The sequence below is a fragment of the Leishmania donovani genome, chromosome 20 (genome assembly GCF_000227135.1).
Source record: "Leishmania donovani BPK282A1 complete genome, chromosome 20".
NCBI lineage: Eukaryota > Euglenozoa > Kinetoplastea > Trypanosomatida > Trypanosomatidae > Leishmania > Leishmania donovani.
This window is the reverse complement of record NC_018247.1, coordinates 223,294-287,461: the sequence shown is the minus strand read 5'-3', so window position 1 is coordinate 287,461 and position 64,168 is coordinate 223,294. Positions and strand designations below refer to the sequence as shown.

General features: G+C 58.3%; 11 protein-coding genes across 11 annotated transcripts; all 11 read right to left on the bottom strand.

Moving 5' to 3' along the window:
- Positions 1–4,277: 4,277 nt before the first annotated feature.
- LDBPK_200760 (hypothetical protein, conserved) lies at positions 4,278–7,484 on the bottom strand (the record flags this gene model as incomplete). The annotated part of the gene is made up of 1 exon (XM_003860368.1): positions 4,278–7,484. The coding sequence occupies one exon, from the start codon at positions 7,482–7,484 to the stop codon at positions 4,278–4,280; it is 3,207 nt and encodes a 1,068-aa protein (XP_003860416.1).
- Positions 7,485–22,987: 15,503 nt separating this feature from the next.
- On the bottom strand, positions 22,988–27,007 carry LDBPK_200750 (hypothetical protein, conserved; the record flags this gene model as incomplete). The annotated part of the gene is made up of 1 exon (XM_003860367.1): positions 22,988–27,007. One exon carries the CDS (start codon positions 27,005–27,007, stop codon positions 22,988–22,990), a length of 4,020 nt encoding a protein of 1,339 aa, XP_003860415.1.
- Positions 27,008–31,701: 4,694 nt separating this feature from the next.
- Positions 31,702–32,349, bottom strand: LDBPK_200740 (hypothetical protein, conserved; the record flags this gene model as incomplete). Its single annotated transcript, XM_003860366.1, has 1 exon — positions 31,702–32,349. One exon carries the CDS (start codon positions 32,347–32,349, stop codon positions 31,702–31,704), a length of 648 nt encoding a protein of 215 aa, XP_003860414.1.
- Positions 32,350–33,796: 1,447 nt separating this feature from the next.
- LDBPK_200730 (hypothetical protein, conserved) lies at positions 33,797–34,543 on the bottom strand (the record flags this gene model as incomplete). The annotated part of the gene is made up of 1 exon (XM_003860365.1): positions 33,797–34,543. One exon carries the CDS (start codon positions 34,541–34,543, stop codon positions 33,797–33,799), a length of 747 nt encoding a protein of 248 aa, XP_003860413.1.
- Positions 34,544–36,101: 1,558 nt separating this feature from the next.
- LDBPK_200720 (serine/threonine protein phosphatase 2A regulatory subunit, putative) lies at positions 36,102–37,901 on the bottom strand (the record flags this gene model as incomplete). The annotated part of the gene is made up of 1 exon (XM_003860364.1): positions 36,102–37,901. One exon carries the CDS (start codon positions 37,899–37,901, stop codon positions 36,102–36,104), a length of 1,800 nt encoding a protein of 599 aa, XP_003860412.1.
- A 1,230-nt stretch (positions 37,902–39,131) lies between these two features.
- On the bottom strand, positions 39,132–41,345 carry LDBPK_200710 (rRNA biogenesis protein-like protein; the record flags this gene model as incomplete). The annotated part of the gene is made up of 1 exon (XM_003860363.1): positions 39,132–41,345. The coding sequence occupies one exon, from the start codon at positions 41,343–41,345 to the stop codon at positions 39,132–39,134; it is 2,214 nt and encodes a 737-aa protein (XP_003860411.1).
- Positions 41,346–42,555: 1,210 nt separating this feature from the next.
- LDBPK_200700 (kinesin heavy chain, putative) lies at positions 42,556–45,711 on the bottom strand (the record flags this gene model as incomplete). Its single annotated transcript, XM_003860362.1, has 1 exon — positions 42,556–45,711. The coding sequence occupies one exon, from the start codon at positions 45,709–45,711 to the stop codon at positions 42,556–42,558; it is 3,156 nt and encodes a 1,051-aa protein (XP_003860410.1).
- Positions 45,712–47,893: 2,182 nt separating this feature from the next.
- Positions 47,894–51,553, bottom strand: LDBPK_200690 (hypothetical protein, conserved; the record flags this gene model as incomplete). The annotated part of the gene is made up of 1 exon (XM_003860361.1): positions 47,894–51,553. The coding sequence occupies one exon, from the start codon at positions 51,551–51,553 to the stop codon at positions 47,894–47,896; it is 3,660 nt and encodes a 1,219-aa protein (XP_003860409.1).
- Positions 51,554–53,218: 1,665 nt separating this feature from the next.
- On the bottom strand, positions 53,219–57,781 carry LDBPK_200680 (hypothetical protein, conserved; the record flags this gene model as incomplete). Its single annotated transcript, XM_003860360.1, has 1 exon — positions 53,219–57,781. The coding sequence occupies one exon, from the start codon at positions 57,779–57,781 to the stop codon at positions 53,219–53,221; it is 4,563 nt and encodes a 1,520-aa protein (XP_003860408.1).
- Positions 57,782–59,200: 1,419 nt separating this feature from the next.
- LDBPK_200670 (hypothetical protein, conserved) lies at positions 59,201–60,421 on the bottom strand (the record flags this gene model as incomplete). Its single annotated transcript, XM_003860359.1, has 1 exon — positions 59,201–60,421. The coding sequence occupies one exon, from the start codon at positions 60,419–60,421 to the stop codon at positions 59,201–59,203; it is 1,221 nt and encodes a 406-aa protein (XP_003860407.1).
- Positions 60,422–61,423: 1,002 nt separating this feature from the next.
- Positions 61,424–63,271, bottom strand: LDBPK_200660 (hypothetical protein, conserved; the record flags this gene model as incomplete). Its single annotated transcript, XM_003860358.1, has 1 exon — positions 61,424–63,271. The coding sequence occupies one exon, from the start codon at positions 63,269–63,271 to the stop codon at positions 61,424–61,426; it is 1,848 nt and encodes a 615-aa protein (XP_003860406.1).
- Positions 63,272–64,168: the final 897 nt, after the last annotated feature.

Here is a 64,168-nt window from a genome sequence, read left to right as displayed (position 1 = left end):
CTCGAGCGATCCGCAAATCTCGCGTAGCGTCTTCGGCGCAGCGCCAGAGCGGACGCTCTCATAGCAGAATCACGCGGGGGCGGGGGGGGGGAGTACCACGATGCTAGCGGAGGAGCAGCCAGCGCAGCATCCGCACTCCATGCGACCCGTATGGAGCTGGGCGACGGTGGACTCCTGTCCCTCGGTGAGCTCAGAATCCTTGCTCATTGGTGTGGAACGGTGGCCGTCGAGTACCTCTCGTTGTGGCGTGCCGCATCCTGCACCGCGATTTTGGGGGGATGCCCGCCTGGCGGCTGAGAAGCGGTGGCCAGATGCGCACGGTGAAGGAGACAAAACAAACAAAACCCCCTGAATCCATCTTCTCGCACCCCGTAGAACAGGTACACTGACAGACAGAGAAAGAGAGTAGTGGAGGTGGTGCTAGCAATAATAGGTAATATGAGGAGAACACGCGGGAGCCACAGGAGAAAGGGAAGGAGCGACTTAACTACCACGGTGCAGCAGTGCGAGGAAAAAGAAGTTCTTTGCTTTCGAACTATAAAGAAGCAAACACAGAGAAAAGAGCTCGGCGACCCAGTTACGTAGCCACACACACACACACACACACACACGCTCAGATACAGATATACACACCGAGAGGGTAAGATCAACAAGGAGGACACACACGCACACAAAGAAGGCAAAGCAGAGAGGAAGGAGACCAGCTAACAGGCCACTTAGGGCGTTGTGGGTCTTCGTGCCTGTCTCTGTGCACATGACACTGAAAGATCGGCGGATGAAGGGAAGGTGTGCGTGTGTGTGTGTGTGCGTGTGGCGGGTGGGCAGAAGACTCGAGATCGCTCCCCTTTTTCAGGGGAGCATAAATGTGTACACGCTTATAGGGTCCGAACGTGCCACAGTCCACGTCCAAACCGAGAAGTCAAGCGCGCGCACGCGGGCGTGCGCAATAAATCGCGATCCGCCTCCATGGGGAAAAGCTCTCGGTACGGAGATGAGAGGAAGGAGGAAAGGGAGAACGAGAGGCTGATGTTTGCGCGCTAGTGGAGAGAAAAACATTGAAGCACACTTGACAATGAACGACAACGACGACCACAAAAACCCCCTCCTCCTCTGGAAAAAAAAAGCGAGACGACGGTTCAATTCACAGAGAAAACCAAAGAAACATGCGAAAAAAAAACCAAAGAAGTGCCGGTGGGTTGTAAAGGCATAAAAAGCGCGAAAAGCACTGGAAGATGCGCCACAGCAAAAGAGGATTGCCGTCCAGAACAAAAACAAGAAAAAGGAACAAGTTAGGAGAGGCGCTCTTCGGCAGTAAAAGAGGTGATGTGTGTGTGTGTGTGATGGATGAGTGTTCGGGGGAGCGCATTGTAGAAGGAGGGGCTAAGCTGGTGTGCAACACGAGGCATCAGCGAAAACCAAAGAAAAACAAACGAAAAGAGGACAGCGCAGAAAGAGTGCACATGCGTGACGACCCTCCCCTACTCCATTCACATACGCCATGTAACAGCGCGTCGTGTCGACCGCGGGAGAATAGGACGAGGGGGTGCGCTGTGGTACCTACGAGAGAGCGAGAGACATCTCAGCACACCGGAAGAAGATACATGCTCCAAGAGAAACTTCATAGCATCGTGCGCATGTGAGGAATGTCTTCGGAAACCAAGGAGAGAATTTGCGGAGGCGTTTGCGGGTACGACGGAGAAAAAAAAACGAGAACCTTCGTGATGTCTGTCCCCTTCTCGCTTTCCCTCTCTCTCACATACATACATGCGGTGACGAAAGCAAACAAAAGACACTCATACGCCTCACCTTTTTCTTTTCAATTCTTTAATCGTGGCCAGTCATCGCGCTCTTTTCATTTTCTTTCTGCCGTCGTCTTGTGTTGTCCGTCTGCGCCTACTTTTTGTCATCGCTGCGGATGGCTCCACTGGCATCATTCGAATACCTTTTATCATCACATGTTCTCCTGCTTGGCTACGACTGTTTCGGTGCGTTTAGCGCCGCCTATCCCCGCAGACGCAGGCACTGATGCCTGTGTGTGGATATTTATGCGGGGCAGACAGACACGCAAGAGGGAGCGACGCAAACAAGTAGAGAGAAAAAAAGTCTTGATGATCTCACAAATGCCTTCTTGTTTTCTTTTTCCTCGTCGTGCTCTCCTTTCTCTCGGTCTTGGTTTCTCGTTTCACCAGGTTGATTGACACGCGCGCAGCAACTCACGCACGATCTATCACCGCGGTCTTTCGTCCACGCACAGTCACTCATGGGTAACATTTCCGAGGTTAGAGGATTCGGTGCGAGCGAGTGAGAGTCGGCGAGTCCACACACATACACGCACACGGGTGCAGACGGAGTAGCAGGCGGAGAGCGACGCTATCGGTCACAGGCATGAGAAACAAAGGAGAAGGGCAGATGTGCGCAGCGAGGGACTCGAATCCGCTGAGGGCAAAGAGAGCAACAGCGGCTCACATCACCACACATGCACACACCTACAAAAATAAAAGAAAGCGCAGTGAGCGTTGCCTGCCCTCATGGAGCATTTGAAGCCCCCCCCCCCATGTGACAGGGCAGATGCCTCTGTGTTTTTGTGTGTCTCAGTGTGATAGACACACAAACACCCAGAGAGGTGCATAGAAGGGGTAGTGTGTGGGTGGGTGGTGGTGGCGGCGCGGGAGAAGAGATACGCTGCGGCAGGTGTACCCCTTTCCACCCACCCACTTGCTAGCGCGCACAGGAGAAGGAATACCCCTGTCCCCCAAAAGTAAGGGGTGGGGAAGAGAACCAATCGAAAAGCAAAAAGGAAATTGTCTTTCGACAGACAACAACACCAACCGCCTCCGCCCTCCTCCACCCTCAATATCCCGCACTCACAAACGCACACACACACAAGTGGAAGAGAACTGAAGAGAGGGAAAGCGCGAAGAGCTGCCGGAGGGAGAGGCATAAAAAGAACCGCGGTGAGCAATACACGAGAAGCAAGTACACACACACAGATATAAAACGAAACAATCAAGGAGTGAGAGTGCATCACGACCGAGCCTGTGAAACAAAAAAAAATCAAGCAAAAAAAGGACACACACACACAAAAACGAAAACGACGCAGGAGAAGAGATCCAGTGAACTAAAATAAAACATAGGAGAGGAGAGAAGGGGAGAAGAGAGGAGAGGCACGCGCGCGTGTGTGTGTGCGTATGCCTGTGTGTTTAAAGTGAAGGCAAAACGAAGAACGCGCGATCGACACACACACACACACACACACACACACACACATGCGCACAAACACATGCACGTGCACACACACACACACACACACACACACGAAAAAAAAAGATGGAGACAAAAAGTCAGGTGGGGGGCGGAGGAGAGGCGACAAACACACATAGAGGCAGAGAGAGGCGGCCAGTCAACAACAAAGAAAGTTAAAATAGAACAACATGCGGACACTTGAGGACGCGCTTACCGAGGTGACGAGAGAAAGGAGAAAGGAAAAAGAGGTGACTGCTGAAGTGAGCGGAGGGAGAGCACAGAAACAACATGTACAGAAACAAGCAATTGAACGCACCAAGGGAAACAAAAAGAAAGTCGAGCGCGAAGTTCAAATAAAAAGAAAAATGGAGGAAGAGGAAGAGGGAAAGAGGGAAAGGTCGGGGGAGGCATTGATGGACTCACTCATCAAGTAAAAGAACAAAAAAAACAAAAGAAGGTGCGCACAGAGAACGCGCATGTGTGTGAAGGGGGCGAGGGAGGAGAGAAGCGAGGTAAGAGAGGGGCGAGAGAGTTGGAGAGCGGCAAGCAAAACACATGAAAACGAAGACACCGGCACACACACACACACACACACACAACAAACGCATACAACACACGCACAGGCAGAGTCCGAAAGAAGAGCAACGAAATGGACAGCAGAAGAAGCTGAACAACGTTGTTGTTGCCGTCTTTCTTTCTATATACATCGTCGCACAAAGGAAACAACGTATGCCAGACAGGTACAGGAAAACAACGGCAGGGAAGCGAGTGGGCGGGTGGGTGCCCCCCTCTTCCTTCGCCCTCTTCTCCCTACGGACACATACACTTGCCAAGACTCCAGAAGATGCTCTTGCTGCAGCTGAGAATACATCCTTGTTTTTTTTTTTGTGTGAAAGCTAACGGAGGAGAGGGCGTAGCACCACCTCACGGCTGTTTACTGTTTGCGGTTGTGCTGCCATGAGCCGCTGTGCACGTGTACGAGAAGCACGCCACTTTTTCAACGTTCTAGTGCCTCTGTGGGTGAGGTTCGCTTCTCACTGCGGCATAAAAGCGGGTCCGGGCACAGACGTGCTGAAGTAGCCGACGGGGACGTAGGTTTTAGGTGTGGCCAAACACGCAGTGGGGTCGCTCACAGGTTGTGCCGGCGCCTGGTGCATCGTCGCAAACATCGGTGACGTCGAGTGCGGTGGGGCCATCTGATAGGACACGGTGGCCATTGGGGCGCCGCCGTGTCCGGTGGCAAAGGCGGCCATCACATTCGGGTACGGCACGGCAGCGGCGCCGTCGAGGTTGTGAGTCGAATGGGGGTATGGCGAGGAGACACCTCCGAGGACGGACGCTCCCGCGTGCGGTGTGCCTTTGCTGCCAAACGACTGCTGCGAGGAAGACAGCGACGACGTGTCGCCCTTCCCGCTCGTCGTCCTCGTCGCCGAAAACGGCGGCAGTGGTGGCGGCTGGGCTGCGTGCGGCGCGTTCGCGCTGCTCGTCTGGGTGCTGTCTGCATGGAAGAAGCTCACGCTTGGAATGGCCGAGCTCGGGGTCGGCGCGAACGTGATGGGCATCAGCGTCTGCACACCGTTACTGGATACCTGCACAACATATGAGGTGGAGACCGCCGTCGGTGGCTGGCCCGGCGATGTCACCGTCGACTGTGACGGCTGCGGCGACTGGATGAAGGAGTGCGTCGACCAAGGCGCGGACGGCACGGAGAAGGGAAGCCCCGTCGGTGGCGAGGTTACAAGCATCGGCGACAAGCAACCCGTTTGCTGCGGCTCCGACGACGGCGGCACCGTCTGCGACAGAAGATGCAGCGAGTTGCTCGGCGGTGTCATCGACGGAGGCTGCAGCTGCGGTTGCTGCAGCGTGTCGGTGAAATAGATAGGCATCGGCCCATGCATGCCGGCAATCGGAGCCGCCTGGCTTGTAAAGGCAGCAGACGCCATGAAACTTCTTGGCATTGCCACCCGCGTCGCGCCGTCGCCGCTGAGGGTAGACGGAGCGTGTGGAGGCGGGTGCAGGAAGGTGCTGTTGGCGGTGCCGCTCATGCAGAGCGGAGCGCTGCTGCTGCTGCTGCCACCGCCCAATGTTGCGGCGCTAGTGGAGAAGTTTGAGGTGGACGGGGTCCTCCCAGACGTGCTGAGGCCCGTCAGTGGGCTGTTCGGGGACTTCTTGCCGCGCGCCTGCATGCAGCTGCGATTGTTCGCGGGAGAAACATTCCCTGACGGCGACATCATCATCAACCGCAGATCCGACGTGGCTATGCTTCGAGAGCCCGTCGATGCATTGCCGCCGTCTGCGGCGCTCGGTGTGGAGCTGGGAGCCGACGCCCTCTTGACGTTGCCGCGCTCCTTTGCCTTCTCCGGCTTCGCCGTCTTGACCGTCGTAAGCAGCGGCCCGCAGAGCGGGGACAGAAAGATGCGGTAAAGCTTCATGTCGTGACTGTACTCCTGCACGTCAGACCACGAGGTTGCGTCGTCCGTCGGGGTGCTGCGCGCGCGCACGATCTCGCTGTGGAGGTGCCCGAGGTGCTGCTCAAAGCACGTCGTGATGGCCGAGTCTCCGAGCAGCGTCTTAGCCCGTGGGTCCGTGGCGAGCCAGTGCTGCACGCGCCGCTCGCGGGACTGGGTATGCTCGCACAGTGTGTACTGCGTCCACGACTCACGGACCGTGGACGTCTGCGTCTGCGTTGTCGCCCACAGCCAGGTAAGCGCTAGCGCGCGGCCGTGGAATAGAAAGACGATGCCGCGCTCCCCCTTCTCACGGTCGTACGTGCACAGCCGCAGGTCGCCTGGGCGGACAAACTGGCTGTTCTCGATGCTGTGCGTGAGGGAGGTGAAGTCGTAGATGAACTTGAGAGCAGGGTAGTTATTGAAAGGGGACGACACGACCAGCGGCAGTTTTGTGATACGCTCGTAGAAGAGCGCCCGCGCAACCGAAACGGGGTCGTGCATGGACGAGCAGCCGTCAGTGCCGCCAGCGAGGGGGCTGGGGGGCAGGTCGCACAGCAGGTTTCGCGCCTCCTCGCCAAGGCCCGCCAACAGCTCCGCAACAGGGCGTCGCTGCAGCTGCTGGAGGACGATCTCGGTGAAGCTGTCCAGGTAGTATCTCGTCGATAGCGCGAGCACGCGCTCCAGCGTCCGGTCGCCGGCGGCCTTGAGGATAGCTTTGCGGATCTGCAGCGTTGGTGTGAAGGCGTCGCGGTCATCGTCGTGGCTGCGCATGTCGAAGCTTCCGATGACGTTCACGCGGTGGCCCTGGAACGTGAAACAGTCGTGCTCCTCGCGGTTGCTGACGTAGATGAACAACACCGCGCACGGCACGGGCTGCACGGCACGTTTAAAGCGCATATACTCCTCAGACTTGAACTGGGACGGACACGGCGACTGCTCATGGTGGTTGTGAGTGTCACTGTCACTGGGGCTGCAGGACTCGTCCACGCGGCGGTGGTGCGCCTGGAGGAGGCCCTTGAGCCTCAGGAACCAGTCGGTTGCACAGTCCTCAGCGCTCGGCATCTTCAACGTCTTCTCATCCTGCGGCGGTGCCGTCGGCGTAGACGGGGGCAGCAGCATGTGCGACGTGGCGGCGTTGAGAGATAAAGTGGCAGACACGGCTGACGCCGAGTGGGCGGGGCTGTTGCCGGCCTCGTCCGACGAGGAGGCGCGCAGGGACAGGGACGTTGAGCGCAGCCAACTCGTCGTCTCACGCGGCGGGCACGGGTTCTGCAGGCTTGTCGCGTGACCACTGTTGACGCTGTTGTGGGGCGGCAAAGATGGCGTGCCGATGGCGCCGAGGAAGAACGGCTCCACGGAAGTGGGCGGCTGGCTGCTCTTGTCGCTCTCCTCCGCCTCTTTCTCGAGCGTCGGGTCGTACACGTCTACCTCCCCGTCGCACTGCATGATGTGCTGGAGGTGCGCCATGCTGATCGTTGGCGTCTGCAGTGCACCGGCGTCGAGCATCTCCTCGTTCGTGTCAAACAAAGAGCGCTCGACCGTGTCGAGAAAAGCTTCAAGGTCTGCCTCCGTATAGTTGGCAGGAGGCACCTCTGCCATGCTGTAGCCGCGAGGGCGTGTATGGCTGTAGCGCACGTTGGGGTCATTGCGAACACGAATAAATTGCTGCCGCAGTTGCGGGTTTTGGTCGTTGAAGTAGGCGCGAGTGATCGGGATGAGGCCGATTTCGTGGTTGCCGTAACGCAGCGACCGAATGATCGGCTTCGCCTCACGTGAAGGGGTGGCGCCCATCTTGTGCTTGTGGGGTTGATCCTTTGGGCCCACAGACACACGGGAGAATACAGTAATAATAATGGAAGGGAAGAGAAGGCCCAGCGGTGGTTACGATAAAATACGTGCGCAAAAAGCGACTCAAGAGACAGACCCGCTTCGCCCTACTCTTGCCGCTCAATTTTCGGAGCACCGGAAAGAGAGGGGGGGGGGAATGGCCGAAAAGAATATAATATATACGAAGAGAACCCACCGATCTAAAAATAAAATAGGAAAAAATAAGAGAGAAAAGCAGGTGACCGCAGAAGAGGTGGCGGGCTCACTCGCAAAAGGGGGGTCGAGCCAAAACAGCAACAACAACAACCAAGTCCTTTCTTCCGAAGGGAAATATAAACAAGAGAGAGAGGAAAACGACACGCTTGTCTGCGATCGCCCAGTAAACACGTGCCGTTTTGTGAGGGAGAGACAAGCGAGTGGCGCTGATACTTCCGAGAGGCTTACACAGACACACACACACACACAGGAGCGAAGAAGAAAAGGAAAAAGAGCAGCAGGAGAACGGGGGGCGCTTTCCTTGACTTCACCTCCCTTTCGCCGACTTTGGTGCACCTCGTTTTCGTTTCTTTACCTTGAGGAAAATTTTTTTTCGAAGTTTTCGCGTTACCGTGGCCTCAGCGCTTTTTTTTAACTATCGTTGCGTTTTTTTTTTTGCGTTGGCTTTCTTTCGTTTTTGGTTTCGCTGTTGTCGCTGCCGAATTACTGGCCAAGGAGCGGCACGCGCGCGCACACACACACACACACACACGCAGACACACAGACACAGACACACGAAAACAACAACAACGCGCGGTACGCGAGAGCAACGGGGGTGGGGAAGGAGGGAAGAAGAGAGGGGAGAAGAATGGCAGTGAGACAGAAGACTCAGAGATAAAGAACGAAGAGAAAGAAACCACCTAAAAAACCGACGAAAAGTAGGGAAGCGAGGGAGCCACGGAAACAGAAGGCGTGTGCTGCTGGTGCTGCTGCTGCTGTGGAAGAGACGAGCGTGCGAAGATGATTAGGGTTGCTGAGAAAAAAGAACACACACACACATACATACATACACACTCACAGAGGAAGGCGAACACAAATAAAGAAAAAAGAGAACGTGAGAGCGTGGACGATATGTGCGAAAGGGAACACCTTCGGTGGTGGTGGTGGGTAGAGAAAAAAACGAGCGCACGTAAATTAATTAGTAGACGCGAAAGCAAACGGGGAGAAAACGCGAACAATGACGAGCACGGATGAGTGGGTGAGCGAGCGCGCGCGCGGGGGTGCGCAGCGGCCTGAAGTGACCCGCCTTCTTTTGGGCTTTGGCTGTTCTCTGCGTCCTTTTGTTGGCCGCTTTTTTGCGTTTCTCACGGCTTGCTACTTTGGGCTGGCGGGAGGGGGATGGGGGGGGGAGGAAAGAAGTGGGGGGCGGGGCGGAGAAGGGCAACGTAGAGCACGATGAAGACACGCAGAAGCCGACAAGGCGTTGCAATGGAAGAGAGTGAAAAGTGGGGGGGGGGGAACAGCACGCCGGGCTTCCTCCAGGAAACAAACCAAACAACGGGGGGGGGGAGAGAAAAGAGCACACGGTCGGCGTAAAACGAGAGAAACGGTGCTGCGACAGGCAGCCTAGGAATGGAGGGCGCGATTTGGAGGAGGCGAGAAAAGTTACGAGAAGAGAAGGTGTGAAGGGTGGTGGTAAGAAGAAGCGAAGAAAGGGAGAGAGGGAGACCTGGTCACTGTGAAGCACACGGACCCAAAGAATACGCACAGACACACCTAAACACACACACACACACACAGTCGCTCCCCCCAAAAAAAAAAGAAGGGAGGGAAGGAAGGGGTAGAATGAGAGATAAAGAGAAAACACACACACACACCGTTAGAGCAGTTAAGGAGATGAACACAAGAGGAGGAGGGCGGATTAGAGGGGAAGAGGGCGCAAAGAACAAACGGAAGAAAAGGAAAAACAAAAACAAAAACGTCACAACTTACTTGCACACACACAGTCACAAAGACGGGACGGTTGCGCACTCAAAATGAATAGTTCAAGAGTGAGCGAGAGATGGTGAGTGGAAAGAGGAGAGCTGATGGCGGCAACGAAACCAACAGCTGAAGTACGAGCAGAACGAAGAAGGCGGCAAGGACAAAAGAAAAAAAAAACGAACGCTTTTCAAGAGTGTGTGTGAGAGAAGTGCGTCAGGCAGCAAGGAAGAAACCAGCAAAAAAAAGAACAAAATGAAGCGAGGTAGGGAGTCAAACCAACAACACGAAGCAGAAACACCGCTTATGCCAAACGGAAACACACTCACAGAAGCGAGAGAGGAATTCAGGGGAGGGATGAGGGGGGATGGGGGTGTGGGGCGAAACAACAAACCAGACAAATCAGAGGAACAACAACAAAAAGAAAAGAGTGTTTGAGCAAAACCGAGAGAGAGGACGAGCCGATAAAACACAAATAAAAAGAAAGGGAAGAAAAGAAGGCGAACCGCGAAATAAAAGAAATACGAAACCACAAGAAAACAACCGATGCGAGGACAAGAGAGGGAGAGAGACGTGCCGTGCGTCTGTGTATTTGTGTGTAGTGGCAGAAGATAGATGATGAAGGAAGAGGAGCGAGAGCACGTAGATTTCAAAGCCACAGAAAAAAAAAACAAAACACACGCACACAAATACACGAACACACCCGCAACAAACCACAACACACAGGCTAAGGTAGGCGAATGTGTGATAGCTGAGAGGAAACACCTCTTTTTCGCTACCGTTTTTTTTTTGCTTTCTTTTTCTTTTTGGTTGTTGTTGTTGCGCACGTGACTTTGCGCTTCCTGCTCTCTGAACACGACGAAGGACGTAGAGGCAGATACGCACACGCACAGAAATATGAATCCCGGCCAGAGGAAAGGGGGGAGGGGGGAAGGGAGCCCGCGAGAGGAGAGTACACGGCGATGAATATCGAGGGTGTGGCAGAGATGGGGAGAGAGAGGCTTGACTCTGTTGGGATCGAAGAGAGCGGAAGTGGTGTTGCTGATGAGAGGAAGAGGCTTCTGTAAGTATGCGTGTGTGTTTGTGATGGGGTAGATGAAGAGCACACACAAAAAAGACACAGAAACAAGCAAGACTAGACGAAGAAACGGAAAGCAGAACGAAAAGGGGGGAACACTGTGAAACCAACGAAACGATATATTAGTAAAGAAGGGAGACAGTGACGAAGAGGGAGGACGTAGAGAGAAGGCGGAGGTATCTTCTCAGGGCGAACGGGTTTGGGTGGGTGGAGCCGCTGCGTCGGGGAGGAGGCACAGCAGCAAAAAGGAGAAATACACGAAGGGCTACAGGAAGCAAGCAAGCGAAAGAAAAGAAAACCGCAAGAATAGCCGACCACACGGTGAACGAGCTGGTAGAATAATGTGCACGCAGATAGACAGCACCCATACAACCAGAAGCGCAGACAGACACACGCGCGAGCAGCTACACGCTACCAGCAAGTCTGTGAAGCACAAGCACAGACACGCACCGAGATAGACTTGTAGAGGGAGAGAAAAACAGCAAAAAAAAAACAAAAAAACGACAAAACAAAATACCAGACAGAGAGAGGAGAGAGTGTAGGGCTAGGGGCGGCGACGGAGGCAGAAAGAGAATTGGAAGAGGCAATGACGAGGCCACACAAAGTGATGTGCAGATGGGGAAAAGGGAGGGCGAATCCGAGCCCGAGCAAGAGGAAACGAGAAAGAGTACAACAACAAACAAGGACGCATGTAAAATGGGAAAACAACTAAAAATAAGGGGATGCGTGAGAGAGGGAGAGCGATTAAAAGAAACAAAATGCCGAAAACAGAAGAAAAAACGTCCGGTCCGAAGAAGAGAAGGCACACACACACACAAAGTACAATACAAAAAAGAAGAAAGCAAGAGTTCAGAAAGATCAGAGGGAGAGACCAACGAAAGTACAGGGAAGGACAGTGAGGGAGGAGATGAGGAAGCAAAAAAAAAACGGAAAAGCACAAACACGCAACCGCACACGAGGAGAGGCTGCTGAGATGGACACCGGAAGGTGGGATGAAGCAAAGAACAAGACACACACACACACACACAAAAACAAAAAAAAGGTAAAACAAAGTCGAAGAGAAACACAGGAATAGCGGTGTTTCGTGAATTGATGGGCACCAAGCGTTACCGAACGGTGAGGATGTTGGTGATGAATAGGGTGGGTGGGTGGGGATTGCGTGAGCAGAACGGGTGAGGTAGGCGGCGTGCGTTGGAGACGGGCCTGCGTCCTCGATCCGGTGCACGTGAGAGAGAGGTGAGGACGCGAGTCGATCGATTTGCTTGACTGTAATACGCGTAGTGGAGGATGGTAGAGCTCCACGTGGAACACGTACTACTCGTACACACACACACACCAAGAAAAAAAAGAGGACAACAGGGCGGCACTCTCTTAGAAGTGCCTTTGACGTATTTGATTTACTCTTGCACTCGCTTTATTTTCTTTTCGGCTGAAGTGTTTCTGTGTATCTGTTCGTGTGTGCGCCGCGATGATACGAGAGAGAAAGGGTGCGCCTATTATGTGAATGAGCGCAGGTATATATGTGTTTGTGTCGCGGTGGCCGACGAAGTTTTCAATATTTACATATAGATAGCGAGGAGCAACAAGGGCGCGAAAAAGAAGATATACGAGTATGTGCGGTGGAACGCACGCACAGACACACAAGACAGACAAGGGGCGGAAAAAAGGAGCCGGGGGAGGGGCGAGGGACAGAGGAACACTTTTGAATTTTTTTTGTTTCGGTTACTTAACGGTTATGCTTTTCTTTCCTTGCTGTTGTGGTTCGGTCCTTTTCTCCTTCTTCGCCTTGCTGGTGTCTTTCCCCCACGCCCTCTCTTATGTGGCGTCACTTGTGGAAGAGAAAGACAAGTAGAGCCAGGAAAACACGCGGAAAAACAACAGCGAAGGTGAAGGGAGATCACCAAAAAAGTAAAGGCGCGTGCAAGGGCAAGGCGAGTGAGATACAGAGAGGGACAGACGCACACGCGCGAAACCAACAACACGCTTGCACACCCAAAAGGGGCGGGGGAGAGAAAAGACCGAACAATTAAAAGACTACGAGCAGCGCGCGCACACACACACACGGACAGACAGGGCAACAGCCAGGCACGAAGACGGATGGATAGCGGAAAAGCTGGTTCGATCTTGTGCCCGTTTGCGTGTATGGGTTTGGGTGCAACCAGACGAGGAAATTCAAATCCTAATTTCCACCGAAAGTAACAGACAAGGATGTGTGCTGTACTACAGAGAATCAGAAACACCGTCGCAGCCGCTCGAGGAGGGGGGGGGAGAGGGAGGGAGAGCGGCACGTGACGAGAGCGAGGGAAAAAGAGAAAAGCCTTGACAAACAAAAATGGCCAAAAGAAAAAAGACAAAGAAAGAAGGGCAGATATTTGCAGCCGACGACTGAGCTAGACAGCGAATAAAGAGATGGAACAGACAAGAGGGAGGAGACGAGAGAAACAGAGTAGAAAAACAAACAACAACAAAGAATAACTACACTGGCAGTATGGGTGTGCCTGTCTCTGTCTCTTCGCGCGAGAGACACACAGAGAGAGACACAGACTCAACAGTAACGGAAGCGCGCAGATATGTGAGAGAGAGATCAGCAGCAGCAAGCCGAGAACCGAGTCAAGAGACAGCGTGCACAAGCTAGACAAGGGCACAGGAGGCAGCTGCAGCAGTGGTAGTGGTGGTGGCGATGATAGGAAGAACGCGACTGGAGAAAGAGGGAAGGAGAGAGAAGTAACAGCAAGCGAAACGGGAGAAACGAACAAAAAAAAAGAACGAAGAAGAGCGGGGATGGAAGGTGGTGGACAAATACGAAAGGAAAGTGAAGTGCACACGTGCACGCACACGCGCGGAGGTGATACAGAGAACAACTTCAGCGAAATGCAGGACGAGGGCACGGAAAAACAAAACGAACAAAAAGAAAGCAAAACACGGAAAAAACAAAGAAATACGAAACCACAAACCGGCGCACGAGATTAATAGCACAAAGGCAGGAATGCACACACACACACACACACACACACACACGAGCCAAAGAAAACACCAGCACACCGTGTGCGTGTGCGCGTGCGCGCTTTTTGTTTGGGTGCCTGCGTTCTTCTCGGGCTATGGAGAACAGGAAAGGGAAGGGGGAGAGCGAAGGAGGAGAGAAGCCAGGATGTCAGGGACAATACGCACACTTAAGTTGCGAAACGTAGAGAGGAGTGAGAACGACCAGAAGGGGGTGGGGGTGTCTGATGGATGGAGAGAAGCGAATGTGAACCACGAAACAGCAAAGGAAGAGCGGTATAACGCGAAGGGGCTGTGCTGTCCTTCTTCTGACGCGTGTTGCTTTTCGTTTTTTTTTTTGTTTTGTTTTGGTATCGGCCGCTCCTTCTCGTTTCGTGCCGTCAGGCCCCTCCTCTTGCGCTTCCACCGCTGCGTCTTTGCGCGGAGCGGAAGGGGCGCCGAGGCAGAGATATCGCGCCTGCCTTTCAGCTCGTAAGGATGCGCTATTCAGAGGGGGGGGGGGCAAGAGAGGCAAAGAGAGGCGGGAAGAGGGGGCGGCGCTCCTTCGTTTTTTTTTTTCTGCGTTGTGTGCTTTTGCCTGTGCTCCGCACGCCTGTGACTGTGTCGATCTCCCTCCCCCCGCTCGCGCTGTCGACGGACAAGGCAAAGGCAAAGAGGATGAAGAAGAAGGATACAACCGAGAAGCACGCAAGCGCACAAACAGCACAACACACACACACACACACACACACACAAAGAAAAAGAAGGCCCTGAAAAGGAGAGATCTCCGACGTTTTCGATTGCGTGTCGCCTCGTTTTTTTTTTTTTTTGCGTTCTCAGCCTGAAGACTCTCGTCGTTTCCTTTCCTGCCCTTTTTTTTCTTCTTGTTCGCTTGTTCGTATCGCTTACCGTCACTTGTGTGGCACTTTTATGCGAAGGAAGCGCCGTGGGGGAGTGGTGAAGGGACAGAGAGAGAGAGATAGAGAGAGGAGGATGCAACGCCGGGAGAATAAAGGAGGTTGCTGCTGTGTGACGCGAGAGCGAGCAGAGGGCGAGAGAGACGGGGAAAGCGCCAAGCAGGAGGAGGAAAGAAGAGGAGCAGGTGAGCACACAAAGATGCCACACACGCTCACACAAAGAAGGTCGGCCTGTGGTTGCTTGCCGCTGTTCTCCCCTCGTTTTCTTTTCCTCGATGCGCTTGGCGCAAGCACGAAATACAACGTCGTTGTTGACCGTAGCCTTGAGGGCCCATTCGCCGCGTCGTCCTTGCGCTTTTTTTTCCTCAACACAGACAGACACCACCTTTTCTTATGTTCTCGGTTTTCAATTCTGCGTGTATCGCAAAGTCGTGCGTGTCCGTGCTTTCGCTGCCTTGCGCGTGCCACCTGGAGCGAGTCTCGACTTTAGAGGCAAGCGGAGGGGGCGGCGGGGCCGGCGAGGAGGACAGCGGCCTGTGTGGTGGCGGTGGTGGTGGCGCGGATGGGACTGTGCGAAGCGCAGCCGCAACGGAGAGAGAACGTGTGCGCGTGCGTGGCTGTGAAACTCTCGCGCCGCTGCCGTTGTGCTTGCCAAGCTCGCAGGCAGGCCTTGGAGAGAGTTGCGCCTTGCGTTTCCAGAACTGTGCGTATATGCGTGCACGCCAGAGTAGGAGCGGGAAAGATCGGAAGAGCCAATGTTATCGCGTGCGTGCGTGGATGCACGAATTGGAGCCGAGGCAAACGAAAATGAAGGACAACAACAACAAAAAAAAACTACAACGCGAGATTCACAGATGATAGGGCAGCAGTGCAAGGTAAGCCGGCAGAAGTGAAGGGACCCCACCACCACAAGAAAAGCGTGTGTGATGTAGAGGGTGCGCAGGTGAGCCAGGGGAACGGCAATGATGGCGGTGGTGAAGGAGCCGCAGCAGAAAAAAAAACGCAGAAAACACACACACACACACACACCTGCACAGTTCGAGAGTAGCGCTTGACGTAACGTTTTGGTTCTGTTTTTCCCTTGTTCACGTCAAACGTGTCGTCTTTCGTATGACGTCTGTCTCTGTGTGTCTGTGTGTGCCGAAAGGAAGAGGGGAGGCACAACGTTCGATTTTGGTGGGGCAGAAGACGCATCGGCGGCGCACAGAGAGAGGGAGAGGCGGGCAGATGGGGCGAGTGAAGGACGTGGGAAGGAAAGAGCGATCAAAAAAAAAAGAATCTAAGATGTGTACACACCCAGCACACCCAGGGCTGAGCAAAAAGCCGGCGACAATGGGACAGAGCACGGCTGTCTCCTCTGCCTCCCGGCCGCCTCTCTCTGTCTCGTGCGGGAGAAACGACTACGTCGTTTTCACGTCCATGTGAAGTTCTGCTCACCCTTCCGTACATCATAAAAAAGGGAGGGAGAGGAGGTGAGCGAGCACGGTGGATGCACATCGGCATAGCTGCATGGTGCTCCTTTTTTTCTGCCTTTCCGTTTCAATACGTTTTTCGTTGTTAATTCAAGCATCACCACAGAGGCACTACACGGCACAACCCGTCAATAGCCGCCACCACAACCACGGAGACGCATACAAGAATTCCAAAGCCGAAAAGAATAATAACAATAAAACAGCACATGGCAAGGACCAAAATTCAACCAAGGAAAGAGGACATGGATGGCAGCGGGTGGGGTGGGGTGAGGGCCAATGAGTGACGTACGTGTGCCTCACATCACACCGAGAGAGGGAAAGAAAGCGATGAGACACCGTAAGGGCGGCAGTGAATGAAAATATTACGAAAGACACAAAAACAAAACAGTCGAGTGCGAAAAGACAAAACATAGAGGTTTGCCTGAGCGAGAGGGAGACGAGGAGAGCAAGATGAGTGTTCACGGAAACGCCATGATTCTCTGCAGAACCCCTCGTCTTCCTTTTCCTTTGTTGCGCGTCTGTCCAAGGTTTAACAACTCAGAGAACTTACAAGGGGGAGGGGAGCCGAAGGCGTCTTGTCTGCGTCACCAGCGAGTGCAAGCTGCACGGGGCACACGCCATACCCTATTTTCAGGCTTCTCTTATCACTGCCATCACACGTCACGTCTCGTCCTTTCCTCTGCTTCCTTCGTTGGGTCGTCTGCCACAAACTCACATACAAGCAAAGCAGCACCGAAAACACACGCACACACACGCACTGCATCAGCAACTCGGCAGCTGGAAGGGGATCCGACATCGACCACGTGACGACGGAAAGAAACGGGGGAGGGGGCGCGCAGACGATGGGAATAGGCGCACGTGAGGGGAGACAGAAGGGGAGGAGACCTCCACCCTGCCAAAGAAAAAAAAAGGACATCCTTCACAAGAGGCCGACAACAGAAGAAACGCTGAAAAGGAAAAGAAATACAAAGAAACCAGAGAGGCGACACGAAAGACGGGAGCGGGGGGAGGGGAGGGGGCAGTCCTGCAGCCGTGAAAAACAGCATCGAAGGGGGCGGAGATGCCCAGAGCAGGTGGTTCGCAAGAAACGAAGTCAAGGCAAGAGAGAGAGAGACCATGCGTCCCGAATAACCGGAAAGAACGAAGAGAAAAGGTCAGGAGGGAGGGACAAGGCAAGTATGACGCAGGGGGTGGAGCCAATGGCCTTCTTCGCACACCCAAACCCCTCTTCCCGTCACTTTATTTCTCCACCTCCCCAAGCGGCGGCTCTCATCGATGCGATTGCCGAGGCGAGGATTGCGGGGGCAAAAAAAGAAAACGGGTGAACACACACGCAAAACAAAACAGCGACACGGCAGCGAAAAAGAAGGGGAAAGGAGGCGCGGAGGGGGGGGGACGAAATCGTAATAATAAAAGAAACGGAGCGAACAGAAGACGGAGACACAGCCAAGGTGGCCCATGTGCGAAAGAATCCATCAGCGGGGCGAGCTGAGTGTGCCGCGATGGGATGGGAAAGATAAAAAAAGCAAAGAGGTAGGAGAAGGGCGGGACACGCGCGTCTGTGGTTTATGCGTGTGCGTGCTAGTTTTGGACGTGAAGCTGTTGGGCACCCGTGGATTCAGGGGAAGCACATCAGTGTAGGCGGACGCGCGCACGTGAGAGCAAGAGCGTCTCGACGCCATTCCTCATGATTTCCTCCTTACCCTCACAGCGTACCTTTCACGGTCCGCAAGCCCAAGAACCAGCAAACACTCACGCACACGCATACACAGTGGCGTGCAGGCTATGTTCTCCAGCTCACATGAGTCCGCTGAACGAGGCAGAGGCAAACAAAAAAAAAAACAAAGAAGGTAAAGCCACGAAAGTCGGAGAGAAGATTCGTGGGGCACATCGCGTACAGTATGAGGCGGGTGTAGGCATACCGGGCCGGATGTGCAGGCGAAGACAGAAAAGATCACGAGGAATGAAGAGTAGAACCATCGACAGTAAGACGCACACACAAGCAGACACGAAAAAAAAAACACAAAAAGAAACACAGCAAAGCAAGCAAAAACAGGAGAGAGAGGGCATGCGTGTAGCGAGGTGAACGGGGGAGATGTCAGGGCCGGTCTTTGCAGCGGAGGGCTGGCGAAGACAAGAAGAATGCTAACGAAAAGGGGACGAAAAACAAAAAAAGAGCTAACAAGAGCGAGAGAGAGAGTGAGACGGCGCCCGCGGGAAACGGAGAGAAGGATTGGAAAAGGGAGAGAGGAGGAAGGAAAAGACGGAGTGGAGAGCGAGAGCGAGATGGGAAGAGCGGTGATGGCGGTGGTGGTGGTATCGGGGGACGCGTCCGCTACAAAAAAAAAGAAACAGATGAGTGAGCGAAAGAAAGACAGAGGGGGATAGAAGAGAGAACGGAAACCGAAGAAAAAAAATATGGAACAAGATAGAAACAGACAAAAACGTCTCCCAGCTCAGATTCTGTGCGTGCCTTCGTTGGTTGCAGCTATATGCATACACACACTTATATATATATATATATATGCATCCGCCTTTTTCTTCGTTATCTGCCTTCGTCGTGCGTTCTCCTTCGCTTCGATTCTCCCGGATGTATGTGCGTGTATGTACCACTTGTATCTTGGTTGCTCGCCACTGACGGAAAGTAACGTAAAGGGGCACATACACGCAGACGCAGACGCAGCCCAACACAAGGAAACAATAGGAGCAGTGGCTCAAGGCGAGCTAAGCAAAATAACAACAACAAAAAAAGATGAATGTGCGCCATCCCTCTAGCAAGCATGCGCTCCATCGGCAGCGACTGAGCGCGTGTCTCCTCCACACATCCATGATCAGACCCATCGAGGACAGTTCACCGTAGGAGTGGGCAATCACAGTAATAAGAGTACCTTCGGATCGCCATTTCCGCTCTCTTTCCTCCTCCAGCCCCAAGATAAGCAAAGGAAGATGCTCCTTTTTCTCACCACATGCGCGCAGGCGTGCGTTTTCTGTTCCAAGCATTTCGCTTGTCCTTCGCGCGCCCATCCCCTTCCACCGCCATACAAGCAAAGAAGAGAGAGCGAGGAAGGGCTTGGCGACTGGTGGGTGAGCTGCCTGACGCACCTGTGCGGCGGAATGCGCTCAGGGACAGGGATTGCCCCGCCAGTTTCTGTGCCACTTGTGCTGATGGTGCTCTGGAAGGGGAGTGGGGGTGCTACCCTCGCTCTTCTTTTTTTCCCCGTATAACAGAAGCAAGATGATGAGCTGAAGGCACGGAGAGAGGCACGACGGGAGCGAGAGAGGAGGGAGGTCCGGGAGGCGAGATACTGTGCCGGTGGGAGAAGGCCATGGGAGTTGAGAGGCGATGGGGAAGGTGGCGAGTAAGAGGGGGGAGGCGGGCGGGCGGGCGGAAGAGTCAAACCTACATCGAATCACGATGGATGAGCACTACATAGAGGGCCTCCTCCCCTCTTCCAAAAAGAAAACGTGCCTGTGCGTGTGTGTGCGTGGGGGGGGGGGGGAGTTGGAAGAGGAGGGATGTGAAAGGTGCGCAGCTCCTACGTCTCAATGCACATCCAGGAATGGAAAAAAATACGGATGGAGGCGATGGCGCACATCGACGGAACTCAACACCGCATCCATAAAAGGAAAGGCGATGTAGAGGAAAAGCTCTCGGTAACAACGGAAGAGGTCGGGAGGGAAAGAAACAGCAATGAGGAGGGAGAGAACCAACGAAGGGAAACGCTAAGATTGTGTCTCCGATGAAGATGTGTGCGTGCGCGTGCAGGTGGGGGAGGGTGGCTGTGTGCGTGGCAATCACGTGCCAGTCTTGCCTGCCAGAGAGGGAGCAACGAGGTAGCACAAAAAACAAAAACAAGAGCGGATGGGACAGGCAAGTAAGGAGGATTCGGGGAAGAGGGCAGGGTCATTTTCTATGGGGGCGCAGGGGTATGGAAGGGGGAGGACGGGGTAGGTGCTTCGGTGGGGCCGTGGTATGCAGCGCACCTCCAGCTAAAATAGACGTACGCGCACAATCATAGAGATAAGCCCTCACATCCAGTGCCAAGCGGCACAGACACGTCGCTGAGGGCTTTGTTGCTCCGCGTCATGTCTTCCAGTTGCCTCCCTCGTTCTATCCCTCTTCGGTGGTTTTCTCCATGCAGCTTTTCCCCGGCCTTTTCCCTGCATGGGGAGAGCGAGGACGCGAAAGGAGCAACAACAAAAAGCAGACAAGAGCCTCACGTGCGTGTGTGTATGCGTGCGTGTGTGCCGGCTGAGCAACCAATCAACTCAAACCGACCGGTGAAAACAAAGCAAGAAAGGAAAATGATGCGGCAGGGTTGGGTGATGTTATCGCTTTCCTCGCTCTTGTCTCCTGTACTCGACAGCACCTGCTTTACGTAAACCCATGTCGCGTGTACGCCTCTGCGGTAGATCCCTATTCCATATATAAGACATACACAAAGGGTACCAGAACAGAAAAAAAAAACGGGGAAAAAGGAAGCCCCCTCCCTCCCAATCAACAACACGACAGCAGTAGTATGCAAGAAAAAATAAAAAGGACAACAGAGAGGTCGAGAACACAACATTGCAGAAGGTGCCGCCCGCAGGACAGAGGACGAGTTGAGCCGAGATGAAGAGTTTATGCACACACACACACACAGACAAAAGTGGGAAGGCGAAGATGAGGAGTGGCTGGACAGCGAAGACACCAGAAAATCACAAAACGCAAAACAACAGCCGACACCGACACCGACACAGGAAGACGAGGAGGGCCCACAAAGGAAGGGAAAGAAACCAACGCAAGGGTGCTGCACATGCCGTGGTGTGTGTGTGTGTGGTGGTGGTGGTGGTGGGGTGCCTATATACGGGTACCGTTGCGCAGGTCCTCTAACGCCTTCTTTTTCCCGTTCCCTTCGGCGTATTCTGGGTATCTCCTTCAGACTTTCCTCACTCTCGCGCAACACAATCTGGGCCCTTTTTGCAGAGGCATTCTCCCTCCGTCCTCTTGCCGTTTACCTCATCTCTGTCGATGCTCGGTCAAGGTCCAAAGTCTCTGCGCCTCTTTGCAAGCACGATCAGTCCCCCCTCACATAGGAAAGAGAAGCAGAGAGGGGGGAAGGGCGGCAGCGGCAAGCGAATAGCCGTCGCACTGCGTGTCATGCTCTCGCTCTCCACCCCCTTCTCCCCATATATCTCTTCGCCAAACACTCTGGTCGGTTGCCAAGAGGCCCTCCTCGCCTTGCGCCGCCTCGAATCCCCCGCACTCTCTACCAGGGGGAAAAAACAGTTCTGCACGGCCTTCGGCACACACGCCTTAGCTCGAGTCTTTACTAAACACAGACAAAGTCATGAAAACGCTAAGAGATGGTGAAGGACCCCATCGTTTCACCACCGCCAGGGCGCAAGAGGGGCATCAGTGTGAGGGACACGTCGGTGGGTGTCGACCCCACGAAGGACAGAGCACCATGCACAGATCCGCCTGAGCTCTCTGCACACTTCTTCTCTTCGTCGTCTCGCACTCACCTGTGCTCTCTCGCACCAATCCCATCTCAATACACATATATGTAGGCCGCTTGGATGTTGAAGTGCTTCTCGTTGGCCAGCACCGGAAGATGCACACGCTGGGCAGACGAGACGAGGAGAATTTTTTTTTGTGTGCTGTTGGCTGTTTGTTTTAAAGGGGATGGGGGGGAGACACATAAGAGGCACTCCACGCACACGCGCACAGGCATATATATACACACAACAACAAAAAGGAAGCATAAGCGAAAAGAAGCAGTTCCTAGAAGGGGATGGGGAGCCTGACCAACAGCGGCGAGACACGTGGTGAAAGGCCATGGTATCGGCGACCAAGCAATACACACACATATATATATATGCGCACAAGCAAACCTGCAGAGTAACCGCAGAGGTCAGTACAACGACAACGAAAAGTTCAAAAAGCCACCACACCGTAACAGAAAGGGGATGGAGGGATGGAGGGAGGGAAGAGAAAAGAGGACCTCGTAGAGCGCCAAAGAAGACGACGACGACAAAACAATCACCACCACAAGCAATGAACCAGAAAGGCGTGAGGGCGAAGGGAGGAGAGAGGAGCGAGCAGTAAAACGCAAAAAAAAAGAAAACAGATTAGAATTCAAAGGACTACATATATATATACACTCTAAAGAAACACCAACGTAGGCAAGCGAGACATAACAACAACAGCGAAACAAGCGAGCTCCTCCCCCTCCCCCCTCCCCCCACACACACAAAAAAAAGCAAGGCAGACAAAAACCTCGAACAAAAACAAAGCATAAGCGGCGTCAACATAAACCGTGCAGCAAACCCCTTTCCCATAGGGCGGGAAAGAAGGAAAAAAAAAAAGAAGGCGAAGGAAAGAAGTGGTCGTGGTGGTAAGGAGCGAGCGCACGCATGCGGGGGGGGCAGTTATCAATCTTGTTGTATACGTGTTTGCATGCGTGTGTGCGTGAGTGGGTGTTAGCTCGTGGATCTGCTTCTCCCTGTGTGTGTGTGTGTTCCCACTGAGGGGTGGTGGAACAGCGTTTCGGCAGGACTGTCGAAGCCTTTTCTCTGTCTCCACACGTATACATATACATATATACATCAAGAATGCACTCCGTTTTTGATGCGCCACCTCTTTCGCCTCGTTTTTCCCATTCTCACCCGTTTTCTTTTTGCCTTTTTCTTTCCTGTTGGCTTTGTGCGTGTGTGTGTGTGTGCGTGTTTCTATGCTTCACACCGGTAAGGAAAGACGGGGAGACACACACACACAGAAAACAACAACAACACCGAAAAGGTACACACAGGAACCACCAAGAGAACAACAACAGCAAAGGAACAAAAGAAAATAAAAAAGGAAAACAAACACGAAGAAATTACCAACAAAAAAAAACACATACCGCGCACAGGCACAAACACATCAGCGTGCACGTCTGTGCCTAAATACATGCAAGCAAGCGGAGAAGGGAGGGGGAAGAGCGGCATTCAGTGGCGTGTGGCGGGTGAGGCGTTGGCAGTTGTCCTCCCCTCAGCACTGAGGACCGCTTCCCCTGAGCAGCCCTTGCCTCTTGTATCTCTTCTCTACTGGGCGCGGAAGAAAAACTGGCCGTTTGAGAAAAACTGGCTGCCGTCCTCGTCCTCGTCGTCGTCGCGGTCGATGCCGCCATGCCCGCGGATAGCTTCCATTGCAGCCGTCGCAGCCGCAAGCGCGACCGCGGCGTCGTCTTCGTCGTCGTTGATTGCAGCAAAGCTGTACGGGTTCGTCTTCGGATGTGGATTTGCCACTGCTGGGGCGGTCGCCTGATCGCCGATCGTTCCCGCGACCCCAGCAGAACCGGCCCCGGCATTGGTACCGGTTGACTTGGCGCTCGTGTTAGCCGCACTTGCCGCCGGCCCTGACGATGAGATCTCCTTGCCAGACGCATTTGAGGTGGGCGCAGGCTGCTGCTGCTGGGTATGAGCGTACATGTTTTGTACGTTCGTGTGCTGCATCCCCTGCATGTGTGGCAGTGGTGGCATGACAGAGCTGGGCACTGCGTTGTACGGTGCTGGCGGCGCGGCGGCGCTGCCTTGCTGCGGTGGCGTAGAAGCCGGTGTGCGAGAGGCGCTCTGCGGACCGAAGGCTTGCGGGTTGCCTCCCGCCGCCATGTTGGCCATGGCCTGCTGCTGCTGTTGAGCCTGCTGGTGCTGTGCCTGTTGCTGCTGAGCCATCTGCTGGGCCTGATGCTGTGCTTGCTGTTGCTGAGCATGAGCCTGCTGGGGCCGCCTAGCCTGCAGCATCATCTGTGCCTGCTTCAGAAGTTGCGCCTGCTGCTGCTCGTTGAGAGGCCCCTGCTGGGTCAGTTGAGCCTGCTGCTGGAGCTGGCGTAACAGCTGAAGTTCCTCCTGCGCATCCATGAACTGCTGGTAAGCCTTTTGCCCTTCGGCCTGGTGCTGTGCTTGCTGCTGGGCGTGATATTGAGCCTGCTGCTGCGCTTGTTGCTGGGCGTGCTGTTGAGCTTGCTGTCCTTGCTGTTGCGCTTGCTGCTGAACTTGCTGTTGGGCTTGTTGCTGAGCGTGCTGCTGCGCGGCGGCCATGTTCATCACGCCAGGCATCATGTAAGGGTTCATATACACTTGCTGCGGTTGCATTTGCGGGGCTTGCTGCGGTGGAATAGTGGTCATCATGAACGGCTGCTGCTGCTGTGGCTGCTGCACTGCCTGCGCCGTTGGCGCGGACGCCACCGGCACCATCAGCAGTTGCCCACCAGGACCCATCATGTACTGGTACTGCTGCTGCGACTGCTGCACTGCCTGCGGCGCTGCTTGAGCAGCAAAGTACTGTTGCGAGGCCCCTATCATCTGCTGTTGTTGCTGGGGTACGTTGTACATGTGCATCATAGACGGAAAGGCCATTATCTGTGGCGGCTGCGGGGGTGTGCCAGAGGCGCTGGTGGCGCCTGCGGATGCGGCTTGAGGAGCCACCATCATTGGCTGACCCGTTGCCGGGTTGATCACGTATGCCGGGTGCGCCGCCTGCGTCGGCGCGGCTGGCGCCGTCAAGACTCGGGAGTTGCTCGGCACTTGCACGTAACCAACGCCGGGCACGTACATTAGCATGGGGGCACACGCGGTGGAGGCCGTGGTCGGGGCTGCTGCCGCCGTCGGCTGGTTGGACGGCACCATGCCCATGCGCAGCATGGCTGGGTTTTGCCCCATCGCTGCCGCCTGCGCAGCGAGCAACGGGTGTCCGGCAGTTGTGGGTGCCGCGGACCCCGTCAGCGCATTCGGTGCAACGCCCTGCGCTATGTTGGCGTGCATCGCGGGGAGATTGTGCAGCATCTGCGCCGCCAGCGGGGGCGGGGGTGGGTGGGTTTGGGCGGCTGCAGCGGCGGCGGCCTGGGTGGTCGCGGCCTGTTGCGCTTGCTCTGCGTGCGCTGCTGCTGCCTGCGCCTTCTTGCGCTTCTCCTCCTCGGCAGCAAGGCCTTCCTTCACCCAGTGGCGCACCGTGGCGGCGACAATCGTGCTTCCCATTACGCGCTCCTCCTCGCGCTCGAGGCTGCCATCTTCTTGCAGTGCTTCGCGGCGGCTCTGGTTGAGGTGGCGGCGCTCCTTCATCAGCGGCCCCATATCACACCGGATGAAAGAGTTTTTGACGGTCTCGTATGCGGCCGTCTCGGCAATCAGCTTCATCATGCGCGCGAGCAGCGCACCATCGAAGATGACCTCAATTCCACGCTCGCCAGAACTCAACTCGTACAAGGAGACTTCAGGCATGGTGCAGTGCGTCTTGCGGTAGATCTCGTCTTGCGGCTCGGCCGTCTTCTGTTTGCGCTGGCGGCGGCGGCTGCGGCGTGTGCGACGACTTGCTGTAGGGGCCGAGGCGCTGCTGGGCTTCGCATCCTTCTCCCAATCTACCGTGGTGTTGCGCGTCGAGTCGGCCGCGTCGTCGTCTTCGTTCTCGCCATCTTCCTTTTTCTTGACCGCCTTCTCCGCCGCTGCGACATCGGCGACCGTGCCGGCTGCCCCGCTCTTGTGCCCGTCATCATCCACATCGGAGTGCTCCCTGTCCTCGGAGTCGTCGCCGCGGGCCTGCCGCTGCGGCTTCGCCACCTCGCCGCCGTCGCTGACAACGGTCTGCACCAGGGTGTCGCTGTCGGTCTTCGTCGGGGCTTCTCCGTCCGCCGTCGCGGCAGCGATAATCTCTGCCGAAATGTCGCCGACAGTCAACGTTGTCTCCAGCGAAGCCGCACCACCTCCGCAGGAGGCCGTCTCACCGCCGACGCTCGCGCCGAGGTGCCGCTCGCTAAGACCCATCTCTTCCACGAAGTCCAGGAGCGGAAGCTGCTCCTGTAGTATCTTCAGCTGGTGCACCCGGTCTTTTGACAGCACTACATGAATGTTAAGCAGCTGCAGGTGCGCGTAGTACGCGTTTTCCACCTCAGGCGAGTGAACGGGACGCTGCAGCATGCTGCTGGTCAGGTACTGAGAGCGGAACATTATGCTGGCCAAGAAGACGACCGGCTCCAGCAGGTGCATGTACTTGTACTCGTTCTCGAAGATCAGCTCAAATGCCACGTCCAGGCCCTTGGAGCCACACTCGTTGATGCGCAGCACGTGCAGGGGCGGTTTCGACTCTGGTCCGTAGACCTCCCTCGACTCGTAGTCGACAGTTCGCGGCTTCGAAAAGCACGAGAGGTACCCAATGCAGCGCAGACGACGGCCCTGCACAGTCACCCACTCCGGCGAGGACGGATTGCTGCCTACACTGCCGCTGGAGCCGGACATCTGCAGTCCGTTGGGGCCCGCTGTCGGAGTCGGAACATTCAGCGCTGTCAGAGTGTTGTTGCCCTTAGCGCCGTTGGGGCTCGTGGAGTTCTGCTGCCCTGACGAGCCTCGACGGCCCGACGTGTCCGGCTCGATGGTGCATACCGCGCACGGCACCGGCCGCAGGATTGGAGGCGGGGGAGGCGTCAGTGACTGCTGCGACGAGAGCGATGCACGAGAGGAGCTGCCGATGGCACGAGGAGCCGCCAGATCCCCCTTCACAGACCCACCCACGGCCGGGCCCACCTTGGGGCTCTTTGTCTTGTCCATGCCCTTGATTGAGGCCAAGCGCTTCTCGCGCAACTTCGCGTTGGCCTGTGACGCCGAATCGTACACGACACGAGTTGTTGTGAAGAAAGATGCCTCAATCTCGTTCAGCAGCTGGTCCATGGCCTTGTACGCGTGCACAGCCTTCCGCTTCGTCTCGGCGCTGGCGTCGAAGTTCCCGCTGCTGGCGAAGGCGGCGTTGAGCGCCGGCGGCGGTGGGCCGGCAGAAGGGGTGACACCGCTCGCCGTGTCGCTCATATTGTGCAGGGATGTCTGCGCCGAGAGGTCGGGTGTGGTGCAGTTCGAGGAAATGCCGTTCTGCATTGCCTGGAGGGCGAGCGCCGTCGTGTTGGGTGGGCCGTCAAAGTAGAGCTGCGCCACCGCATCTTTCAGTCGCCTGTTTGTATCGTTGAAGTGACGCCGCAGAAGCGGAACGAGGCATACTTCTGTCGTACCGCCGTTGTTGGGGTGCTGCGCTGCCGTCGCGAACAGAAAGTTCGGCGCATCGTGAGAAGGATAGCCACCCATTTTTTTTTTCGTCTTTTTTTTTCGTGGGCGCTCGGTTCAGGTCGCGCCTTTCTCTGGCTGGGCTTCGCCTCTTTGGTGAAAGCACTGGGACTGCTGGTGCGGAGGCCTCTACGTACGTGTATGTATGTATGTGTGTGTGTGTGTGCGTGCGTGTGTGTGGGAGAGGGCGGGAAGGCGAGGGATTCGCCAGGCAGGGGACGAACAACAAAAACAGCGAACACACGAGGCGAGGTTCAAACTGAGAGAGGGACACGCGAAACGAAGAGGAAAAAAAGGGGAGGAGGGGCAGCCAAAAGAGGAGAGGGCCACACCAACAACAGACGGACGGACAGACACGGGCAATCGATAAGACGCTGTGTATGTGTATATATATATATATATAAACACACGTTTTGACGCGCCGCCTGCACGCACACGTGTTCACACACTCGGCAAGGCCGGTCGCACAACGACGCAAGCGCAAACACGCACAAACAAACAGATAAAAAGAGAAGACAACAACAAAAGCGCCCACTCCTACAGTGCGAGCGGCAGATACGACCGACGACGGGACACGACGTGTAGACGGTGAACCCAAACGATACACGGAAATAGAAATAGACCGAGGAGGCGTGAGGCACACAGACAAGAGAGGAGAGGGAAGGAAAGACGCTTTCGGTAAACGCAACCCCCTTTCCCTGTCAGGGATCCACACACACACACGAACACGGGCGCACGCAGGCGCGCGAGCTTAGACACACGCTTATTTTAACGCGTGCGGACAAATAAAGGATCGACGAGCACTCTTGAGAGGGATGAGAACAGCGAGCAGCGGCAAAAGGACAACAGAGAGAGAGAAATGGAAAGAGGGGCGAGTGCTGGGAAGGGACACCAGTCGTAAAACCAAAAAAGCGAATCGAAAGAGCGAGGGCGCTAGGAAACACCAAAGCAAGAAATAAGAGATGCTCCTTGATTTCCGTAATGTGTGTATCCTCCTTTTTTTTATGCTGTTCTTGTCGGTCTGCTCTCCCCCTTTCACATTCTGTGTTCTCTCACACCCGTTTGGCGTACACGACCCGATCGTTTCCGTCTCTCGTGCGCTTGTTCGTCTTCGTCGAAAACACCGACGCGTTTTCGTGCCTTCTTCTTATCGTCTCCCTCGCTGCTTACGTTTTACACTCGCGAGAGAAAATGAACAGCAGCAAGAGGACGCACGCCCCAGACACACACACACACACACACACCCTGAGCTTGCCCCACACACAGAGAAAGGCGCTAGCGCCCTCGAACGTGCACAAGCACCAGCTAAACACCAACCGTAACGGAGGAAGAGAGAGGTGAAGTGAAGTGACGCGACGAGGCGACGGTTCTTCCCTCTCCCGCGTTTACTTCCCTTTTCTTTTTGCTTACTTTTTCCCTGCCCCCCTCGCCTCTTTATTTTGCTGGGGTTCGCTCCGGTACCGCTCACTGGATCCTGTTCGGCGGTCTGCTGTCGTCACGGCAGCGGTGCCTCCCCCTCCCTTTTTCTCTCCTGCGGGCACACACTCACACACACACACCACACAAAACGCCGGGACGAGAACAAGCGACCAACAAAACCCCCAAAAAAGTGAAGAGCGGGGGGATATGTGAGGGGTTGGCGGGCGTGAAGATAGCGAGAGAGAAGGGGGGGGCGGTAAGAGGAGCCCAGACAAGCACACCAAACAAAACAAGGGGAGGGCGCACGGCGCTTTCTCTCCCGTTTCTCCAAGCACTACTACTACAAAACAAAACCGGTAAGAAAACGGGAAAAAAACGGAGCACGGGAAAGGAAATTCTTTTTTTTTCGTGGTTGATGTCTTTGCAAGCACGGCGACTGCGTTTTCTAGAGTGCTTGTCTTGGTGTGAGAGGTGTACTCGCTCCGTCTCTCGCTCAATCTCGCTTGCTCGGCCCCTCCCGTGTATCGCGTATTTTGCTTCCTGCCAGCGTATAGGCTCGCAGGTCAAAAAGAACAACGAAATGAATGCAGAGAAGCAGGGGTGAGGGGTGAGGGGTAAGGGAGGGCGAGAGGGCGTTAGAGAGGAAGGAGAGTGATTAAAAAGCGCTGGGGAGTCGCGGTAGGTGGGGAGGGGAGGGGGTCTGATGTAAGAGATGCCGATGGTGGAGAGGAAAAGCAGTGAAGAGATGTAGGCCGAAGGAGGAGGGATGGGGGATAAAACGCACACACACACACACACGCAAGCTCACACACAGAGAGGGAGCTGGAACCTCAAGAGAGCTTGGATTCTAGCACCTCTCTCTCTCTGTATCCCCCCTACCCGCTGGCGCGTGTGCGTATAGATGTAAGGTATAGGTGCGTTGGTGGGGCGTTGGTTCGCACCGATATAATATATATACGCAGAAAAAAAGAAACGCACGAAGAAACCAGACAAAAACCAGAAAGACAACCCAAAGGGCTGCGAGGGCAGGGGAAGACTCTGTGTAGATGTATGCTTCTGCTACCAAGTGGGGGATGGAGTGGGTGGGGTGGGGTGGGTGGGCGGAGGGGGGGGAGAAGAAAAACGGGCGGGGAGGGAAGGAAGACGGGAGTCTGAGAGACAAGCGCACAAGAGGGGGAAAAGGAGAAGGCAGGGTACTGAGATGCAACGACAACGAGGACGAGATCAGCAGAGGGAAGAGGGGTGAAGGTAACGGAGTTGGGTCGCACAGACAGGTGAGAGAGAGAGCGGAGCTGAGAAGAACGAGCAGCCCAATCCAGCGCTGGGTCCCCTCTATACGAGCACAAAATACAGAAACAAACAAAACACCGAAACACAACCAGCAAAGGCCACAGTGCACAAAGGAAGGTGAAGAGGTGGTGGTGGTGGTGGAAACAAAACAAAACAAAAAAAAATAGCGTGAGAGGAGCGCGAGGCCAGAAAAGCAACGCGTAGGGAGTTCTCCACGCACGCTCTCCCTCCCCTCTTCTTTGTTTTTGTTCCGCCTGCGCCTTCGTGCCGGCGTGTGTGCGTGTGTGAAGGGGGAGGGGCGCGCGTACGTGCTCGTGCCTATGCGTGCGTATCCGCGCGTTACGGCAACCTCACACCGATAATCGCTTCGCTTTTATTTCTCTCACCCGCACGTCGAGAGACTAGCCTGCTCAGAAAACAGAAAGAGGGCCGCCTCTTCGATTCTCCCCCTCAACGCTTCTTTTTTCCCCCTTTTCCTCCCTTCTTGTTTTGTTCTGCTGCTATGTTACGCGCTCGTGGGATATGCAAAAAAAAGAAAAGCGCAACAACGACACTCGTTGGCACCCGTCGAGACGCACACGCAAGAGCACCTTCACACAACCGTGACACACACACGCACACACACACGAAAGGCGATTCCGACGACGGGAGAGAGCGAGGGGGAAGGGCAGAGGAAGGGAGGTAAGGGAAGGTAGGTAGAGGAAGGGCAAGGAAGGAAGAGAGAGGGGCGCGAAGAAACGAGAAGCGATGAAAAAGAAAAGAGAGAAGGCAAGTAAGTGAAAGGAAGGAAAGAACACGACAAAACAAACCTGCGCGTGCGGTGTTGGGGCCGAGGAGGGTGGGGGAGGGGGCCGTGCGCGCGCGTGGGAGAGCGGTGGTGGTGTTGGCGGCGGCAGCAGCGCAGCCACATCAAAAAGCAAAGCAGAGAGAGAAGTTGGGAGAAGGGGAGAGACAGATTGGTAGAGAGGGTAGCATAAGAAGAGGCACCGTAATGCTGGCTCGCTCACATGAAGCGAATCGCGCCAAATCCTCAGCAGCCGCAGCGGCAGAAGGGTGGTGCTACCGGCCCTGCTGCTTCGACGTGCACTGCGGCGTGCACGTCACCTCAAACGAGAGAACAAGAGACACGTGATTCCAGAATGCGGCCGACTCTGTGAAGGACACTGTCAAGCAATGCAAGCGCGCTCGCAGAGGGAGTGGAGTGGGCACAGAGAGTGACGAAGAGAAAAGGGTTGGCCACGGATTTGTCATCGGAGGGGTGGCCCTTCCGACATCTTCTATTTGCTTCAACACGCAACAGCGTCCCGCCCCTCCCTCGTTCTGTGCTCTTTTCTTCTTTCTTCGCCTCTTCCTTCAGATTCGTACGTTGTTGTATCAGATCGTGCAAGCAACAACAACGAGAACCCTCGTATGCTCCCGCACCGTGAACCATAGAAGCAAAACGCTGCGCAGGCCTTCGAAAGATACGGTGACCTTTACACACACAGGGACGTCCCCCCCCCCCACACACGGAGAGAGTAAGAGGGGGTGGGGGAAGAAGGTGGGAGCGTAACACACATGCAGACAGACACACGGCGGCGGTGCGTACAGGCAAGTAAAAACACGCAAAAGCGAGAGCGGGAGAGGAGGGAGGAAGGAGGAGGAGGGAGGCACAGATCGAGCCTCACAACGGCCATTTCCTGTGCAGACCGCAAAACTGCGCGTCAAGGTCGCACACGATCGTAGCGACGGCAGCTGTCGTTGAGCGAGAGCAGCGCGCCCATACACTACGCACTTCTCCCCTCCACCTTTTTTTTGTGCGCTAACGACAACAGCAGAATGAGAAAATGAGCCCTCAAAAGAGAGAGAAGGAAGAGCTCTACGAGGAAAGGGGTCGGGTCAGTGCACTTCACACGGCGCACACGCGCGCTTGACGGTGAGAAGGTGCTGCTCTCCCGTTTGCTGCCGCACTCTCCCCGCTCTTTCTCACCGCCGTGCGGCCGCCCTTTTTGGCATCGCGTTCGAGCCTATGTCCAGAAGGCGTTGTCCTTTGTTATTTTTGACTGCAGGCGTGCGCGCCACTTGTCCACAAAGGACGTTGGCATCACGACATAGTCGCCAGGCTCGATAGAGGTAACGTCATTGGTGCCGCTACCGCCGCCCAAGGTGATTGTGCGGGCGTAGCTCACGACGAAGCCATACAGATCCTCGAGAATTCGCTCGGCGATGGCGACCTTGGTGGCTGCCTGCGATTGCTGCAACGGCTGCTCGTGCGTGAAGCCGAGGTTCTTCAGCTCCTCTTCCCGCTCCAGTGCCAGCCCGAGAACGATACGGATTGGCTGGGCGGCATTCAAAAAGAGAGCGGGGACTTCAACGATAAAGCTTGCCCGCTGCTGGGTCAGGGCGCCAACATACTGAAAACTCATCGTGTCCTCGCGCGCGAGAAAGAGGCCGATGCCGTGGCCGGGAGGGAGCGGCTCTGACATGGTGAGAAACACGACAAAACTTTCTGGTGCGACACCGAGGTAGACGATCCACCGCCCGGTGTCGACTGGGGAGATGTCAGTCTGTACGGGGTAGCCGGGAATGATTACACCGAAGAGGGGCGGTGATGTGCTACTGGGTGCCGCCGTGTAGGGGGCTGCTATCCCCGGCGGCGCCTGCTGCCACTGCATTCCGCTGGTGCCAAGATCCAAAAACGAAGAGAAGGCAAACGGTAACGCAGATTATAAGACCAATAAGAGGCCGAGAGAGAGAGAGATTGGGCGGGAAGGGGAAGAGGGAGAGGGATGAAGGAGGCGCTTCCACGCACTATGCACTCACACTCCCACTCGCGCGCGCGCCCTTCCACACAATCAACGCGAAAACAACCAAACAAAAAGCTATGCACGCAGATCACCAGCGTAGAGAGTCACAGAGAAGGGCGGAAATAAAAAGGATAAGGAGAACTAACCTCGGCGTAGGAGGCACCTTGGAGAGGAGAAGAATGTGGGGAAGAGGGGCTTCAGAGCCGCGTATGTGAGGCATTCCCGTAGAGAAAGCGTCATGCATAGATCGGAGGAGTGATGCAAGAGCGAAACGAAGACGGAAAAGTTCCCTGGACGGGAAGGAGACATCTACCACGGTGCCGGTTGCCGACTCGTCTGCTTCTCCACCCACTCGCCCTTGTTTGTTCTGGGCCCTCTCACGTGCACCCTCACGACGGGGCGACACCGCCCAGCAGTGCGTCGCACCTCAGGATCAAGCACACCCACTCTCTGTGGGAGAAGCCAAGCAGTCACCTTCCCCACTTCACACACACACACACCTCATATCCCCTGCCCAAATGCCAAACCACTTCTGGTGGCGGCAGGGCTAGGCCTCCATGGGGTGCGGAAGGTCAGAGCGATGTATCGCTGCTGATGTCGGCGGCCAGGTCCTGGATGGCACTGCGGCGGCGTGACTTGAGCGTATCCCACACGGTCCTCACTGTTCAGTGGTGTGGAGAGTCTGCCCCATCAGAAGGGGGATGTACCAGGGGTGGCTCCAGGCATCATGGGGAAGCAGCTGTGAGGCTGCCTGCGAATAAGGTGTGTGGGGTGGGAGTGGGGGGTAGAGTGGGCTCGTGGTTGGCGACATGATGAAAAAAGGGTTGCACGACCCACAAACGAAACGGTCGCACCTGTTGGATCTGCGTGTTCGTGTTCGCTCGCAGTGAGAGGGAGGAGGAGGGGAGGGAGGGGGGGATTCCCATCACGATCACCATCTTCGATCCTTCCTGAAGGGCAGCCCACCGAGGGTTTCTTTCTTTCGATTACTCTCTGCCAATGTCGTTTTTATCATGGCGCATACCGTAACGAGCCACACGCCACACACACACACACACACACACTCATGCACGTAATACCAACAAACGCACCACCGCGGCAGGGAGGGGGAAGGGTGTCGCGAGCGGCACGGAAGCGCACCCTACCCAGCGGAAGAGAATAAACGAGCCGTGCGCTTGCCCGCACATCTACATCTCTCCGCGTCCGTTTGCACAGTCATGACCCTGCAGACAGCCTTAACGGCAGGAACGCGACGCGGCGGATGCACGCACACAGCCGACCAGCGGGGTGGGGGAAAGGAGACTGCTTTCCACTCTCACGACTTCGAGCTCTCTTCGGCGTGAGAAAACGAGCTCTGTGCCGCCGCATCGGCTGCCCGCTCCCAGTGCCACGCGCAGTTCACCGCCCCAGACTCCATGGCGTAGGGTTTGGCATCGACGAAGGCGGGGTCAAAGGCGCGTATGTGACCCACGTTGCTCACTAGCGTGTTCTGCAGGGCGATGATGCGGTCATCAAGGCTCTGCGCCTGGCGTGCCTGACGCTCCTCTTCCTTTCGCATCGCCTGCACCTTTACCTCGGTTTCCCGCGCTCGCTTCACAACCTCGTCCTGCCGCACCATCTGTTGCACCTCATGTGTGCGGCTCTGGTGCACGTAGTAGTAGTACAGGTTGTCTGTCTGATTTTTCTCTGCGTACACCCACTTCTGCAGCTTCGCAATTTTGAGCACGAGGCGCAGGTGCCGCGCAGAGTCGAGGGGGACGTCGTTGTGTTGCTTGCACAGCTCCCACAGGTCAAGCAGGCGAATCGGCTGGTGAAAGAAGAGCAGCTTCACAACGTAGTTGCGGGGCAGCTCACCCAGGTCACGTGGCACAGCCTTGATGTTGTTCTGCTCCAACGGCTTCTTGAAGAGCTCGCGGATGTTGCTGTTGAACTTCTTCAAGCCGGCCTGACGGATCATTGTCACCTCGCTGCGATACGGAACGGTAAGGCGGTACTCCTTCCCGGGCCGCAGCCCTGGCGGGCCTTTCGGCCTGTTACAGTGGGCGAGTGTGCGACGTAGCATCTCTTGCCGTAACGCCGCCGTCCGCCACAGCTCAGTCCTTCGGCGCCGAATGTGCGTCTTGTTACCCGTTGAATTGGCGCGCTACTTGTTGTACGGCCTGGAGTGGTCTGCGCGCTGCACCTTCCAGTACACTACGGATTCTTCGGATGCGCATATACACATACACACACAGATACACGCACGAACGCACGCGCACAAACCCGCAGGGACACTTCCACCCAGCAGAGCGCTTGCGTTGTCTGCCCACTCAGTGAAATGCAGAAGGGAGAGAGGGGAGAGGGAGGGGGAGGGAGAGGGGAAGGAGATACCTGCTGTCGGTGTTCACAGACAGGCATGAGCGTGTTGGCGGCATCCGCGCACGTTTCCCACTCAGGGGTGAGGACCGAAGGGAAAAGTAGAGAGAGGGGAGGGAGGCGGAGGGGTAGGAAGGAGTCCCGTGGGGAAGCCGCGGGTCGGACATGGAAGAGCAACAAATCGACTAAGCGCTCCTGTGCAGGGAAGAAAGGAGGGGTGCGTGGGGGAAGGGGGCGTGAACAGGCCTGTCGCGATCCTTCTACGCAATTCTGGCTCCCATCCGCTGCGGCTGCTACCGCTGCGCTGGTGCCGTAGTCACGAGCGACAAAACAAGCCGTGTAAGCACGCGAGAAAGGCCCGAGCGCGAGGGTGGAAAGGGCCGCCAGCCATCGGGGGGGGGGAGTTACCGCTCGTTGTGTGTGAGCGTGTATGTGCGAGCTAACATCACTCTGTGCATCCATGTATCATGCATCTCGTTTGATGCCCTTCGACAGTTATCGCGTGTGCGCGCGTGCCAGCGCCTCCTCGCTCGGTGCACATCCACGGCAGGGGAGGGGTCCGAGAGCGGATAAGGGGGGAGGGGCGGGCGGATCTTTTTTGTTGACTTTGTACACGCTCTGGCGTTGTGCTGACGAGGTGGCGCGCACCCTGGAAAAAGGAGAGAAACGGAATTAGAGGGCGTGACGGGAGAACCCGTCACACACCACCAGAACAACAACGGAGACATGGAACAGCGTCGGAAGTTAACGGAGGTCGATCTAATCAAGCACACGCACGCACACAAAGTGGAAACGGTCACGCGTGTGCAGGCAAACGAACACGAATCTTCACATCGAAGCACGCACGCCGGCAGACACCGAGAGGCCGAGAGGAGGTGCTCCATGACCGCATATACGCATACAGACATGTGCCTCTGCATTAGTAGCGCACCATCCATGTCTTATCCCCTTTCTCTACCTCCGCTTCACCCCTCCTCACTCCAGGTTTCTGCTCCAGGGGGCGGGCGCGTAAGCACGATGAATGAGTGGAAAAGATGCCGCATAGGAACGGAAAGGGCCTCCTTTTGTGTTTTTTTTATATACTCTTAAACAGCAGCACCACACAGAGAGGGAGGGTGGGGGCGAGGGACGCAAGCACCGGCAATGTCGGCTGCCGTCGCAGCGCGCTCCTTCTGCTTTCTCCTCCCCTTCCACTGCACAACTCTCTCCACTTGTATGCGGTGTTCTCATCTCCCTCTATGACCGCCTCGCTGCTTGCTAGGTTTCTACTTCTTCGACATGGAGGACTTCAGCGCCGGCGCCGCTACCGCCGCGTCGCACACGTCCACCTCAGCGTCTTCACTGAGGGCCCTCAGCACCGGCTTTGCTACTCGCGAGGGGATCTTGTCAGCGCGGCTGAGCGCCATGATCGCCTTGGCCACGTTCAGACGCACATTTGGCACGGCATCCTTGTGCAGTATGACAAGCTGCGGCCACAGCGCCGACTCACATGTAGCCGCGTCGAAAGCGGCGACGTTCGCAAGGGCCGCGTACAGATGGCAGAGCGCGACTCGATGGAGGTAGTTGGAGTCCGTCACAAGAGTCTGTACCTGTGGCAGGAGCGTCGAGGCGGCCCAGCCACTCCCGTGCTCGGCCACCAGCTTGCAGCACGACTGCACTGCGGCGTCACGGATGGCGGCGACGCGGTCGGTCAGACGGTTGACACATACCTGCAGCACCTGCTCTGCGCTCCGCCCCAGCGAGGTGATCACGTAGGGCACCTGTGCGACAACCACCTCCCGCACACGCCATTTTGAATCCGCAGCGAGGCTGATGACAACAGGGACCAGGCTTGGCGCCAGCTCCTTCGCCTCCGGGGTGTTGCCCATGGAACTAAAACCGGACACGAGTGCCAGTCGCACATCCGCCTCCGCGTCCCGCAGCAGTGCGGTGCACGCTGGGACGATGGTAGTGCCCCAGAGATCTTTTGCCACGTGCGCGACGGACTTCAGAACGGCGCTCGCGAGGCTCATGCGGACGTGGCTGACGTCATCAGAGACAAGTCGAGTACCGGTCACGAGGATGTCCTTCTTGCCGGTCGCGTCTCGGCAAGCGGCAAGCACGTTCGCCATGTTGAACACCGCCGACGCACGGATCTCCGGCTCTGAGTCCTGGCACAAGGAGCGAAACACCGGCACAGCATACTTCACGACGTCCGGTGGCGAGAGAGCAGCCGCGAGGTTGCCTAACGAGTCTGCCGTCATGTAACGAACGCGCCACGAGCTGTCCGACGAGAGAGAGCGAACTGCTAACAGGATAGCTGAGTGCTGCGTCTCAGGGAGCACCTGCAGCAGGGACGCGCACGTCGCCACCGCCTGCAGGCGCACGCCGTCGCTTTCGTCTTTTGCAAACGCGTTCAGCACCGGCACCAGCTCCGAGCACCCCTTCGAACCAAGTACGCCGGCGAGGTGTTTGCCCATGGCAATGCATGCGGCGCGCCGAACGAGGATTTCGTCGTCCTCGCACAGCTTCTGGAAAAGCTTCATCAAGTCGGCGCGCGTGCTGGCGTCGACGCAGGGGTAGACGGTCGAGATGAGCGAGCAGGCGGTGCTGCGACACTGCGGCATCCCTTCGCCGAGGCGGCGGACCATGCCTATGAATTCACCTTGTGCCTTCGCATTCGAGTCCTTGCGCTTGTTGTCGGCGGAAGACGCACTGCTGCTGCCCGTGGTGCTGCCCGGCGAGAAGAGTTGGCTGCCAATGAGCTGGAGGGATGCGACAGCCTCGTCGCGTACGGTGACCTCGTCCAGGCTACCCAGGATCTCCAGTGGAGCCAGAAGACTGCCGGTGTACTCTACGCCTCCCACCTCCGGTAGCATCGTCCCCAGCGCGTTCGCGAACACGCGCAGCACTTCGTCGTTGTCGTCGAGGTAGTCCGTGAGGTACAAGAGGAGTTCGTCACGGGTACGCTCGGGGCCCAGCGTGGTGCTGATGAGGTGGATGCCGCGCATGCTGCTCAGGCGCGCCTCCGGGTCCTCGGAGCGGAGGTTGTCGATCATAGTCTTGACCGAGTCGAACTGCTCCATCGTGATGGCGCGTTGTGGGTTGTTCGTGCTAGTGATATCACAAAAGGAGGGAGAGAGACACACAGGCAAGCGGGGCGATTGCACAGGACAAGAAAGGGTATCGGGTTTCGCACCCTCCACGTGCAGTATCGGTGCGCACTTGTATACGGTATGGCGTGCTTGCCAGCTTTGTGTCGGCTAGGCTGATACACACACACACACACACGCGCGTGCTCACACAGCCACACTCCGGCAGCGGTACCAAGGTAAGACAGTGGGAGGGAGAGCGAAGAACGTTTGATGTGCACATGCTGGCGCAGACGGATGAGCGCCATTCATTCGGACACGAAATAAAAAGACGAAAACGAAAAGCAAGGCGTGGAAAGGACGATGCGAGCAGGTCGAAAAGACGTGTCGACGGATGCGCAGAAAGCGATCATTTCTCGCGTGCAATACGCCGCGGAAAGCTCGTGGTGTCGTTGCCACAAATGGAGAGAGCGTGGGCGGTGGGACAGGGCGAGGATTCGACGGCGCGTCGGTGCAACGCTACCTTCTTGCACTGCTGCGTACTCGATGCGCACGCTTCTTTTCCGTTGCTCCCGCCGTCGTTGTCATGAAGCCCAACCGCCACGCACGCCTGTGCACACTTCTTCCGGCAGCCCACTCTCAGCTACGTTCATGTCGGAAAACAGTGGGTCTGGCACACCGCACATTATTGCGCGCGATCATTTCTCCGTCTCTCCCTCCATCTCTTGGTTTTCGTTTGTACAGCTCTGTGCCTTGTCTTAGGTAGGCGCTTATTCGTTGTATGGCACGCACCACTGACGTCGTCTCCGTCTCCTTTCGATTAACCCTCACCCCCCAACACACTCGAGAAAGCAAAGGGACGGAAAAGGCGCTTCGCGTGTGCCTGCATGGCGACACCCTTGCCGCTCGCACTCCCCTTTCCCCACCCCTTCCTCCACTGAGAGGTCGCCTGCCCTTGTATGCGCGACCCGCACCCGCTGTGTGGAAGCGCACGTAGCCGCCGCAGCAGCAGCACATAGAACTGCGCAGACCTGGACGCCGTCACTTGATTAAATACTTTTAAAGCAACACACACACACACACACATGGATGCCGAGAGAGAGAAAGTAAGACAGGCAGACACACGCGCCTGCGAATAGAACATGCACATGACAGCACAGCATCGAGCTGCTTCAATGACGATGGCACACAAAAAAAGACAGAGAGATGACCACCATTGAGGCATCACGCGGCCGCCGCGTCGGGGACGGAGTCGGTTAACGCCTGAATTTTGGACTCCACGTAGGTGCGCGCGAACCTCTTCACCGACTCGACATCGGCCGGCGTGCCGTGCAGCTTCTCGAATGAGAGGAAGCGCGTAAGGACCTGCTGCATCACCTTTGCCGAAAAGTTCATCGCAACCGTGCGCTGGAAGATCTGCCGTACCTGAAGCGTTGACGCCGTCGGGTCCTTGCGGTTCAGCAGCCCCATCTCTTGATCAGTGTAGATTGACCAGACATCGGACCGCTTCGGCACCTTGCGCAGCAAGCCTTCGAAGAGCGCGCGGCCGTTCTCGGGACTGCCTTGCTTGTACTCATGAATGGCAATGTGCACAATAGCCAGCGTGGCGTCATCTCGCTTCAGCACATCGCCCATGTCCTTCAAGGTCCGTTTCAGCTGATCGCGCTTGCCCTGATCGACAAGGACGATGCCGAGACGCTCCCACGTGCGGCGCTCAGTGCGGAACTTGCCCGTCATGGCGCGGCACAATGCAAGCAGCTGATTAGGCTTGCGGGACGCCGCGTAGATATCTGCGAGTCGCTCAAAGAGGACCAGCTGGTTGAGCTGCCGTTGCTGCGCGCGCCGGAACACCGCCGAGAGCGACTCCTCCGTGCCGTACAGGTTCTCGATGTTGAGGTACGCCACCCAGACGTTCAGCAGCTCCTCCTGCTCTCGCACACCGATAGTGCTGAGCGCCTTCTCGGCCACCTGACGCGCCGCCTCGTACTGCTGCAGGCCAACGTGGTAGGCCATGTATTGCGTCCAAACGTAGCTGCTGTTCGGGTTTGCGAGCAGCAAGCGCTGGAATTCCTCCGGGCTCGTCGGCACCGCCGTCTCCATGCCGCGTTCGTAGGCGTCGATTGCCTCCTCCAGTTTGCGGCGGCGCGTCCGCTGCTGCCGATCCTGAGCTGAGCCGTGGCCGCTGTGACCTTCAGCTGCGTCCTCATCGTCCTCGCTTTCCTCGGCGCGCCGCGCCTTCGCCGCGTACTCGGTCCGCCACGGGAAGAACCCCAGAAGCCCGCGCGCCGCAACAGGAGATGTAGGGTTGGCCGCGGACAGAGCAGAAGCCGACGCAGAGGACGACGCCTCGATCGTGGTCTCGGCGAAGTGACGCACCGCCGGGAGGCGGTGGAACTGACGAAGGCGATTCGACAGAATCGCGAACGGCGCCACGTCGCGCAGAACGGCGATTTCAGGGCAGAACTCGATCACGAGATCCACCGTGTGGCCGACCACCGGCGCCGCAGGCACCCCCTTGCCGTCCCAGTCGTACACATAGTAGCCGAGAACAGTCACGCAGCCGCTGCTGCTGTCGTGCGGGTCTACTGTGACGCTCTGCAGAGGTATCTGAACAACAGCGCACCCGTCATCGGTCGACGAGAGGAGGACCGTGCAAGAGACGATGTCGCCAGGGTGCAGCGTGGCCAGCGCCGCCGCGGACACGGCCGTGTCGACCGGCGTGCCCTCCACCACCTTCGCCTTCGCTGTCACATTGACGACGTCAGCGTTCACGTCGTAGTTGAGAATGCGCACCTCTATGATGTTTCCGTCGGCTGTGGCCTTGTTTCTCTCTGTGCTCACGCCCAGCGTGCCGCTCTCTTGCGCGCGATCTACGTGGCACTCATCATCGTCGCTGCTGATACCGTTGTCGCCACGGCCTTTCTGCCTCTGCTGGGCACGAGCGGCGGCCCCGCTAAACGACTTGAGGGATGCGGAGGAGTCACCCTTGGTGAGGTCCTCCAGTGCCGCCACAGCCGTCATGCGAGGCTGAATAGTGAGCACTGAGCCCTTTGCAGAGCCGCGCACGAGGCGAGCCGCGGCAGTAGTGCCGAGCCCCACCAGCATGTGCTTGCGCAGGAGCCTCTGCACGAGGCGGCGCACAGGCTCGGGGTAGGTGAGTATCGCGCTAAAACCCTCCTTCAAATCTACTGTCAGCAGCCGGTACCCCTGCGCGTCGCGCAAGCGCATCGGCATGGCAATCACCTGCTCGCGGGCCGAGAGGCTCGTGAGGAGACGCTTGGCCAGCAGATCATCGCCAAGAGTCGCGGTGGTGAGGCGGCCGAAGCCCCTCGTCTCGGGCAGCTGCACAAGGATACCATCGGTGGTGACGTGGTGCACGCGGTACTCCCGAAACAGCGGGGCCGCGGAGGTGGCGGCGCTGGATGAGGTGCGTGACATGCTTACTCGCAAAGATGGCTGTCGTTGGCGGAAGAGAGAAGCCCAGAAAAGGCGGTGGTGCGTGGCCGTCAATGCAGTTACGGAGGGAAGAGAGAGGGGGGAGCTGGGTGAGTGAGGCAGATCGAAGCAGCGCAGAAACATGGGGCGAGATGGCGGCGATGCACATCCAAGTGCATCCACATTGGCGCAGGATGCAAACGGCAGGCTCCGACGAGAGAAGCGGCAGAGGCAGCAGGGGTTGACAGGCCCTTGCCCCTCCTCACCTCCTACGTACGCAGCCGCGGGTGCAACAAGAAACAAATAGGAAAAGAGAGATGCCGCGCTGCATAGAATCACACTCCGCGATGGGGGAGGAGGCAGGAGCGTGGTCGTGCCGGACCCGCCTGTAGACATGATATGCGCGCTTTCATCGCGGACACGAGTGCCGCAAAGACGGCAGAAACACAGGAACACACACACGCACACGCATCAATGCCGTTAAGCAGCACATGTCTCTATTTCCTTTCTAGCCGTGCTGCCTATACCCTGCCCTATTTTACTGGTTCTTGTGCGCATGGGTTACTCGTGTATACATGCGCGAGGGCGTCACTGAAACGTGCGTGCGTGTGCGTGTGTGTGCGTGCGCGGGGGGGGGGGCGAAACGAAAAAGGCGAGACGGAGTCTACGCACCAGACGCCATCGCACCCTTAAGCACGCTTCTCTAAAACAATAGAAAGCAATGAGAAAGTCAATCATCGTACTAGCCCGCCCAGCACAGGCGTAGACGGAATACGCTGTATCAACGACCTAATCAACAACTCGCTCACCCCACCCAAACTCCGACTCGCCGGTCGCCTGCCTTGAACAAGAAGCGGTGGCCGCAGACAACACACTGACAGGACGAGGCGCGAAGGGTCGGCAATGGCGTCACGCGCGTCTGAGAAGATACACCATAGACTGAGCACCACTAGCCAGAGCTCTCGGTAGTGCAGTTCTCCAGATGTTGCCCAAGAGGAGCTCTGCACACACACACACACACACACACGCACAGACACAAGCATGGCGCGTGCGCGATATTGTGCGGCAGCAGCCCCGCCTACAATTCCTACGGCCAGAGTGAGCGCCGTCTCTGTGGCACTGTGGGAACGCAAGACGATAGCTGTGCATCACGGTCGCACAAGCACACGCGGTGAGAGAGGGAAAGGAATGCGCTCATCAGCTGTAAACGATATCAGTCCTCGAGCTCTGTGGTGAGCCGTGCCACAGTCGATCGCAGTGGTGTTGTGGCCGAGGAGAGGCTCAGCAGCACATTCTCGCCAGACGCCCTCGACGACAGGACGCCGGATGAGATATCCGGGATGGAGGGACGGTTCCTAATTTCCATCACAGCGCCGCCACTGGCCGAATCGGCAGAAGCGTGGAAAGCCATGAGATTCAAGGCATCCGCGTCTATTGTGCCGCTGCGCCCGGCCTCGTGTTGCTGCTGGTGCTGGTGCTGGTGCGGCTGCTGCTGCTGCTGCGGCGGCGGCGGCGGTGGAAAGACAAAGCGGGGGGAGCCACGCTGGCACTCGGCGGCGCATCGCATCTCCTTTCGGCTCGCAAGCTCCTCGTACCGCCGGCGCCAGTAGTTGGCATCATTGCGCGCCATCTCGAGCGGCCCTCGTAGGCTGTCCCGCCCCTTCTCCAAGCGCTCACGCAGCTCTTTGTTTATCATGTACTCCCGCTTCAGCTCATCTTTCACGGTGGCAAGGTGGCCGCGGCGGAGGTCGAGAATGCGCTGCTTCGACTGCAGCTCCGCCAGCGCCTCTTTGTGCTGCTGCAGCAGCGCGCCGTGGTCAGACTGAAGCGAGGCGAGTTCCTCTTCGAGGCGACGGATACACTCTGCAGGTGCTGCAGGTGTCATTCCATCCAGGCCACAGGAGCCGACGTGCGACGCACCGCTGTCATTCTGTCCTACCGAGGCGGCGCGCGATACCCACTGTTGCGCCGTTGCCGTCCCAGGCGACACGCTTATCGACCCCGACATGAGGTTGTCACGGTAATCGCTTGCAACACAGTGTTGCGGCAGAGACCTCGATCTGCTCGGCTGTGGCGGGCCTGTGTCCACGCCCGGCTGAAGACGCGGATTGGGTGATTGCCCGTCTGGAAGGTTGCTGCTGCCGGTGATGTGCCGCCCGCTGCTCTCCGTCATGTTGCCCACGGCGCTCACATTCGATCCGTGCACGGAGGCCAGTGGACGGGACAGGAGGCCCTGCGATGCTGCCGCGAAGGCATTCTCTTGGCACGTTTCCGGGGTAAAAAGCGTTCGCTGCCGCTCGCGGCTCGTGTTTGCCCAATACACGTAGGTGTGGAGCTGGTCGACGGCCTGTCGGGCCTGCTGAAGGGGCTGGCCGTAGGCTGCCATGCACTGCATGAGGTCTTTGATCTCGCTTGCCTGGGCACGGAGGAGAACCGTGCATTGCTGCAGCAGCGCGTCCTGGGTTGCCGCGCGCTTCAAGGACGCGGAGTGTGCGTCCTCCCAGACGCTTATTTCCTCCTGAAAGCTCTGCACCTTGTCGATGTAGCCGTCGCGCTCCTCCTGCAAGGCACTGATGATGTCCTGGGCGCTGCTGAGGCTGTCATGCAGCTGCGCCACCTCAGCGCGGAGATTCTGCAACCGCGCCTGCTCCGTCGCACGCTCCTCCAGCAGTGCACTGATGCGGGACGTGTCCGCCTCGCTCGCCATTGAAGACGCCGTAGCAGTGGCGGCGCTCGACAGCTTTCGCGATGCTACGACGGGGAAGTCCGGCGTCCCTTTACAGGGGTCCACTGCTCCACTCGTCATGCTCAGCTGCTGCACCTTCACGTGCAGCCGCTCGATCTCCTCCTTGGCCGTCTCCAACATGCGCCGCAGCTGCGCCGCGGTGAGGTCGCGGTTCACGACGGCCTTGTTCTCGATAGCCTTCGCGCGAGCACCGAAGCGCAGCGTCGACAGCGTCTCCTGCGCATGGCACGGGGACGGGCTGCAGCAGATCACAAGGGCCGTGTGCGAGTTGCCGCCGAGCGAGTCTTTCAAGATTTTTGTCAGCACACTATCTCGATACGGCGTGTGCGTGGCGCTGTGATCTGTCAGGGACATGATAACCATGCCAAGAGTGGAGAGGGACTTGTTAATCAGCTTTGCCTCCTCTAGGCGCAGCCCTGTCGCGTTGGTTTTCCCAACCTTCTCGCTACCAGCGAGGTCCACCAAGTAAAGCTTCCCTACCGTCGACACCCCCTGCGCGCGGTCGACGCTCTTCACCGTCAGGTTCAGCAGGCAATGGCTGCGGCTGCTCGTCTCGTTCATCGCCGTGGCTGAGGTGGCCCGCTGCTTGAGACCGTTCTTCACCAGATGCAGCACATCCCTGGCAGACGACACATGCGGGTTGCAACATCCATCGACGTAGAACGAGTTGGTGCTAACATCCTCGCGCAGCTGCAGCTTGCGTGGCCCTATCGGCAGCGTTGGAGCGATACCAGCCGACGATGATGGCATCGCGGCGGACGGGTTCGGGACAAGGAGGTCGCGAATCTGCTCCATGTACACCTCCACAAAGAACATCTGCACGTCGAACTCCTTGAACGGGTCTGCGTGGGCGATGGCGTCGAAGATGTCGTGCACGGCTCGCGGTATGACGCCGCTGACGGCGTCGCCCGTAAAGGCGGACCGCATACCCGCCGCACTCCTCACCGTGCACCGAGGCGGTCCACTGCGGGAGAACGCAGAGGACGGCGATGCTGGGGCCGCTGACGACGACGGTGGAGCGTAAGAGGTCGACGCGGTGGCGGCGGCACACATTTTTGTCGACTTGTTCACCGCTGCATAGCAGTACTCCGCAGCGTCACTGCCGGTAGCGTTTTGAAGCGTGTTGATTTGCTGCAGCTCGCCAAGCGGAGTGACGGTGGCGCGGGTGCGGCAGAAAGATGTCGTCGTCGTGGACGGTGGTGGCACGGCTGCGGCGCTCCTTGTCGTCGCTATCGCTGAGGTCGCCGGGTGGCCCGTCTTGGTATGGTAGGTGCTGAGTTTCGGCCGCGTTGCCCTGGGAGACGTGCCGGGCGCCTGCAAGGCTTGCTGAGATGCTTGCTGCTGCTTCTGCTCTTCGTGTCGTTCCTCGTCTTCGCCTTCCGCTTGTGCTCTCTGACGCTCGCAAGCGTGAGGCTCCACCTCTCCGTGCTCCTCTTCGGTGAGGCGCGTGTGCGCAGGACTGTCTTCCTCCTTCGGCTTCTCGTTGACGTCCTCCTCGTTGGTGTCTGCGTTGAAGGCGACGCCTGCAGAGGGCCTGCCTGAGTCGCAGCTTGTGGCCCATGCACCACCATTCACTTCTCCGAACATCGTGTGCGTCTTGCCGCTCCCAGTCTGCCCATACATGAAGATGGTGCCGTTGTAGCCAGACAGGACATCCACCACGATGGGGCGGGCAACGTGCTCGTAGACATCGGCCTGCCTCGCAGTTGGCCGAAAGACGTGCGAGAAGGTAAAGGAGTGCCGCCCTGGCGAAGCACCGGCGTCGCCGACCCCGTCGCCTCTGCCCGCCGCCACCGCACCACCGGCTGCGCAGCCACCGTTCACAGGGCCACTACCGGCGGTAGGAGCGACATAGCAGTCGACCGCATCGGGGCGTTGGTCAGAAAAAGATATGCACAAGTCGCCCTGGATGCGCTTTTCGCTCGCGTTGAGGGGTCGCACGCGACAGCAGACGCGAACGTGATCCAACGAGTCGTGCATCCCCTTCATTCACCGATAACGGCAACTGGGAAGAGGGAGAGAGAGGGGGGGGGGCGGCACCTGCGGAGAGAGTATCTGTGTTTGTGGAGTAACCTCTTGCTCACTCCGTCAGACTCTCCTCACAGGGGCGGCGTTGTGGACAATGAGAGGAGGGTGGGGTGTGGGGGTGGGAGGAGCGAAGAAAGAGATGTCAAGTTGCTCTGCGCGCGCATGTGCGAGTACATGCACCGATAGCAAGCGTGCTTCGGGTGTGCGCGTCTGCGTTTCCCACCTCGGTGGGCGGTATCTGTATACCGGCCTCCTCCTGCGCACCTCACAACTGGAGTCTGGTGTGCACCAGAGTGATAGGCTGAATCGCCAATCCGCGGCAGAGCTACACGCCAAGAGAGAGAGATCGAGGGAAGCAAGCAAGAAAGGAGGAGGAGTGGCTTGGCGAGGCGCTGAGGGCGGCGGCGGTGGAAAGGTCTATGCCACTTCTAGAGTCTGAGGGGGGATCCACAAAGAATAGGAAAGCTAAGCAAAAAAGGGGGAGGGGGTAGGGGCAATCTACGTACAACGGGGGGGGGCAGCCACGACAACGTGGGCAGGCCGAGCAGTGGTCCTGCGTTTTGTGGACCGCTGCCACAGACACAGCGAAAAGAATGCGAGGACACAGAGAGAAGATGTGTGCTACAGAGCTTGAGCGATGGAAAACGGCCACGGTATTATCAGCATCTATGAGTATGTGCGCGAGTGAGGGTAGGCGTGCTCTCCGCGGCGGCTGTTACAGCAACACGTGGAGTAAGGGGGGACGTTGCTGTTATGGCGGTAGTCAGTGTGCGGGTGTGTGTGTGTGTGTGGGTGGGGTGGGGTGAGGGGACGCTCGCTGCGCGAGCGTGTACGATGATCAAAGAGTGATGGCCACTATTTTACGGAAAGTAGGAGAGACAAGCGCACGCGATCTCGTGCAGCAGAGCGTCGGCGTGTAAGGAAGAAAAGAAATGAGGGAAGCAGGAGAGCCATTATGGAAAGTGACAACACACCGGAACTTCGGAGTGCAGCAACCTGTGCACACGTACACGCAGTCGTCAATGGCAAGGCGGGAGAGACGGGGGAGAGGTGGCAGCGCAAGAGGGAGAGAAGGAGTGTGGGCGAGTGCGTCTACGTGAAGAGAACGCGTTCTCAGTCAGCGATACTGCGCTCGCAGACGTTTAAAAGTGAGCACGTGTGGCCATACACGTCTTGCAAGCGTACACATGGAAAGGATCCAGCGAGAGGTCTCAGAGGAGAGGGGTTGGGGAGGACGAGGGAGGCGTTCCTGCCTCGAGAACGATCGCCCTTCAGGCATGATCCGAGAGCCGGCGTACCGCTTTTAAGTATGACCTCATATTCCGGCGTTCTTGGGGGTTGGGCAGTAGTGTGTGTGTGTGTGCATGTATGCATCTATGAGCGTTTACGAACTCACGATGCTCGTGAGTGGATCTAAGTGAAAAGAAGGGAGAGAGGGAGGCTATGATGATGGCAGTGGTGGTGGTGTTGGGGGTGGGGGCGTGTGGCGAAACAGCGACGGAAAAAAAAGTGAACAAAGAACAGCTAGCGGAGTAAGCACGTTGTGTACACCGTTGGATACGCACATCCACACAAGGGCAAGGGCAGAAGGTGCTAGGGGTGCGCATGGCGCAATCTCAGTTCGGCAGCCTTGTCGATAGCGAGGCCCTGTTTTCGCTTTTCCTTAATGTGCCTCCTCACATGGACCTCCGCCTCGCCCTTAGAGCAACCACCTACCGATGGATCCGCTGCTGGCACCACAGCCTCCCTGCCCGCCTGTCATGAGATTCTGCCGCGGTTATGATTCTCGCCTTGGGGGGAGGCCCACGGGATGCACCGCCACCCCCTGATCAGCGGCCTCCTGCGGGGAGAGAACGCTTGTCACGTGCAACGGGCGGCGTATGACTGCGCCACGGCGTGTCTGTGATCCACTTCGACGCCCTCCGCGCTTTCCAGGTCCGCCAAGCGCGTAATCTGCACTACCAGCCAAGACACCGCTATGCTCGCCAGTCGCGTCCTTGTCGATGCGGTAGCTGTGGGCATGCACTAGGTGGCTCTTCGAGACCGTGTTTCGCTTCGACACCGACTCCGGCAGAGGCGTAGCCACTGAAATGCCGTCGTACGAGGCATGAACACTGCTGTGATTCACGATGGGGGCTCCGCTGTCTGCTGCGACTAGGAGTGATGCCCTCACGGACAGTGCGGATGATGGTGCGTCGAAGTTGATGCCGGAGAGCGGCCTACGTGTGCCGCCGCTTTCTGGCGCGCTCATCTGCCGTGATCGCTTGTCAACCGACTTGCTCAGAATGCTGGTGGCGGCGGTGGCAACCGAAGCAGCCGCTAGAGTGGTCAAGGAGGGCGGCGTTACAGGTGGCAGCGCGGTCTTGCTCCGATCAGCGCCATCACGCGCAGTTGGGGGCGACGGCACAACGTCTGATTTGCGCACTAGCGTCGGCCTCTGGAGGGGAGCCGCAAGCCGCACGCCGTCGACCAGGAGAGGCTTCGATGCGTCGTCGGTGCGCACCTGCCGATTCGCTGCGAGCACCGCGCTTGCGCTTTCCATTGTCGGTGAGAATCGGCCCGTCAAATGCACGGCACCCTCATCATCGCTGCCCTCTGCACAGGCGAGTTCGGACGGCTGGTAGGTCGCGCTAACCAGCGACGGCGCCGAGCGGGGCGACGCGGCAGGGGATAGTTGCAGGCCTGTCTTCCGCTTCGCACGCGCACCGGGTTGGCCCGTGCGGCCGGTGATACAGCTCTCGTCAGCGCTGGTAGCCACTGGGATCTCCGTCGAGGTGAGGTTCAAGAGCTGCTGACGCATGGCACCAGCGTCAGTGTCGTCCTCGTGGTCGTCGAGGTCAAGGGAGGCGCTTCTAATCGGGCTCACAGACTCATTTGGAAGTTGGTAGGGCGGTACGTTGCTCATCCCGCTCACCTCGGTACTGCCCCCCGCGCCGGGCTGCTGCCGTGGGTAGGCGCCATAGTGCACGCAGGGCGCCGCAACACACCTGCCGTGCCGTGCCGGTGAGCAGCCGCTTTCGGTGCAGATGTCTGCATCGGAGAGTCGCGCCGCTGATGACGTTGTCATACAGCGCTTCCCTTGAACACTATCATCATCATCACCTAGCCCATCGCCTGAAACACTGGAGAAATCCTCGATACCGTCTCTGTGCAGATTATTCGGCTGCGGAGTACAGCTTCGTGCTTGTTCGCCACCGTTTGCGCTACCTTGCCGTTGCTCTTGCTGCTTCTGCTGCACTGCCGTTGCACGTCGCATCTTCTCGCCGAGCCCCTGCACCTCTGCAACGGTGGTCTTTTGGACTGCGGCCGCCGTCACAGCACTCGCCAATGAACGCAGCCCGCGCCGCACAGGAGTCAGCAATACGCTTGTACTTGATGGAGCGTCGACCATATGCAGCCGTTGTTGTCCTGCCGAGATGCGCATGCGCAGCTGACGCGCGTACAGCCGGGCGCCATCCCTGTCGCCGTCACCTCTGCGAACACCGTGGCTGACACCGCGTTGCATTTGAATGCCGTGTGGTGGTTGTGCGCGTCGACCGGGCGAGTCGCTACCGGCGTAGTTTTCGCTGGCGTCCTTTCCAGCACTGTCACCGTCTCCGTCGCCTGTGCCGTATTCCGTGACAAGCGGCTCACGAATGCTCACGTCGCGCGGGAGCGCCTTGCGGTCTTTGTGCGCATTCAGCGCGTTGGTTCCACCGGCTGGCGTGGGTGCGAGGCAAAGACAACTATCCAGCGACGACTCCCGTGAGCTGATCAGCTCGCTGCGGCTCGCAGCAGGGCGCTGCCGAGCCCTTACCATCTCTCTCGCCTCACGAAGCATCAGCGCCTGCGTGTGCACCTGCTGCTGCAGCCCGCGCACTAGCCGCTCGAGCTCCTGCTGGCGCACGCGCATCCGCTGCACACACGCTGCAACGGCTATGAGGTGATGGTGCAGTGTGGTGCCTTTGTGCAGGTCGGCGCTCCTGTGGGCGCCCTCGGCGCAGCAGCCCGTGAAGGCGAAGGGGCACACGATCAGCGACGGCAGCTCGCAGTCACTCACCACCGGCGAAGAGGTGGAGGAGCGACCGCCGGCAACTGCCTTTGTAGGGCGTGCTGGCCGGCTGCGTAGGGTGACAGTGCCGCAAGACTCTCTGCTCGCTCTGCTGCCCGGTCGAAAGTTCGCGTCAGCGCTCTCTTCGCTGTCGACGCGGAGGCCGTGGCATTGGTGCGGGCTGTGCAGACGATGCGGCACTTCGCTGCGGCATAACAGTGGCGGTGACCCGACAGGGTTCGCTGGAGCGCAAGACCCAAACTGCAGCGCGTGAAACGGGGCATTCGGCTGCAGCGCACCTCCGATTTGACTCGAAGCAACACCGTCGGTTCGCTGCTTGAGTAACGAGGCAGAGCGCTTCTTCTGCTGCTGCTGATAGTAATATCGCGCCGGGCTGACATTGCTCACGGGCTCACTCTCCTCAGTGCCCAGCCCTGAGTAGTCGAGCGGTGCTGCACCGACGTCTGTGATGGCGCTGGGGGACCGCAGGCCGTGTGGCAGGACTTTGGCGGCGCCGACTGAGGGCACCGCCGGCATGGCGAGTGCTTCTGTGGCCGTGCCGCTTCCCTTGAGTGATGCGACCTCGGCCGACGTCGAGAAGGCGAGGAGAGTGCTCGGTAATGCTGGCTGGTGCGAGTAAAGCGACAGCTGCTCTTCCGTCTCCCCTCCTTGTGCTGCTCCGTTTTGAAGCGCCGCAGCAACGGCGTCAGAGTCGCATGCCGAGGCCGGTGACGTGTCGTCGGCAGGCTCAGCAACTTCTACGCCCTTCAGCTGCGCCTTGACTTGCTGTCGCAGCCGCGCCATCGATGAGCGACGCGACGGCGTATTCAGCTTGTTAGAGAGTGGTGGGTGCGCCGCGGCCACCATCACGGTCGCGCCTGATTCGCGAGAGGCTGCAGCCACACTAGGGTGAGGGTTCATATCCACGACTTCGGTGCCCCTTGCTGAATGAGGTGACGGCGTTGCAGACGCGGCTGCAACAGGAAATGCTGTGATGTCATGCGGCGCTGGGACGTGGGCTGCTCGACAGTTGATTCCCACGTGCTCCTCAGTGGAGGCCCGGGCGGCATCCATGTGTGGCGATACGCCGTCCAAGGCGGGCACATGCATCTCCCTCGCATGGCCCACCTGCTGTTCCCTAATGGCCTGCACAAGCGCAGAAGCCTTATGGGCTGGAGATGACGACGAGGGCCGACGCTTGTTGTGCTTCTGACTGTGGTGGCCGTGCTTGGCCAATTCTAGGTGCTTCGAGACGCCTGCGCCTCCATCCGTGATGCCAGCCACATCGCGGGTCGTGCAGCTACCACCACCGCCGCTGATGCTGTGCGGTGCGGCTGAGGCTGTGCCGTGCGAGATCGAGGATCCGTTTACATCCAGCGGTGCTAATGCTTGTCGCAGCATTTGCATGACGGCGAGCGGGTTTATTGTTTTCTGTTTTGCGTTTTTTCACGGCAGGTACGGTCACGTGCCGGGGTGTCTGCACTGCGACACGCTCGCGCAGATGCTGCTGAATGCATCCGCCGGCACTGTGTGCGTGCGACGGTGCCTCAGCCCCTGGTGCCAGTTCAGGGAGAGAATGTGCGCGCGTGTGTGTGTGTGTGTTTGGGAGGGGGGGGGGCGGTGGGAATAGAGAGGAGTCGGCGGTTCTGCCTGGCAAGTCACACGGCGAACGAAAACAGCGAATTAATGCAACAGGATCTGCCGGGAGCAGCTGAAGGAAAATAACAAAACGCATATGAGCAGCGATAGGGGCGGTAGAGGCTGCTCCGGTTGCAGTGGTGATGGGGATGGTGACAATGGTGGTGGGGGAGAAGCTCATGTACTGCCGAGTGTATGAGAGGAGAACAGAGAACACGAAAAGGGTGAAGCACCCCCCGCGAAAAGAACGAAAATTAATATTGCACAAGAACCGCCGCCCTAAGCCACGATAACCGTAGTACCAGCAGCAAGCCACAAAGGGACGGGAGGAGAGTGGGGGTGGGAGCGCGGCGGCCTTGGCGCCACACTCGAAACGCACGCACGACTTTTCACCTCTTTTGTACCGCGCTTAGCACCTTATGGGAAAGAAACAGGCTAACAAGGCCTTTGACTGCGAGTAGGGGCGAGGGTGGGTGCGCGCGCGCTTGAGTGCCCCTGTACGTGAGCTTGTATGCGGCTTCAAGGTCTATGAGTCGCAGACGCGTGTGGCTAGTGTGCCGTTGTTGCTATCCCTGGCCGTGCTTGCGTGGGAGAGGGGGCTGCCGGTGTTGGATGCGGCGTGCGGGTGCAATTGTGCCTATCTGTTTATGTATACATACACATGCATCTATCTCCCCCGAGGAAGCTCTTTTCCCGTTTAGGGAGGGAGGAGGGGGGGGCGAGGGTGGACTTCGGCTGCAGCTGTGCATGCGCATGTGCATATTGCGTGATTGTCGGAAAGGAGAGGGGGATGTCCATCGCAGTGACCGCCACAGCGGAAGGAGAACCGGAGCAGGAAAGCAGCAGGAGCGGCCACGCACGGCAAGGGGAAAGGCGTTGTTTGACGCAGATACGCAGGGAGGCGGCGACTTGGGGTGGGGATGGGCAAGGGCGAGGAAGGCGCTATGATGAGGCGGGCAATGAGGGAGAGCAGAGAGACGAAGAGGGCATCGAAGGCGAAAACACGCGAGACCCTTCCTCAGCTTCCTCTTCCGCTGTGATCCATCTCTCGCTGGCCATTCATCAGTGCAGTGCTGCCTCCCCATCCCGCAGCCGCCATGCGCTTCGGGGCCAAAGGTCCGCTTCGCCCTCGGCAACCGATGCCCTTTCCATTTTCCCGCCCTTTCAGTTATTCAACGGCCACCTTCTGCAGAGGGGGAGGGGAGGAGGAGGGGAGGGGGCGCTGCTACTAGCACAACCATAACGGTATTCACGCGTCGTGGCTGTCTCATTTTTCTCTTGTCTCCCGGTCATGCTGCTTATCTTCGCTCACGCGGTGGGTTGAACCACACGCGCACACATGGGGTTTGCCGCGCAGGCAACAACAAAAAACGGCTCGCAGTACACACACACACACAAGCACACACCTTCGAAGACCTACAAGCACGGAGAGACTTACGTCAGGGCATGATCAAGCCACTGCAGCCTCTCCCACTCTTGCTCCGAGTAGTCGTAGAGCAGCAGTTTCTTCACGCGCATGAGAGCCTCTTCATCGGTCTCGATCGCATGCTCGCCTCCGGAGGCAGCGCCAGCACCCGTACCTCTGTCATGGTGGGAGGGGGGGCTGGCGTACTGCTCGTGCTGACGGAGTCTCGCGGCGAGTTGACGCAGCAGCGCTTGCTCTCCCGAGTCCATGGAAGCTAGAGAGCATCCCGCAGGGGCATCCATTCCCTGGCCCGCTTCACCAGTAAGCGCGCCGGCAGCCTCCGCCACAGACGCGCAGCTCTTGTCCGGCAAGCACCGCGAGAGAAGCGAGATCTGCTCGTTGGCGCCAGAGGTAACAGACTCACCGGTGGAGCAGTCACGGCGCCCCCACAGCTGATTCGCCTCCCCGACCGAGTACACGCACAACTCATCAAGGCCGACGCAAACACAGGATATCGTGCGCCCCACTGCGCCGCGGAGAACATTGAAGCTCATCGTGGCCGCGGACACGCCGTTCGCCACCCCATCTTTGACCCAAGCGGACGCGTCCGCGGTTGCCTCCTGCAGCGTCGTCGCACTCGCCCTCGCCGGCAGCATTGGCGTCGTGGATAGCGGCCCAACCATCAGCGTGAAGGAGCTGCAGTCCTCCTTGATGCAGCACTCCACGACGGACAAGGTGTCGCCGTCAACAGCAAAACAGGTGCCGTTGGCGGCGACGAACACCGTGCAAAACGCGTTATCGAGGTGGTGATCACGAACGCTGAACACGCGAGAACGTTGCACGAGAGGGCTATCGCTGAGGCGCGCCGCCCAGAGACACTGAGCTTGCAACACAAGGGCATCCTCCCGGTAGTGCTGGACATACGCGTCACGGCTGTTTCTGCCGGCTCCGCCGTCTGCGTCAAGCATGGATGCATCGCCAGCCGACACCCCTAGAGGATGGTTCGCTGTCGCTGACGCAGGGCACGCTGTGTCGTCTTGCGCCAACGACACTCCTGCAGCACCAGCGACATTGGTGACCGCAGGGGTGCTTATTACTGTAGTCGTTGCCAGAGCACCGCCTGCGTCGCCGCATCCACGGCGACCGCTCCGACTGCACTGCCGTTGATGCGAAGATGTGAAAGATAAGCCGGAGATATGAGACAGTGACGACAGCGCCGCTGCTGTCCCCACCTGCCCCGCGGCTGGTGCTGGCAAGTATATGTTGTACGTCACCGGCGATGCACCCTTTCGTTGCGGCTGCTGCCGCTGTGAGCCGCGGCTGCGGTGCGGCTGACGCAAGCGCGCATCCTCCGGCGATGTCGAAGGTGAGGCGGGTCGCATGCTGGAGCCGCCGCCATCGTCGCGACCGGGAACTTCACCCCTCGGCCTGGAACCTTTGGTGGCACCGCCGCCCTTTCTGCGGGCCGCGCCGGCCGTGGCGTGCCGGCCCCGCGGATTTTGCATGTCGTAAAGCCGAACTGTCCCGCGTGGCAGCCTCCGCTCGCACCTTGAGAGGGAGGAAAGGCGCACAATCGAAAAGCGCAGCTCCAACGCGAGGCCATCCTCGCAGCTGAGAGCCACTGCGACTTGCGACGCCCCCACTGACACATCAACGGAGGTGGGCAGTCGCACCCCCGCGCCGACTGGGGCTGATGCGACAGCGGCTAGAGGAGGAGACGCGCTGTGTGCCGAAGTGTGCTGTTGTGCGTACTGCTGCCGAGAAACGGACACCTGTGCGTGACGTTCACGCGATGGTCCACGACCTCCCCTCTCGCCTTGTCCTCTCGAGGCTGCCCATCGATGGCGTTGACGCGCGCGACGCTCGCTTTTCTGCTCTACAAGGCCCACCAGAGACACATGCGCGGCTGCCTTCGTTGGGGTAGGGGTTTCCAGCAGCCCCACTGCGCCGGCGTTGCTGTTTTCGTTGTCGGCACCGTCCGCGATTCTAGTGCGGCGCAGCAGTATCGTCGGCGCGCTCTCCGCTCGCCTGTGGGACAGAATGCGCGCCAACAACGCCGGCTCGGCAGTGTCTGTGCCGTGGTGGTGATGGTGTCGCGAGTGACGCATCGAGTTGCTAGTCAGCGCGCGACGCCCACCAATTTCGATGCCCTCATTAACTTCGATGCTGGAGCTGCGGTCACTAGCACCACTGCTGCTGCAGCAGCTTCTTGTGGTACTAGCGCCTGACCTGTCGAGCCCGAAGTCTTCATCGGTGGCCGTGCCGTAGTCACCGTCGCTATTGTCGTCTTCTTTATGTGCCCTGTCCGCCATGCCGCCCGCGCTCATCACCGGGGCGGCGCCTCCTACATAGCTGAGAGCTCCGTCGTCGCTCAGCAGCCCGGCGTCTTCGTCATCGTCGCCACTGCTGCAGCGCCGGCCACCCACTGCCGGCCCGTCGTCATCACTACTGTCGTTTGCACTACATTGCCGCAGCTGTCGGGGAAGAGAACGTGCCGGGGTGCGCAAACTCGATCGCCGAGTGTTCTGTGCGGCCGCCACACCTATCGAAGACAGCGTTGGGGTTGCGTTGGAGGCCTCTGTGTCTTCACCACCTTCACAGCTGTGGCCATTGACGCGGCGATGCCAAAGGTCAGCCGACCCAGCCACCGTGCCTCTTCGCCGGACAACGCTGTTGCAGGTGTTGCTGCTGGCAGCGGTGCTTTCTTGTAGCGCTGATGTGGACGACGGCAAGCTGACGTAGAAAACCGATGAATTCGCGGCACGCTGGCTCGTTGTCGTACCACCCACAGAACCCTGTATGGACATGATGGAGGATCGTCCACCTCCGTAAGGCTGAAGCGCGGATGGGTTGCCGGCAGCGGTACCTGGGGCGGCCTCCTGCTCGACGGCGCCGGTAACCGACGAAGGCTGCGGTGACCCTGCTGCGGCCGCAGCTGATGCGAAGCGGCTGCCTACGTGGCCGTCGGGGCTCACCATTGGCTGAAGCAGGGGCACATCGAGTGCATGACGCCCAATGTGCAGCGCCCACAGAGGCTTCACGAGGACTGGCCGGCCCATCTCCGCTGCTTGGATGGCATGCCTGCGAGCCTGGCGGCGCAGCTGACTGCTGCTGAGTGGCAAACCGGCGGATGCACCCGCTGCTACTGCTGCTGCTGTCATCGCGGCTGGCACTGAAACAGCTGAGGTGTGATGCGCTCCTCCCGTCATCACAGCAACGCTGTCGCACCGGCGCTCTGTCGCGGCGCCACCAAGTCGCCCTGGGCGACTGGAAGCCTTCCCTCCCGGGGCACTACCCGCCAGAACGCCTCTCAAACCGGCGTCCGCCGACATTGACAGAGGCTGGCGCAGACTGGGCAAGCTAGCCGGTGGCACGCGCGTCATATGGGGCGGGACGGCACTCTCACCCTCGCGTGGGTGGCTGTCGTCACTGCGAAGATGCACAGTGGCCGACGTCGCCAAAGCTGCGCCCATGTTTGCTGCTCCGCCGCCGCCGTTCAACGAGGAACGCCGGCCAGTGTGTTTGCGCTGCGCTTGCTGCTGCTTCGAATGCTGTGGCGGATGCGGCGTTAGTGGTGGATCGTCGCTACGGAGCTGCACAGTCAAGGGCAGGTGCGCTGACTTGGGCTGCAGCTTGCGCCATTGCTGGATATCGCCCAGCCCGGCAGGAAGGAGGATGAGATGCGTCGGGGTAGAAATAAACACGAGCGGAATATAGGATAACGCGGAGGCCTTTGCCGGCCTGTCCGACGTCGTTTCCATTTCGCGCGGGGAGTCGACCAGTATCGAGGCACCGGTGCCGGTGCTGCTGCTAGCGCGTGTTCTCTGCGACCCCGTAGTACTCCCGCATCTGCTTCCCCGATTAGAGACTCGCTTGCCGCAGACGGAGATGGGCGACAAGGTGGTGGCCGGGTGCGTGTCTGCAGCGCACGTCGGAATAGCGAACGCCTTCACTGACGTAATGGGGTCGTGCACGAACAGGGAGAGCAGACACGAGCCATTGATGATGGAATACACGTAGAAGCGTCGATCGTAAGAGCCGAGGAAGACAAGGTCGGAGTCTCTGTCCGGTGAGAGGTCTGCGCAGAGGCAGTTGGACGGCACGTGAAAGACGCGGGTGGGCATGGCACTTTCAGCACCCCAGGGCCTACCTGCGGAGTGTGGAGAGGCGGTGGCGCCCCCACCGACGGCGCGAGCACCTCCAGCTGTACGACCACCGCCGTTAAGAGGCGGTGAAGTGCGCGGCAGTGAGCTGGTGCTGTCGGTTCTCTGATACCGCGGCCCGCCCACGCTTGCAGCGCCACCATCACCACCCTCCGTGGGCGAGGTCGCGTTCATGTTGGCGGGCTCACTGCCTGCCTGCTGTTTCTGGGTCGGCTTCAGGAAGTGGTCAATGACCTCGCACTGCCCTTCAAGGGTGACGAGGACGAGGCGGCTCTGAATGGGTGTGTACAGCACCACGGAGATGGTCGCCGCGAGCACTCGCAGGAAGAGCGGTTCGCGGTGGTCAGGCTTTACGACGCACAACAGGCCCTCCGTTGTGCCCACAATCACTTCCTCGATCCCGTCGCCGTCGACGTCGTACGAGACCATGGCGTTGGCGAGAACTGACCCCTCAGCGGCCAGCTTGCGGAACTCCCAGCTGTCAAGTAGGATGGAGGGCAGACGGCGCTGCCGCAGAAAGGGTTTTGGGTCGGACGAGGCGGAGGCCAGAGACGCAGCCGGCGCACACGGCGTCATCGACTGGCGCATGGCGCTACCAGCACTCACCACCAATGGCCTATCAGCCGCATCGCTTTTTCGTCGACGTGCATCCGCTGTTGAGTCGGTGTGCGCTGCATGCGCGTGAGAGTAGGGCAACCGAGAAGTCGAAGACGACATAGGAGCTTTTGCCCTGCAGCTGCCGTACGACACGAGCTCAGCCCTTCGGTGGGGCAGTCGAGAGCGGCTCCGGCGATGCGGCGCCTTCTCAAGACCAAAGCAAAAAAAAAAAAAACAAGAGAGGTTGGCAAAAGAGAAGCCGGTCGGCTACGATAAAAGCGAGGGAGGGTAGAGGCGACTGCAGTCGGTGCGTGCTCGCGTAGCGATCTGTGCGTGTGCTGGTGCTTGTGCCGCCAGTAAGTCAGCGCCGAGAGATGCGAGAAGGCGTGTTGACGCCTCAGCCACCACCTCCTCTAGCGAAGCGTTAGTGGGGAGGGAGCCTATGCGGCTTGCATTGGGTGTTTTGTTTTTGGTCTGCGCCGTCGTCCCTCCTTCCCCGACGCGCGGAAGTCCGGGCGCACCAACGAATGCAACCAACAAAGCTGCCGTGGTGACGTTATCGCCCGTCGCTTCATTGTAGACACAGACGCGCGGGCAAGTGGCCGAGGGGAGCGGGTGGGGAAGAGGATGAGGGAGGGGGTAGAGGGGGCAGTGCATCGAGGAGAGCGAGAGCGATCGATGGAGACAGAAGGCTTGGCGTGTACCTGCGGGGTAGGAGGCTTCGAAATCGAAAACCGATGACGATGGCCAACGGCGTCACATCACCACTGGACCTGTGCAGTCGAGAGCAGCATGCATTTGTGACAAAGGCAACGACGAGCACCCCGAGGGCGGGGTCGGGGAAGGTCGCGCGAACATATCGTCGTAACGCTGCCCATGAAAAGCACGCCCGAGATGACGTTCCACACCTTGACTGATTCAGCAGCGGCGGGCGTGTGAGTGGGTGGCCCCCGCTCGCACGCAAACCCAGGCATGAATGCCTTCCGTGTCAAGTGTACCGGCCCACCCCAACACAGGCACGCACACAGGCACACACACACACACACACGACTGCCCGTGTGCGCGGGGCAAGGCAAACCACATTTTTTTTTGCGGCATGGGCCCTCCTCAAAGAGGCCGACGGCCATGAGCAACCCGCGACATCCATCATTGATGTGCAATGACCAACATCACTGCCATTCCTGTTCCAGCTTTCCTTTTCCGGCATCTGTGTGAGCCAGTCGTCGGAAGAGGCGCGCGCGCCTTCCTCGACTATTGCTTCGTCTCGAAGGTCTCCACGCGCGAGTCTGGCCGATTCGGCTTGTGGGTGAGCGGAATCGCGTGCGTCTCGTGAAACACGTCACGGAAGGAGACGTTCGCCTCGTCGCGCAGCTGCTCGTACAGGCGCTTGAACTCCAGGTGAATCTTTGAGCACCGTCCGGGTGGCACACGCCGACCACAGTTGACGTAGTTCACGAAGTCCTCCACAACGAAGGCGGTGTCCGCCTGCCGCTGAAGAGCCTCGTGGCGCATCGACTCCTCGAAGGACACCTGGGGAAAGCGACTAGAAGAGGTGGACGCCGCGCGGTCGCCGAGCAGGTAGGCGCTCCACTCTTTCCGCTTCCGCTCGCCGAGGAGTTCAATGTGCTGCTTCACAATCTGGGCGTAGAGAGAGCGATGTCGGCGCGGGCACATGAGGCTCACGGTGCCGTTCCTAAAGTCGAACTTGGAGTAGTACTCTGCAAAACGCAAAAGACAGAAGTAGACGGCCTCGCCGAGGCGCTCATCGTCCTGCCCGATCCCCTCATACACGGGTGGCAGCTGGAAAGTGTCGAGCGCGTTTCGGACATCGGGCAAAGTGAGCTCGCCGTACGTGCCAGTCGGCACAAAGATGGGCAGCAACCCCAGCTCCTGGAGCACCATCAAGGACATGGTCGTCATGGTGAAGCTGTTGAACATCGACTTGTCCGGCGCCACCACCTCGCACTTTTTCGCCCATTCCTTGACGAGGTACACGTAGGCGCCGTAAAAGTCAGGAAGCACGCGGTGGATCTCCGCGAGTATCTTGGAGTTTGCCACCCCACCGAGGTTGCCGATCGTGAGGTCACACCGAATTCCGCTGATTGCGTCCTGGAACTGCAACACAGGGATGCGGGCGTTGATGAGGCGAACGTTTTCCATCCCCATTTCGCCAGCTTCGCGCCCCACGCGTGCGAGCCGCTTGAAGTTTTGCGCATCCACCACCTCTATCCCGCTCAGCCACGGCGAAAAGTTACGGAATGTAAGGGACAGATCGGCGTCGGCGCCGGTGGTGCAGAACCCCGTGGCGAGCGAGCCGAAAAGCTGCAGCTCCACCTTGTTGACGCACCGGGAGCAAAGGTCGACCACGCGCCATCGGAGGTCATCGACGACCTCCTTGTCGTTTGACGTCCCCTGGGACGCCCTGTACGCGGCGATGCTCTCTGCAACGAACTTTCGCCTGCCTGCTTGCATCTTGGAAGTTCGTGCGACCGGCTCGCACAGCGATGTGCCGGCACGACTGGAGCACGCAGACAAACACTCCTTTTGGAAGTGGGCCTCTGCCGAAGCAATTGGCCGCAGGCTCCCTCCCTCTATCTCTCTCTCTCGTGTGTGTGTGTGTGTGTGTGCGACGGTAGAGTGACTGACGGCACCTCATGCTGCACGCGTCAGGCGTATGCGTGTTTTCTTACCGGCGTGTCTTTCTGTCACACGCGCTGCACAAGCCAATCTGCGTCGTGCTGAGTGAACGGGAGAAGAACAACAGTAACAACAAAAACACAGATGGGAAAAGGCAAAGGAACAGATGGGGCGCCGCCATCGAAGGGGTGTGCGTGTGGGTGTAGGATGGTGTGTGCGCGTGTGTGGATGTGGGGCGCTCTTTGATTGGCTGCCCTTCACAACGAGCGAGGTGGCGACGTTTTCATAACCGCACGTCTGTGCGCGGTAATGAACAACAACGGCACGAACAAGAGAGGGATGCGATGGCGGAAGAAGAAGAGGGCAGAGATGACGGTGGTGGTGTGGCGTGGTCATCGATAAGCAACGACACACACACACACACACACACACACACACACGAGATGAGCATGAGAGAGAGAGGGAGAGCCGCAGATATGGCTAGAGCTGGAAGGCCGCCACAGCACACATACATAGATAGAGAAACAAAATGCGCCCGTCCTCCCTCCTTCCCTCCCTCCCTCATCTCTCTCTTTTGGAAAAGCGCAGAAGGGACCGCAGGAAGAGACGAAACACGTAAGGAGGCGACACGCCGTGCACAGCGTCCTCACCGTGCTTGCGACTCGGTCTACCGCTTCACTCGATTCGGCCCATCTTCGCCTGTTTCGCTTTCGCCTCCGGACGCGATGCAAGGCAGCAAAAGCACACGTACACTGATTGCGAGCCGACGTTGCGCATGCAGTATTGCTTTCGTACTTTCTCTGCCTGTGGGTGCCAGACCACCTGTAGCCGTTGCACTCAGCGCACAAAGTAGGCGCTGGTGAAGGGCACGGGCTGCTCACTCATCGAGCCACGCGCAATCGACGACCACCAATGCTCCCCGCCATCCACCACGTCAGCGGGGAGCTGCACTCGGAATGAAAGCCCCGACGCATCGGACGCGCCATGCTGTGCATCCTCGTTGACGTCGGCCAGCATGCCTGTGGAAACGCCGGCGCTCTGCTCACCGCCGGTTCCCGAGGCAGCACCGCCAGCGGCGGTGCCGATGGTACCGCTGGCGCCGGGACCAGCGCGACGACGATGGCTCCCCGGAGGCCGGGAGGCAGTCACCGCCTGTGAAGAGGGTCGCAGCTTCGTGCGCACAAAGCGAAGGAGAAAGAGCTTCACGAGCACTGGCACCATGAAGAAGTCGCGGATACGGTACTGCGTGAGAGTGGAATGGAAGGCGGCGTCGAACATCGGATCGGAAAGGAGCCACAGTGTGCCGCTCAGATAGGGCTGCGGTTGGGGTGACTCTACCGTGGCTGGCTCGTACTCCAGGGAGAGGCGCAGCCGCACGTGCGCGGCGAGCATGCGCACATCGCTGAGCGACACGTACACCTGCAGATAGCGCCCGCGCGCGATGGGGAGGTCGGCGTTGAGAGACACGCTGAAGTTGCCGCTGTACTCCACCTCGACCTCAGCATCCAGGACGGAGAGCGAGCGCGTTGTGTCTGTGGCGTGCCTCGCGCCGCAAGTATGTGCGGCAGTCACTCCCGCCGCGGCAACAGCCGAGGAAGGCCCTGCTACTGACGAGCTCGGGTCAGCTCCTCCGTGCGCCCCACTGCTGCTGCTGAGGCGAACAGAGTGTGCCATGGGGCCTGTTACATTGCGCTCGCGTCCAGCTGTCCCTGCCCCTGCCGCGGCGCCGGATTCATCGCCTGAGCTTCGGTACCGGAGGCTAGTCAGCATCGACGGGTCCGTCGATGAGCGGACAGTTGCGTTCACGGCGTCCCCGCTGACGTCACTTTGCCGCTCTGCGCTCACTGTTGAGGCCGCGAGGGGCTGCATCGGATTCGTGTACGAGAACGACCCAACCGACACGGGCGATTGAATTGGAGGATTTTGTGGCTGCTGCTGCTGTGTCTGTTTCCCTAATCCACTCAGGTTGCCTAGCGGCATCACTCCAGCGACGCGCTGCTGTGCCACCGCCGCAGAGCCGCCAGGACCCATGCTGTCCAAGGAGGCCATGCTCCCAAGACCACCAGCCAAAGGTGCAGCAGGCGCGGCGGGGGACAACGCGGACGCTCCCGTGACGCTCGCAGCGGTGTTGCCGCTGCCCCCGCCCCCGCCGTGGGAGAGGTACAGCGCCTTGATCACAGGAGGTTTGCCACCCCAGTCTTTGACGCGAAAGTCGGCGAAGGAGGCGATGCCCTTGTCTTCTAGCAGCGCGCTAATCTGCTCCTCCAGCTGCGCCTTTAGGGCGTTGAGGAACGGCAGCTCGGACAGCACTTCGGCGCTGCTCACGCTGTCAGCATCGCCGTCGCACACAGTGCCGTCACCGCTCGCGGGCGCATCGAATTTCTTTGAAGCATCGTTTTCTACGGGCGCGCCGTGCACTGGCTCTGGTGGAGGGGATGAGACACTTGCGCCGCCTCCTGCAGCGGCCGCTTCTGCAGCCGCTCTTGCCTGCTGCTCAGCCAACGCGCCGTGCAGCATGTCCAGTACCGCATTCACGAAGCGTTGCAACCACAGCGTGCCCTCAGCATGGCGCCGCGGGATGTGCGTGCGACGGGTCGGTATGTGCCGAAGGCGCTGCTTCTTGATGGCCAAGAGACCAATAAGCCCGGCAACAAACAGCAGCACATGAAGAACGGTGGCAAGCATGTCTGGTGCTTGTGCACGTGCTGGCTTGTCGTGAGTGCGAACGGCTCACTCGCTTGCCGGCAAGCGGTGGGAGAGGAGGCTCGCCCGGTACTATTGTGCCGCAACGTGTGCGCGTGTGTGGGTGTATGTAATCTAACGCGGACGCAAAGGACGGGCTGCGCAGTGGTGATGGGGCGGAGGAGGACCAGCACAGAGATGACGGGCTAAGAGGCGACGCGAAGGGCAGTCACGTCAGGTGCATCGACGGTGGGGCAAAAAGAAACACGGCTGGCCTCAGAGGCCCATCAAGGCAACCTGCAGACGGAGCAGCTGCGGCGGTGTGAAGTGCACGAGGGCGCGAGCCCGTGGCGGCCAAGGAGCCGGCGGAAAGATGAAGGAGGGAGGAAAAGTGGCGAGCAGCCGGAAAAACGACAGCCTCGTTCTGCTGCACGACTGTATCGGCAGAATGACGCAGGCCTTTGATCCCTTCCTCCTCTTCCTCCTGCGCTCTAATGTGCGCACGCCTTCCTGTGCCCCCAACCACCCACGTACGTCCGCCTTGTACCAGAGAGTGCCGAAAAAAAAAGAAAAAAAGGGAGCGCTGGTAAACACCAAAGCAGCCCCATGCAGCGGAAGACACAGGCGCATCAGCGCCGCGTTCTACCGTGCGATCGCTTTTTGTTGTTATACTGATGTGCACACCGTCTGCAAGCGGAGACACAGCGGGCTGCGCGAGCGACGGACTGAGCGCTGGTGAGCCTGCCTCAAGACATGCATCAGACGACAAAAGAGATCGATGCAGATAGGCAGAAGGAAAGGTAAGCCGACATGCGCACAGAGAGATGCGAAGAAGCAATGCAGCGTTCCTGCCTTTCACATATCTTCCCACGCGCCCATCCCACCACGTACAAGTCAGCC